The 72,089-nt window shown below is 36.6% G+C and overlaps 2 protein-coding genes across 3 annotated transcripts; both read right to left on the bottom strand.

Annotated features, from left to right (window-relative positions):
* Positions 1-30,226: 30,226 nt before the first annotated feature.
* LOC127810460 (protein DOWNY MILDEW RESISTANCE 6-like) lies at positions 30,227-33,381 on the bottom strand. Its single transcript, XM_052349967.1, has 3 exons — positions 31,726-33,381; positions 31,113-31,440; positions 30,227-30,677 (listed from the first exon to the last, which is right to left on the bottom strand). Exons 1-3 carry the CDS (start codon positions 32,190-32,192, stop codon positions 30,423-30,425), a joined length of 1,050 nt encoding a protein of 349 aa, XP_052205927.1. The 5' UTR covers positions 32,193-33,381; the 3' UTR covers positions 30,227-30,422.
* A 980-nt stretch (positions 33,382-34,361) lies between these two features.
* On the bottom strand, positions 34,362-39,537 carry LOC127810461 (protein HHL1, chloroplastic). 2 transcript variants are annotated; one of them, XM_052349969.1, is made up of 6 exons: positions 39,186-39,536; positions 37,607-37,744; positions 35,568-35,654; positions 35,413-35,460; positions 34,787-34,929; positions 34,362-34,695 (listed from the first exon to the last, which is right to left on the bottom strand). In XM_052349969.1, the coding sequence occupies exons 1-6, from the start codon at positions 39,468-39,470 to the stop codon at positions 34,683-34,685; spliced, it is 714 nt and encodes a 237-aa protein (XP_052205929.1). In that variant the 5' UTR covers positions 39,471-39,536; the 3' UTR covers positions 34,362-34,682. The 2 variants fall into 2 exon arrangements, with proteins under 2 accessions (XP_052205929.1, XP_052205930.1); XM_052349970.1 differs by lacking the exon at positions 34,362-34,695 and having other exon boundaries at positions 34,783-34,929; positions 39,186-39,537.
* Positions 39,538-72,089: the final 32,552 nt, after the last annotated feature.

Raw genomic sequence — 72,089 nt, forward strand, 5'->3', positions numbered from 1 at the left:
TGATTGCTTGACTTTTCCACAACTTTATAATTCATTTATTCTAACTTTTCACCCACAACATATATATATATATATATAACTCCTCAACATCTTGATCCATTAATAACAAAATATAACACACCTCCAATGGTGACAAAATGTTCTAGGCCCGCTAATGGGTCATTACAGTAACATATGCCAATGATCCACTAGCATGATTAATAGTAGCAAGGATGGCATGGTTAGCGTCAGCAGTGGTAGCAACATGATTGGCTTCAATAGCAATAGTAGTGGCAGTGGCATGATCAGCTGCAGTAGCCGCAGCACGATCGACAATGGTTCAAGGGAGACATCCATAATTATCCACGAGCTTGTTGTAAGAAAATGCAATGGTAGGCAATAAACAATCAAAAAACCTTGAGGAGTGAAGGATGCCACTAGGCCTTAAGGATAATTTCCACCCCTCAAATGGTGTAAAAGGAAAAATTGGCTATCCTCCCAAGATAGAACAAGCTATTCCAAAAGCACGTGTGCACACTGCAAAATAAAAAAGGGCCTTTAACAAGGGAAAATTAATGAGAGGACACATATTTTGTTGTTAAAATCCTAATTTTCATGATTATAATGAGAAATTATTTATACTTTCATTAAATGTAGAGAAAAATTAGTTTCTTAACGATGGACTTGTAAATTTCTAGCTATTTATTAAGAAGCCCCTTCATTATTGGGGCTAAAAAATCAATGAGAATACTTCCACTACAAAATAATAATAATAATAATAATAATAATTTTAGAGACAAAATTTAGAGATGAAATTTTTGTCCGTCTCTAATAAAGATGGATTTAGAGATATATTTGAAAAAAAAACTTTTAGAAACAGATTTAGAGACAAAAAATAGCCGTCTTTGATTCAGAGACTGAATCAAAGACGAATTTTTTCAGTTTTTAAATGTTTTTTGCTTAGAGACAAATTTAATGACAAAGAATTTTCTATCTTTTGTTTAGAGACAGAAATTCCATCTCTAAGATGTATTCAATGACAAAAAAATTCGTCTCTAAAATGAGAGATGAAAGTTTATCCGTCTCTAACATCAAAGACAGAATATAGTATATATATAGTAAGGTCAACTAAATTCACTGAATTTATTAAACTATTTTATATATAATACATATATATATATATATTAAAGCTAATTAAGTTTGACTCAACTTAAAACATAAAAACTTTCAATTGTTCCTGTTTACTTTGAAAATTACAAAATAGTAATTAATGAAACTTGGCATTTGCAATTGTTCCAATCCTTTGATTTTTTGTTTAATTTTCACTTAATAACAATATGTTTCGAATTACAAATTATTTCTAATTCTATGGACAACTTAATTATTTGTTAAAAATTTTGTAGAGGAAAGTTAAAAACATTATGAACCATGGACAGTCAAGAGTACCAAATGATGAGAGATTATAGATAAGAAGATTTTTCTAGTTGAATTTTTTTTATTTTTTGAAAAATATGAAAAGGATTATTTGTGTATAATTTCTAAAATTCAAGATGCAACATTATAAATGTTATAATTTTGTATCGTTAACAACTAATATAAATAAACAAACAATAATAAATACATTAATTGAATTTTTAAATTTAATAAATTCGTTAATAAATCCTTATAATGATAAAACAAAACATCTTTACAAACCAAAAAAAAAAAGTGGGGACTTTCGGAAGCAATGATGAGTGTAACACCCCCTCTCCTAGAACTGCCCGAGAAGAGGTGTTACTGGGGATAATAAAATAAATCAACTGATAACTGAATCTTGATACCAATACTGTATATATCAATTAATTGTAATAAGACTCTGAGTCAACAAAAACTGAAATCATAATTGCATCTAAGGGAAATTCCCTAAACTGGAAATTAAAATGAATCTAAACTGATCAAGCACTAACTAACAACTAATAACTCCCAGACATCTTTGGTCTTGAGCGGCTCCACGTACACACACTACTGGACACTGCTGCTAGGCCCCACGTCTGGTACTCCCCCACTAGGACCTGGAATGGTGAAGAGTACAAGGTGAGCTACAAAGCTCAGCAAGTAATAAACTGGAAAGAATAACTGAAGCTGAATCGAAAAATATCGATACTGATAAAAATACTTACTGAACTTGTACTGAGAGATATAATAATCACTGGATGGCATTTATAAGATGAAATGCACATAAGCTGTAAACTAAATGCAGGTATGCAACTTTGGCCCATAGGCCCACATAACTGTAACACATACCTGACTGATCTGAGTCCTGCAAACATAAAAATTGTAAGCACATACTTTGGGCAATATGCCCCTAGCTCCCTGGTCGACATCAGGCAAGCATCTCATAACTGAGATATAATTGTACTGATACTAGTGGGATCCCCGCGGACAAGCCGCCTGGCGCGCATAATGCAATGCTCATATAAATGCTAGCACACGATATGTAGTGCTCCACATAAGTCATGCTCAATGCTCATACAATGTGTATGCACATAATCTCACAAAATAATGCTGACCATGTCATAATGAACTGCTAAACATGGTATATGATTTTTACTAGAAATATTGAGATTCAAATATTCTGAAATTTCTAAGTATAGGCATGGCATATTGGATTTGATGATATCTTGGCATAAAAATTCAATATTTGAATAATTGAATATTCATATTAAATTTAAAACTTGAATCAAGAATTTATTGGAAGCTATTTGGATGCCATTTGATACTATTTGGATGATTGAGAAAGTCTAAGGAAGCAATTTGAATGAAAAGCAGCTCATTCGAATGAAAAAAAATGGATTTCAGCAAGCTCATTCGAATGGCAGAAAACTCATTCGAATGACAGAGACTCATTCGAATGACAGAAGGCTCATTCGAATGACAGATGATATTCAAAGGCTATTCGGATCTGATCTGGGACTCATTCGAATGACTCTCAAATTCATTCGAATGAATTTTGAAAATTTCCAACATTTGAACTGGCAAAAAGCGACTCATTCGAATGCAACAGTAACTTTATTCGAATCAATTTGAAGATCATTCGAATGAAAATGAGGCTCATTCGAATGCTAAGCTATATAAAGCAACAACTTACTCACATCTTCAAGGGCTCATTCGAATGACAACAAGGCTCATTCGAATGACAGTCAAAAAAACCTCAAAAATTCATACGAATGATACGATATCTCAGGACTCATTCGAATGACAAGGCACTCATTTAAATGACTGATACATTATAAGGGAAAAATATTACGATAACACTGAAACTTATTCGGATACCACTGAACTCATTCGAATGACAAAGAGGCTCATTCGAATGACTGGAAACTTGTACCAAACGAAGCTTACGATAACATAGACCAAATCTTGAATCAAAACTTAGCTTCACTACACCATTCCAAAAGAAATCTTGGGAGAACAATCCCAATTGATATATAAACAACTTGAGGGATGATTTATTGATCATAACTAATGTAAACATTGCAAGGAATATACATGAACTGGCTGGTACTCACTGTACACATGTAAATACATATACAAACATGCACTGAACTGAAATAACTCACTGTAACGCACATATATGAATATACATGCACTGAAACTGATTCAATTATGAAAATCTGATATCCAACTCAATCAAGACCTGTAAGAAAAGATTACAGGGGAAGGATACTTGCCTTATGATCTTCTTGATCGACTTAATGATCTCACGAGAGCCTCCTATGCAAGACTTGAACTCACTGCTCGTGCCTATATATATATATACACTGACTGTAACATAAATCTGAAACTTAAACGAAGAACTGCTGGAACTGATGTTCGAATGCTAATATACGATCTCGTAAGAAAAGTTTACAGGGAGAATAACTTGCCTTTCAAACTCTCTGATCGATCCAATGATCTAACAGAAGCCTCCAACGCAAAGCCTTTAATTCACTGTTGAAGCTTCTTCTTCTCTCTGTTGTTCTTCACACGGCGAAGACAACATGGCTAATGACTATTATATATATACATATGCTTAAGAGAAACCCTAATGCCATCTCTCTCTCCTAATATAACTAGGAGTCTTTCAAACCGAATCCTTCTCACGGCTGGGTTAATTAATCCCTTAATCACACTAATTCTGTTTAACAATTAAACTCTAATATCAAATCCTTAAATGACCAACACGTCCTTGCATTTAATCTTCTCAATAATTAAACATAATTAAATGCTATTTTCTCAATTAAATCTCTAAATTGCCACATTAACAATTAATTGGCAAAAATTCTTCAAACAAAACTAATTAAGAAATTCAATAATTTCTAAATAAAAATCTAAACCCTCTAATGGGTCGTTACAATGAGAACATTAAATTGTTCTCAGAGTTAGTATCTTTCAATTGACTGAATTGGGACAATTGAATATACATATATATATATAAACAGAATAATAAATACATTAACTGAATTTGTAAATTTAATAAATTCATTAATGAATCCTTATAATAATAAAACAAAACATAATTATAAACCAAACAAAAAAAATGTATTTATTATAATCCAAGAAGACTAAGAATCAAAGTACACACATAGTCAACACCAAATATTTTTGCATGAAAAATCACCTCAGTGTGATGAGTAAAAATCATATGCAGAAACTATTAAAAAAACTGACAACGCGGAAAGCATGAATGATGAGTAATTGCTTTCCCAATCAACCTCGATGTGACGAGTAATTATTTTTGAGTTAGCATATAAGCAATTATTTATGATTAAGTATTATAGTTTTATATTTTTTTGTAATGTTTATCCATAATTTGTTAGTAATTTGATAATTTTCCGCCAGAGAGGAAAACAGGGATTGAAATAATCCATCTCTAATTTATAGATGGATTATTTCCATGTAAAGATCCCAAAAAAAAAAAATTAATTAAATTAAATTAAATTAAATATATATATAATAATAAAAAAAGAGAAAATATATAAAAGAAAAGGGGGAGGCGCGTGGGCAACCCCCCTGAAATATCTCTCTCTCTCTCTCTCTCTCTCTCTCTCTCTCTCTCATTTTCTCTCTTGTTTCCTCTCGGATTCTTGCTGATTCCTCGCGATCCGACTTCATTTTTACCGTTTAAGGGCCCCCGATCTACAAAGAGGTAAGCGTTTTGGCTTGATCTAGTCAGTTTTTCTTGCTGTTTTGAGGGTGTGTGTATTGAGGCGTGATGTGGGTTTTGGTTTTGGGATATGTTGGTCGGATGTCTTGAGGGTGTTGAATAAAGGTTTCTGATCGTTGGAAATCGTTGGCCACATTGGCCGACGGTGACTGGCAGTGAGCTTTATTATTTTGGCCGAGAGTTTGACCATAGATCTACGAAAATCTAGTCATCCGATCCTTGTTGTTTTTGGGTATGTTAGTTGCCTAGGTGTTATGCACCTTGTGGTAGCCTCTGATCGTCGAAAAAAATGGCTGGCAGCCGGCGATGGCCAGAATGCGTCCCTTTTTGGCCGAAAATTAATTTTCAGATTTGTTAAGATCCATCTATCCCATGGGTCTCATTTTGAGATATGTTGTTGTTCATGGCGAGGGCTTTGAATCGGTATGCTAGTCGGCCATTTTTCGCCGGCCGGCGGTGGTCGCGGGCAGCGGCAGTCTATTGGGAAGAAAGAAAAGAAAAAGAAAAGAAAAGAAAAGAAAAGGAAAGAAAAAATAAATAAATAAAATATAAAGAAAAAGAAAATGAGGGCTTTGGGGTTGGGCATGGCGGGTTAGGTTTTAGCCTAGGATGCCGGGGCCCAATTGGGTTATAGGATGGCCCAATGTGTTGGACATGGCTTGACCCAGTTGTGGCAGCCCTTGAGCTGGCCTACTCAGCTTGTTCTCCCTTCTTGTCTCTTGTTCGTGGACCTAGGATGACTTGGTTAGGTTGGTCCTACTCAGGATATCGACGTTAGTCTAATTTGGATTCTCTTTAGGTCTCTTGGAATTGGCGATGTGACTGGCGAGTCATTTTGTTGATCGGAGTCCTAAGGACGAAGTCCTATTAGATGACTCGAGGACGAGCAAGACTGACCCCGAGTACGTTCTAGGCTAGCCTATGATGATGACGTGGGTTTATCCCAAATCTTGATTTCTGATGGATTCATTTTATTCTGAGGGTAGAATATTGTAATTTATTTCTTTTAAGCCATTTATTAAATTATTAATTAATTAATTATTATGTTTTTAAAAATTTATCAATTGAGTTATAAATATAAATATATATGTATTTTTGAAAAAAGGATAAATTTAAATAAAAATATATTATCTATATTAAAAGAAAACTAGTTTTTGGGTGAATATAGAAATATATACATATATATATTATTTCATTGCAGCCTATAAGTAGGTGTGTAGTTCCACTACACACTTATACGTAGCATGTAAGGCGAGACATGATGACGTAGTCGATGGCTAAGCTCGACGAATTCCATGATGCTAAATTCGAATATTGCCCGGGCCAAGGTATAAAATAACCAATTCAAGGTGTTAGGCAGTGGTTAGGATTTTCGGTAATTTTATTTTGTCGTTTCTTTTATTACCAAAATGTGACTGTTCCATTCTATTTATTATAGGCTTGGATTCCCAGGATTTTGTTCGATCTTCTCCCCAGACTCGAACTTGAGTTATCATTTCTCAGGTGAGTAGACATGATATGTTATGTTTACCTTATATTATGCACGTATATATTGTTTCATGCATAAAGATTATAAACTTGTACTGATTTTTATATGCATAACTTGTACATGATTTTTATGTGGATCATAGAAAAATACTTTTAAATGTTCTAACTTGCATGAAATATTTTCATCCTACTGGGAGAGACATGAGCTGAAAGATACCCTAATTGATTTCTTGTCTTGAGCATGTGAAATATTGAATGATATGGTGTATTTTAGGCACCACATGAAATGATAAATGGTTATGATCTGTGCTCTAAGTAGGGTATCATTTACATTATTATTAGAGGACTATCTAGTAGATTTCCTGGTGATTCATAGTAGGAAAAAATCATGGTACTGTGAGGCTTGGCATGCCGAGGCCATGAGAGACACGAATAGTATGTTTCAGCATAGCTATCACGTGGATAATAATGGTATTATAGTGTGGTGATGTTGTATGTGCCGGTATATGTACTTGTATGCATGTGTGTATAGGCGTTAGGCTAGTTTCTACTAGTGTGTCCTCAGATTCATGGCATGCATTGTATATAAAAAGTATAGGAGATTTAGGTGGTTAGGAGAATAACTTATGGGGGTTGTCTCTAGGAACTCATTTCTCCTACACTATGTTTTCCTTTGAACCCCAAATTATTTAAACTTATGGTATATACTCTCATTGTTCATACTGCTATTAAGTTATTGTATCCATGATGATCATTCCTAGTATTTTTATTGCATACTCTTCTAGTGGGCATGACATACCTTATACTCGCGAGTCCACAAGACTCACCCATTTTTATTAAAATATGTTCAAGGAATTCTCCTTTTTAAATATTGGTCCATGAGATCTTCTGGTATGATGTTAGACCCCTTTTTGATTCCTGGTGTGATATAGGATGCTCTGTGGAGACATACACGTACTGTTGAGTCTGATCTTTTGTCTTTTATTTTTGTGACACATAATTGTGTCAAGGGCCTGAAATACGGGATTAGATATGTATTTATGACAACGGTGTAATGGATATTCTTATTTTTGTACAGCTGTTGTATATGGAATATTAAAATGTTATTATAGAAGGTGAAATGGTATTTTACTCCATGTTCTTTATTTTGTCAATAGTATTAATACTTTTAGCATATCGAGCTAGAGAAATAGGCTTACTAATCCACAGTGGGGCCATTGGGCTTAAGGATTAGTGCCGGTCACGACTTATTTAGAAATCGGGTCGTGACATCCATCTCTATTTTGAATAGTGAGGGAATTAGAGATGAATCTAATTACCTTTCTAATGCCAATATATATCTATATATATATAGATATATACATCTTGCATCTTCTTCTCCCCCATTTGCTTCACACAAAACCTAGCCATTTTATATGATGTCACCTGTATCAATCGACCTTGCCCGATGATCGACCATTGTTCTCTTCTGACCTACATTGTTGTCTTTTGCACAGACTATCTATTGCATTGTCATCGTTGTTTCCCATGCACATCACCTATTTCGTTGTTGCCGTTGTCATTGTTGGGTTCCGTTACCACCACCTGCTGCATCGTTGACGACAACGAGTTATGGACTGCTACTACCACCGTCATTGTCGTCCACTGCCATCGCCGTCAAAATCTGTATGTGATCACCATTGCCCCTGTGTTTTTTTTTTTTTTTCCTATAGCATTGCTTTTGATATATCTGATTTGAAATCTACATATGATGTTACAGCTCTAAAAAATGAATTTGATTTTGACTTGCCCTTTTGTTGCTATTTGTTTGGGATTTTTGATTTACACCAATATAACATAATTTTACTTGATTACAATTGATTCTTTACTCAATTATTATTATGAGTACAGAGACTCAATTTCCTAGATCAATATATTACTCAAATAACATGAAATTTGTACTCTATTATTATTTTGAAATACTCAAGTATAGTAATCCTAAATTCTATCATTCAACTAATTGAGTGATGGTTTGAACGTTGGTTAAAACTAACTTTTGCATTGCATTCACTCGATTATTTAGAAAGCTCTACTCGAGAAGGGTAATGAGATATTCTAATACACATGGTTTTGATTAATAGTAAATGATAATAATTTGAGTATAGTGCTTGTTACTTAGTTAAGAACTTTCCTTTCTAGATTAAAGGAAGATCATTTTACTTAACTCATACATCAAACCATAGCAAGTATGCAACTATAGAAATAAAAAGATTTAACATTTATTTTTACCCAAACAAGATCACTCATAAGTCAAATAACTTACCTGTTACTTGACATCTTCTCAATTACAAAAATTAATTGAGTACTCAAATAATTCTTGAAAGATAGATATAACTATTCTAACATTACTACTCGATTTCATTTTAGTTCTACTCAAGTGATTGATTAAAGATCATCATCACCCGATTGTAAACTTGGAGAATTGAACTCTCAGGAGCTTGATCAAATTCTACTTGATTCAATAAACTTTTAAATCCTTCAAATACTTGAATGATTTGCTTACTAATCAACAAACATTCAATTTCTAAGATCTTCAAATGCTCTTCCATTAAATTTCAAAATATTGAGGATCTTGGGAATTTGATACTTAAATATAAAATAGGCAATTTAAGCTCTATGAATTAGAACTTAGGATCACTACTTGAGAATACAAACATTTACTCAAGAGCTTTAATGTTTAACATTTAAACATCAAATAAAACACATTGCTCTTAGATTTGAGTAATTCTTCCACATATTTTGAGAACTTATTATATTTTACAACCTTAACTTTACTCTAAGTATCATGAGGTCCACAACATTCAAGCATGACACATATGCATTATGGATACTTAGAATATTCTTTGAAATCCTAGAACAACATATTAAGGGATAAAATCTATTAAAATATTAAGATTCTCAACTTCATCACATCAAAACTGTTGGTCCCTTGACATACAATGGCCACTCAAAAGGGGGGTGAATTGAGGATTAAAAACTTATTCAACCGAATTCTTCCCTGTAACACCCCGTCTCGCCAGGCGTGTCACTATAAGGGTATTCCTGGGATTTCTTTATTCTTTTTTTTTTTTTTTCTTTCTCCAAACTCAACACGCGCAGTGTGTCAAGAACAAACTTCACATGTAGATACAAACCCCGAGAACCCCAGCCTTGCCCGTTTAACTATCAAGATCAATAATCTTTAAACTAAACGAGACATAATACAATGCAGCGGATACATTAACATCAAACACCGTAGTTCTTACATGGTATTTCCTTAACATAATACAGATCAAATGACAATAATGCTACTATACAGTTGTTTATTTACAACCTGAAAAACATACTAAAAACGTCACAACGACTATTAAACTAAGCACCATTGGCCTTCAACCAGCCCCGTCCTAGCCCTTGCAGCAGTCCCTTGCTGGAACATTAAATGTTCCAGGGGCATAGCCCAGGTTAGATGATAAAACATCTAAGTGACGGCATGAAACAGTTTATACAATGCATGAAAGACACACGAGCATGGCATACTCAGACAAACGAAAATATGCAAGACACGTCTAACTTGAGAAATCTCCCTGACATACTCAACCTCCCGTGGAGAACACCACTCCACACACCGTTGGGGTTGACCTTGCCGCAACATACTTAATCCTCGAGTGCCCTACCGTGTCACTCGATCATTGGCCCCAGATGCCCTACCGTGTCACCCGATCACCAGCACAAGCCCCGGGTGCCCTACCGTGTCACCCGATCACCAGGATTAACCTTGTCTTATTCTCAATTAGACCCCATCCTGCCCCACACAGAAATAACATTGACACGAATATCAATACCCCGATGATATGAAAACCACACGCCATGCACCGACTCTTTTATAAGTAAAAACAGTTGATGCAATACACCATATGAACAATATGCAAAAGATGACATAAATACATAAGTGAAACGCTTTTGCAGAACAACCAAAGTTCCGAAGGGTAAAACCGCTCACTAGAACTGGCCCCATTTGCGTGTAACCTAAGTTCGGGAGGGTAACACCATCCTCCTGAACCTACTACACACCTTCCAAGATATTTTCAAGATAAGGTAAAGATAGGATCAGACCACTCACCTCGAACGTATTCAGATGCCTCGATCCTCGTGCAACGCCTCGATTTGCGTGTCAAATCCCAAATACTTGAACTTATACTCAACCTCGAGCCATAATACTTCCTAAACACCATATTTAATTAAGGAGGCATTAAGATCCATTTTCCTCAATTTTTTCACAACTTTCTCTATTTTTTCCCAATTTTCACCTCAATAATTCCAAAATAATTATTTATTCAACTATTTTCCAAAATATTTCAACACAATAAATCCTAAAATAAATTAATAAAAATACTAGAAGAAAATACCAGAAAAACCCTTGTTGCATGCGCCCTCACGCGCTCGACGCGTGAGTGTGTGTGAAGTGTGGCGCGTGTGGCTCACGCACCACCTTCTTCTCCGATTTCCAGCCGGGGACACCTCCTCCGATGGCCGATATGACCACACCCACTTCAAGCCTTCGATTAGTCGATCCGAATTGCATCATTTTTCGGCCAAAAGAACACTAGAAAAGGGCCCAAACGGCCGGTTGCAGGCGGCCCTAGGCGGTCCGCCTCCCGACTTCAGCCATTGCTGGAACAGCCTTAAATCTCCACGAAAACACTCCCAAAAAACCCAGAACTCTTCCCCTCGATGCAAGGAGTAATAACCCCTTATCCAACGTCTCAAAATCGCACCAAAACGCGGTCGATTTTCTTACCAATTTTCGGCCGAAACCCTCACCCCTTTTATACTCAATTTCCGGCCGGCCGTATACGACCGTCCCCAGGTCTGCCTTGGCCGTCCCATCGTCGGAAACAGCCCCCATGTGCAGTGGAAGGCGACGACCGATTTTTGGCTTTGTGCGTTCGCACTGCATTTTTGATAATTTGCATTTTCACCCCCTTGACTTTCCAAATGACATTTCTGCCCCCCTCCAAAGCACCACTGATAAATTCAATTATATCACCAAGTTCCTCAAGTTTAGTACATCTCATTTGACCCTCGAAACTCCTGAAAAATTACCATTTTGACCTCCCTCGGGCAAAATTAGAAAACTGCACTTAGGCCCGACTGATCAAATTGTCCTTAAATCCATTTGATTTAAGCCGAAATCGCTTAAGGGATGTTTTATACTTAAAATATTAGTCCCTGACACGTTCCGTTGACTTTTTGGACGTCTCCTACGCCGATTCAGTTTTCTCAGCCCGATCGACAGCTGTACCGAAAACTGTTCTTGATTCAATTTATTTCATCACTAAAAATCATAGTTTAAATTGCTCGTCGATACGATACCATTTTCCCTAGGTATCTAGGGTCCGGGGTACTCCCTCCGACTAATTCGGTCGTCCAAAGCTGCGTTAGTGTACCTTATAGTCTTATTTTTCTGTAAATTCCATTTATACCCTTCATCAAATATTATTTATGGCCTTGCATTATTCCTGGGTATTACATTCCCTTTGAAAAACTCTTGAGCTTTTCTCATACGAGAAAATACTTGTTATAAATATATATGTTTTTTGGAAGTGATAACAATATAAATGCACAAACAACCACAATATTAACACAAAATATATAGTGGTTCGATGTCTCCAACACCTGCATCTACTCTCTCAAGGTCAACCCGATATTTGAGGTTCCACTATAACCACACCTAGGTGTTTTCAAACAAGCTCACCTAGAAAGCTTTTACACTACACTGAGGTTTTCCCCTTAGCTCACCCTGAAAACTAATACAACCCACCTAGATTACAACGGGCTCTAGGATGACACTCACAATCCATAATTAATACAAATAAATCCTATCTCCAAACAATCTTGGACTAATATGGAATTCAACACAATGATATTACAAGGAAAATATAAATAATACAAGAGTTACTAATAAGAAGAAAACTTCTTCTTCTTTGCCTTGGGCTCCAAATGATGTACCTTTAATGCTTGGGCCTTGAATTGCCTTTCTTGAGTGCTTGAGAGTGCCTTTAGAAAGATTAATCTTGATTGTGCATTCACCATCTCCAAATTTCTCCTTTTCCTTTTATAGATTTGGCTTTGATTAGGTCTAAAATTTTTGAATTTTATCTTATTTATCACCCTTACTTTATTAAATAAATGAGCTAAATTGTGATTTATATCTGTTTGCAAGGAGGAATCTCATTTCGAATAGCAAATAGAGCTTTTTGAATGTATGATACAACGGAGTAGCAATATCCGAATGAAGGAGGAAGATATCCGGATACAAGATACATCATGCAAAAGCCATTTGAATGTCTACTAGCTATTCGGTTATGAAGAAAAAAATCCAAGCGCATTCAAATGTCAAGAAAAGTGCATAATGAATCAAGCCAAATTCATCCAAATGATGCACTATAGCATTCGAATACTACTCACATTAACTAAATTCTATCCCAAATTCATTCGGATGTGCCTCCTTCAAACCATTAAAAGATGTTTCGGTCACCATCATCGGAATCCCTTTTTAAAGATTTTGTCAGAGCACGCTCAAATGAATGTGGTGGCACGCGACGTAATTTCTTCTTTGACGAGGGCCATTTGCAGAAGATGAATATATATATATATATATCGTCGACTTCACTAAGGAGGGAGTCCCCATCTGCCATTTAACCAGAATAAGGGGAAGAGAGCACTGTTCATATTCTTTACATTATGTTCTTTTCTATTTTGTTCTTTAACTCTAGCAGTTTCATGTTCTTCATTTTGTTCTATTAATACAGTGTTCTTTATTTATATTAGTTACATTCTGCAATTTCTTTTCATGCTTGTTTACATTCTATAACTTTCATTAACTATTCGTTTACGTTTATGTAATTTCAATTACTGTATTTACATTCCAGCACTTTAATTCCTGTCTCTTTTATTTTTCTTTGGAGATGTGTGGCTAAGCTTAAACTTGGGCCAAGGCAAGAACTATGTCTAGTTCTACTGTTTGCCTAAGAGAGCCGAACTCCTAAAGAATTAACAGTAGGTTGATTTTAATTGAGTAGTGTGTAAATTGAATCTATGGGTTTGGATTGAAGCATGATCCTAAATTGGACTCTCCATGCCATGTATGGAGGTTACTTAAATTGGAAATGGTTTCATACACAAACTCATTTGATTAATTTGAATTATTGGTCTCTATTTATGGTAATTACTTAATTTAGACTCTTTCATGCCATGTATGGAGAGTGCTTAACCTAGAATTATCATTATCTTGAGTTATAATTATTGGCAGAATCTCAAGGTATGTTAAGTGTATTTTGATCTATGATAGTTTCTTAATCTAGACTTTCTCATACCATGTATGGAAAGTGCTTAACTTAGAGCTATTATCATTTTGGAATACAGTTAACTGCATAGCCTCAATTTTAATCCGTCGATGTTAAGTATTTTGATATCTCTTTGGTAACTCAGTGAGCTAGCACATAAATTGTTTTGTCCCAAGATTACCTTCCATACACAAACATCCATTTTTTTAATTTAAAAAAGAAACAAATCATTCAAATGAATTAGCCTGACAACCTAATTTATATTGTGACTTTATTTTCATTTTATTAACGATCTCCCAGTGAATTGACCTGGACTTACCCAGAAAATTAAATTATACTACAGTGCACACTTGTACATTGGCGAGTATAAACGCCTTGTGCCTGCATGCTTGTTTCTTCTTTATTTATTTTGTATGTGTTTGTTTGAAATAAATGCACAAGGTTAAGCGCATCCAATTTTGGCACTGTTACCGGGGAGATTGGTGATGGAATTATTGATGTGAAACAAAATATACTGTAACTTAGTTTCCTTTAATTATGTTGTTATACATGAGACATAGGTTAGGTAAGATTCATTGTTAGAATTCTTATCTTCATTTTCACGTTCATATTCCATCATGTCTCAGTATTTTGATTACATGTCTATGCTTAGAAATGCTTTTGGTTATCACGATCCCATTGAGCAAACTATTTCCAGACCATTTAATGATTACCTGAACCCTCCTAGGCAACCAACTCCATGCTTCTCCTATTATTCACCATGATTTTAACTTCAACCCTACTTCTAGGTTGGATTATTTAACCCTAGAAGTGGAGTTGTTAGAGTTGGAAAATTTTCAAAATTTTAATGAGATAGAGGTGAGATACTCAATGTGCAAGTCTTCAAATCATCAAACAGATGATTCTCTTACCATTCTTGTTCTTAAAATATTTCAGAAGGGGCAACCATCAAATTTTCAATCACACCACAATGATGATAGGTTTTCTTTTAACTAGAGTTAGAGTCAGGGGGAGGATTCTTATGTGTCAAGTTACAACCCAAATCTTTTCCCTTACCCCATCTCATATGATGATCGGGATTCTTTTTGGAGCAATGATTTTGTTTCTCAACATCATGAACCTTTCCCTTCACCACCTCACCAATTTGAGTTAGAGTAAGGGTTTACATCCAACGAGTATCACCCTCAAGATGAGCAATTTTTAGAGGATACCCTTTAGGAATTCATGGAAGGTCAAATGAGGTTTAATGAGTAAGTGGTCAAATTTCAAGACCAAACCTCTAAGGCCATAGGTGATATTCTAGATCAGTTGACGTTGTTAACCCAGACCTTGAGCGTAAGTGAGCCTGGCAAGTTCCCAACCCAACCTAATAAAAATTCCATAGGTCAATGCCTTGGGGAGAAACTTTTGTCCAGTGATACCATTTTAGAAGAAGAAGTCCAGGAGGAGGATGAGGATAGGATCTAGAAGTTGAAATGTTAAGATGTCATAGGTTTATCCACATTTGAGCCTAACTTTCTAATCTTTAGTTTGGTTTATATAGGAGATCAAATTAAATCAGACATGTGTGAGGTGTTTGTGCAAATTAATATGCCACATTCTGATGTAATAGATCCAACACCTCTGAATGTCACATTTTCAAAACATGGTCGTGCTTTTATAAGAAAAATCAAATTGCATCGTTTTGAAAATAATTTTATAAGCGGTTTAAAGAATGCAATAACTGTTGTGATTCGAAGTGCAACCACTTATTTGATCCTTAACTGCAAGAAGAGGAAAAAATAATAAAAAATAGTATTTCTTGGTTCATTTTGATACACAAAATACTATAATACTTAAAATATGTTTTCCACCATCGAACATATCAAAAATTCATTAGGGAATTTAAAAATACCGAAAATAGTTTTATTAAAATTATATTTTGTTAAACATCAAAATACACAATAGGTTGATTGGAGCAATTTGGGTCAACAAAAACTATAAAGCCCAATTCATTAAATATGAGAGCATAGGTAGAAAAAATATATAAACATATCAATACAAAACACATTAACAAATAAGGCATAAAACAAATCTTAATACAAGTAGATAAAACATGTATTTAACATTCCCTTAAGAAATATGAGAATTTAACATATGAGAACATTAATGTTTTGGCATAAAGCAATCATCATCAAAACATTCATAATAGAAGACTCAATAAAGTGTGAGTAAAACTTTTAAGTAATAATGTCCATCTTAAAAAGCTTTATTTATCCCCATATTTTAACTTTTGGGCCTTGTTTTGTTTAAGTAAAAAAGAGGAGTGGTGAGTTATATAAATCATTATTGTTTTCTACAAATCACAGTGTTTTTTAACACTAATATTGTGGAGCTTGCAATTTGAGAATCCTAACATAGAGTTGTATCGTGACCACATCTTGGAACATATGAATGTCTTGTAGTCGAATTGGATATCAAGTTTAAATACAACATATGTTAGACCTTCCAAAACTATATGGCTTTGAAAAATAAGCTAAAAAGTATGGAGAATGAGAATTGGGAATGGTTTTTGACTAAATACTTTTTAACTGGGGATTTTCAAGAATGATTTATTTTTAGAATACAAATTCAAAATGGTTTTAATGTTGTGATTCCTTGCTACTACATGTCTTAAATGATAATTATTTTTTGATTTACATATAGAAATAAGCTCTAAAGCCTCTCAAAATAGCGTTAATCTTCAATGCCTCATTGCACGTGTTGTTGCCAAGATACAACAATTAATTTATAGTGCAAGGATGATCAAGAGACCTGGGGATCTTGTTGCAATGATCAGGTGGCCATTGATGAATGAGAGACTTTGAAATGACCGAGTGCCCTCTAATGATCGAGAGACCTATAGAGATGAACAACTGGTTAGGGGCATGGGAGGAGGTCCCACACAAACCCTCCAATGCTTGAGTTAGTCTTCGAGTGCTAGAGCTCAAAAGATGGAGTTGGAGTGGTAAAGTGAGCTTACCTGGGAAATGAGGTGTTCCTCCTATTTATAGAAAAGGGAGAGAAGGACACGTGGTAACCATCCCGAGTTTCTTGAGTGTCATATTCTAAGTATATTCCTAGCATATTCATGGCATATTCTGTGGAATCTCAGAATATTCTTGTGGGTCTTAGGAAAGATCCTAGGTTCAGTTCGAGCAACACCCCAAGAGGGTCCATCGGCTACAAGAGAGGCTCTTGAGGGTGCATGATCATCATGACCAAGTGGGCACTCACTTATGGCCAAGTTGTGCTTCTTTCTTAGGCCTCTCTTCCCTTGCTTGATGATCTATTTTCTCCCTTGGTTTTCCCTTGGCTTTTGCTCTCTCCTTTGCTTGATTTGCTTTGTTTTTGCTCACCAATGGACCATCTTCATAACTTTTGATCTTTATAACTGAGTGGGCACTCAGTCATGACATTGTCCCCACATTTGCTTGTTTAGTCTTTGTTGTCTTTGCTTTTTCCTTGATTTCTTAGTTACTTCTTCAATAGTGGATCTTTTAGCCTTGATCCTTCTTGATCGAGTGGTGGCCACTCGGTCATTGCCTTGTTTCCCCTTTGCCTTGTTAAATTATGCACTTGCTCAACAAGTTATGGTCCTTGCTTCATCAAAGGATCAATGGGAAGTCTTCAGTTGGATTATGCTTGTTGTTTATAGGGCATGTCAATTGCTCGCTAATCTTTTGGCTGGGAGTCCCAAGCAGAAGAGTATCTCTCCCTTCAAATTTTGCATGTACCTTATTTCATTTCTTTCTCTTGAAGCTCTACTCCAAGAAGGTGACTTTCTAGTCTCAAGGTCGTTCTGGATCATTTCAAGTCTATAGGTCATTTGTAGCCTTGGAATTTTTGTATTTCGATTTTTCAAAAATGCCAATGAATTAGAAATGATGAGGCAGATGATGCACACCATGCTGATGCTTCTACTCCTGTAGCAAAGATCCTAATGTTTAGTTCTCCATCCCTTGAGAACGTAAACACAACTCCTTCATACGTTCTCGAATCTTCAGGGAGGCGGGGGCTCTTCTCTTCCTTGTTTCTGGTGATGCTTGCTGATGACTCAATGCTTTACTGGAAAGATCTTCAACTTCACTTGAGAGTGTTAGATGTGGACTTAGTGATTGTGCCACTGTTAGCTCATATAAGCATCTATATTTCACCGAATGAGCATTGGCATATTGGGAACTTTTCCCAAACCATGGATGCTCGTGATGATTAACATTCCATTTCCTAGTTGTTGAGTTACTTGTGAGATAACGGATACTATGTCGTTTGATCACCAAGCGAAGTGGTGTAGATCGCTCACGGGGCAATGGATATTACACCTCGTCACTGTTGGGATACTCGCAGGGACAGTGGTCTTATATCTCCCCGTTGTCGAGACACGTGTGAGACAATGGGTTGTTTTCTCCTCATTATCGGGCTATGCACGGGGCAATGGGCTTCGATTTCTCCTTGTTGCCAGGCTATGCATGGGATAACAATTTTGTTTTTCCTCCATTATCGAGCTATGTGTAGGAAAATGGGCTTGTTTTTCTCGTTGTTATTGGGCTATAAGTAGGGAAATGAACATTTTGTTTTTACCTTGTTGTTAGGTTGTTAACGGGACAACAGGCTTGAGGATGTTCACAATGGGCGAGTGTGCGGGGATTTCACTAATCTTAATAAAGCTTGTCCGAAAGACTCATATTCGTTGCCCCAAATTGATCGATTGGTGAACGAAACATCGAGATACTAGTTGCTAAGTTTTTTGGAGAAAGCATCCTTCATCATAGAAAAGGGAACCTACTGCTATAAGGTCATGCCCTTCGTGTTGAATAATGCCGGTGCCACCTACCAGTGCATGGTAAATAAGGTTTTTAAGAACTTGATGGGAAATACCATGGAAGCCTACGTCGATGATATAATTGTAAAGAGCTTGAAATGGGAATCACATGTAGAGCAGTTATCCTGGGTATTTGAAGTCTTCTGGCGATATAACATGCGACTAAACCCTATGAAGTGTGCCTTCGAAGTCCAATTGGGGAAATTTTTGGGATACATGATCACGTAGAGGGGAATAGAGGCAAATCCTTATAAAATCCAAGCCATAATAAACATGGCCCTTCCAGCATCCATCAAGGAGGTGCGACGATTAACAGGCAGGGTGGTAGCCCTAAACCGATTTCTATCCAAGTCAGTTGAGAAAAGCCTCCCATTCTTTCAGAAATTAAGGGTTGGGAAAGGTGTTAGTTCCAAGTGATGGAAAATATATCCCAAGAGGGGGGTGAATTGGGATTCGTATAAATTTTTCTTAATTTAAACACTGATTGATGGCAGAACACTATGTTTCGAAATAAACCTTTCTGTTAAGCAGGTTTCAAAACCTACTATATATGTTTCAAAATATACCTTTCTGTTTTAGCTTGCTTTGAAACTTTTAGCTAGTATTTCAAAGAAATGATTTTGGCAAAGATAATTTCTTTAAGAAAAAGTATGCCAAAGGGTCTTGAGATCAAAGATATGTATATATATATATATATACTTATGCTTCAAAGAACATTTGTTTTAGCTTTTGAAAACGATTCTTTTGAAAGCTTGAGAAGAGAGTAATAAGCAACCAAAATAATAAACTAAGTGCACACGAGATTTATAGTGGTTCGGCATCCCGCCTCGTCCACTACCTTCAAGTCTTCCTACTTGAAGGATTTTCAAATCCAATCACTTTTACTAGTGATCAACCATAAGGGTTTTACCATGGTTCACCCTAAAATTTGTACACAATGAGTTTTATGGCTCAACTCAAATCTTGACACACTAAATTTTGAGGCTCAACTCAAACTTTACAACATAACAAGATAAATAAAGTTTTATCTTTACAACCCCATGAATTTACAGCAATGAAATGCCTTACCAATGGCTGTACAAACCTCGTAGCTTGAGGTGAGAAGAGCTAAACGAAATGATAAATTTTTCGATTGTATAAAATTTTCGACTTGCTTCTCTTTTTACACACCACAATGTATACTGATCTTCTTTGAAAGCTCAATCAAAACCTTTTGTTCACCACTTGTGTATTGTATCTCTTATGTCTTATGTGTGTGTGTATTTTGATATATATATATATATATTGCTTGTCTTCAAACACCTATTATTTTATATCAAGAGATAGAAATTTGGCTGTTTTATAGCCGTTAGAGACAAGATTTAAAAGAAGGTTTTGAAATATAGCTTATTGGTTTTGAAACAACACAAATTTACACTAAGGTTTCGAAACATATACCACATGTTTTAAAACATCCAACTTTTCCAGCTGGACTTGCACTTAGAGATAGCATTAAGTGGGAGACAAAATCTTAAGGAATCTTATGGCCACTAAGATTTTATATTGATCTCCACTTTCAAATTTGAATTTGAATTCTCAGAGCATGCATGGAAATTAGATTAAAAACTCTTTTAAGAAGCTTTTAGATGTAAATAAATATATAAAGTAAAAGCATTTCGGATTTTTAATGCTTTGCTGATAGACATGACAGAGTTTTCAAAACATACCATGTAGGTTTCAAAACATATGGCAAAATCTCATAGATATTTCAAAATATGGCATGCACACTTAGAAAATATTGAAACCTTATCAAAGGGATTTCGAAACATGTATAAATACATGGTTGAACAATGTTTCAAAACATAAAACACAAGTTTCGAAACATGATGCATGAACTTTAGGATTTTTCAAACTTTTGAATATTTGCGCCAAAACCTTTCATGCATGTTTCGAAATATGAAAAACTTATTTCGAAATATGAGATTAACATAAAGGATTTTTCATTCTAAGATGAGTTTTTCATCAAACATATTTTCTCATATATCAAAAATATGATACAACAAAAGGTTTTGAATGGACTGAACATTGTCAAAATTCCTTCGAGACTTTAAAGGAGTATTTGAAAGAAGTTCCCCTCCTAACACGCCCAAACACTGGGGAACACCTATACTTGTATTTGGGGGTGAGAAATAAAGTTATCAATGTTGTGCAAATAAGGAAAGAAGACTAGGTTGATCAACCAGTCTCTATGTCATTAAGGTGATGTAAGGGCCCGAAACCCGATACCCTTTCACCGAGAAAGTAGCTCTTGTGTTGGTTAACACCTCTAGAAAATTAAGGTCGTGCTTTCAAGACCATACTATCATCGTGTTGACCGACCAGCCATTGCGGTGTATCTTGTAATGTCCTGAATGTTCTAATCGGCTTACCAAATGATCAATTGAATTAAGCAAATATGATATACAGTTTCAACCACGATAGGCCATCAAGGGACAAGCATTATTTGGTTTTATTGTTCAATGCACACCAACCAACAAAAAGGAAGGGAAAAACAAATTTGAATGATTGATGTTTGTTAATGGGGCAACCAGTTCACAAGGGACTGGTGCCGAAATAGTTCTCATTCCATTGAAAGGGGAGGTCTTAGAATACTCCCTACGATTTTCATTCCCCAACTCTAACAATGTGGTTGAATATAAGGCATTGATAGTTGGGATGAAATCGGCTAAAAACTTTGAAGTAACTCAGTTGATGGCTCATAGCGATTCCCAACTAATTATCCAACAATTCCACAGACAATACAAAATAAGGCAGCCTACAATGGCGCATTATTTGCAAAAGGTCAACGGCCTCACTTATTCCAAAACTTTCAATTGGTGCAAATTAACCGGCCCCTTAATAGTCATGTTGACGCCTTATTTAAGTTGGCATCAGCTAAGGAGATAGCATGGAGAGCTATATTTGTGGAAGTTCTCCAAAAATGGGCAGTGATAGGAGAACAACTATCTATCATTATCTGGCTAAGGGAGAGTTACCAGATGAACCGGTTGAATCAAAGAAGGTAAAAATAAAGAGAGCACGTTTTACTATTGTTGTTGGGGCATTGTACAAGTGAGCTTTCACCATGCCACTCCTAAAATGTTTGGTCCCACAAGAAGCTAAATACACACTATCCGAATTTCATGGTAGAGCTTGTGGTGAACATTTGGGAGCCAGGGTCCTAGTGGCCAAAATTCTGCAATTCGGGTTCTTTTAGCCTACGCTTTGACAAGATGCCTTAAGAAAAGTTAAGGAGTGTGACAGATGTTAGTAGCATGCTTCGATTCAATCTGCCTCAATATCCCAACAACAACCAATGTTTCAACTAATACCATTTGTGTAGTGGGACTTGGATATTCTGGGTCCATTCCCTCATGCTTCTAGCCAGAGAAAATTCCTCCTAGTGGTAATGAACTACTTTACGAAGTAGATTAAAGCTAAGGCATTGGACACAATCACTGCTATGAAAGTCTAGAACATGGTCTGGAGAGACATTGTATGCTGATTCATGATCCCATGAATTATTAATACTGATCATGAAAAACAGTTTGATTGTGATTCATTCCAAAGTTTCTATAAAAATTTGAGAATTCAACTATGAATTACCTCGGTAACATATCCTCAGGCTAATGGGCAAGCTGAGATCAACAACTGCACTATTCTACATGGCCTGAGAACTTATCTTGAGGGAGTAAGGGGAGCATGGGTTGATAAGTTGCCAACCATACTATGGGTTATCATACCACTAGCTGGGTTGCAATAGGAGAAACACCCTTTAATCTAGTATACGGAACATAAGACTTGATCCTCATGGAAGTAACTATCGGATCGCCTAGATTGAACACCTATGAAGGGGATAATGGCTCTAGAAATTATGAGTCATTAAGAGAGAATCTTGATTGGATTGAGGAGCAAAGGGATAAAGTTGCCATCCAGTTAGCTGCATATCATAGAAGAATTGCTAGTTACTATAATTCTCAAGTAAGAAACAGGCCCCTAAAGAAAGACGATCTAGTACTTTGAAATTCGGCCATTACTAACGCACTCTAAGAAGATGGAAACTTTGACCCAATTAGGAAAGACCATATCATATTCAAAAGATAATCGGCTCAAACATTTGTATCCTCCAAACACTCTAAGGTGAAACTATGGGTAAGACTTGGAATTTAAACCACCTCAAGTTGTATTGTTCTCCCCCCAAATATGAATTGTATACATGGTGATTGATAATAATGACATGAGCCTAAGATGGGACTGTGGATGTAGGCACGTTTAGCTAAACCACATTAAAAAAATGTCAATGTTTCCTTGTGTATTACTTTAACATTATGCGTCTATAATTATCTGCTTATTTTATTTTTCAAATTAAACAAGGAGAGGAAGATCAATCATTCCTTCCTCACAAAAATAAGCTTGTTGCCTCACACATAGCCTGGAAATGCAAGGAAAAACAAGCCCGTTGCCTTGCTTATAACCCGAAAACAAGGAAAAAAACAAGTTTGCTGCCCTGCACATAGCTTGGCAACAAGGAGGAAAAACTACTTATGGCCCAACAACGAGGAGAAAAATAAGCTCGTTACCCTACACATAGCCTAGTAACAAGGAGAAAACGAGCCCATTGTCCTGCTGATAACCCGACAACGAGGGGAGAATGATCTCATAGTCCTACAAGTAGCCTAACAATGAGGCAATCACAAGCTTGTGATCTCGTTAATGGCCTAACAACGGGAAGAATCTAATCCCATTGTCCTATAAGAAGCTTGTCTATAAGTGAGATAATCCCATCATCTCATGTGTGGCCTAGCGATGAGGAAAAATCAAGCAACCTACTTCACATTGTTTCGAGCAACGCGATAATACCAAATCTAAGAGTTGTCTCACTAGGTAGTCAATTGTCGGGTAGCCATCATTACTATTGCCACAAGATCTTAGACATAAGAAGAATGACATAACATACACAATATCATTTCATAAGAACCAAAACTCCAACTTTTATTCAAATAGAGGAAATTATAGAGCTTGCATTAAAAAAAACAAACAAATAACGAAGGTCCTAATAGCCTATGCAAGGGGTCCTCGAGTGGAGCCAAAGGTGGGAGGAGCATCATTAGTAGTCGGGATCTCACCTTATTTCTCTCAAGCGGTACAAGGAGCATGCTCAAGAGTTGCCTCTCCAAAAACTCCCAGATCTTGGAGGGCATTAATCATCTCGTCGTCGTTAGGGTAAAAAGGATATGGCTCCCATGGGCCCATCAAATTTGCCAAGTTATCTACAAGCCTAGATTCGAGATAGGAAGTAGGGCTTATTGGATGAGGATCATACTCGTGCCAATCATGAGAACCAACTTTGAGAAGGTCTCCCTCAGGCATTGTTCCTCTAAATAGGCTCGAGCAAGATAGAAACCATATTTGGTAAATCCTGAGGCATATCATCCCTTTCTCTCCTGAAAATCCTTAGAGAGACGATATTCCTTTACAACTGCAGCACGAGAAGTGGCTTCTTCTACTCGCCAAGCTCTGAGCTCATGAACCCACATTCTATACTCAATAGCTCCACTCAACATCTTGTTAACTCTAAGACTCGCAATGAATGCCCATTGAGGAGATCCTTGTGAGTAGCTTACAGCTCGTTATACTTTTTTTCCATTGCAACTTGGCCCCAGTGCAGCTCCTAAACCTCCCTTTTAAAGCTTAAGGGGCTGGCCTGAGCCTCAGATAATTAGGCGTGTAACCATCTTAGAGTACCTTAGCCTGCCCTTAACTTCTCGACGCTTGTCATCCCATTCTTCTTTCCAATCCCTCCACTGAGTTACCTCGTCCTCCATCCATTCATAATAAGCCCTACCCTCGGCATTCGAGGCCACAATCCCTTGAACCATCTGGATAAAATTGAGCAAAAAATAAAAATATGAAAAGGTATCCAAGAAAACGCCAAAGGAGAATTAACTTATGTCCATAAGTTGCTGCTCGGGCCCATCCATGGTTCGGGGAAAGTTCCTGCTAAGATGACAACGTTCGTCCAATGGTAGAATCGTGGAGTAAATAAGGCGAGTATTGCCCCTAGGCTCGGTGATCGAATCCAACTCAAGAACCCTCGAATACACTTGGAAATCTTGATTGTAAACCTTGGAGCCGTCAAGAAGCAATATCGAACGCAGGGTAGGCTAGTTAATAGGAGGAAGAATGGGAGCCCTCATAAAAATTCGCTCCTCCTGCAACCTTCATCAGTCCTTGCAATTGAGGACCCTTAGGCGATAACATTCCTCCTTAATCTGCTCTAAGTCTTGACAGAAGCAAGAAGAAGAACCTTGACCTCCCTTAGAACTGGAGGCACGAAGGGGAGACACAATGGTACCATCAGAAGGCAGATGAGCTAGTATCGGATCTTCAATGGCAAGGGGAAGAGCTGACGAATCATGTGCTTCTTCTGCAGCCTCATCCTCCCTACACTTATGATGATTACAAGAAGCATCACAGGGCCTCGATGAGGATGCCCCCGCTTGTCTCTAAGAGTGCGACGAAGAAGGGGGCGAGAGCTAAGTGGAGGACTAGCTCCTTAAGAAGAGCGAGAGCTAGGTAGAGGACCAGCTCCTTACGAAGGGCTAGAGGAGTTCCCACTCCTCGCAATAAACTCGCCATCCTCTTCATGCCAGTAACGATTCAGTTTACAGAGCCTATCCATATCTGCAAGGAAAATGGAACAAATTAGTAAAATAAACATGTTAAGAAAGTAATACAGGTAATGTTAAGAATCTACCCTCAGGAGAGGATTCCTCTTGGTGAATGATAAGGGTGTGTGGCGAATGCTCCAGGAAATCCTCCTCGTCCTCCCCTCTTACTTTTGTGACATTCTCGTCACCTTATTCTTCAGTTGGGAAGACAAGAGGAGAGGGATGATTAGCAGGCACAGAGACCTCCCAACCTGTATTCTAGATGTTCTCTACAGAAAGAAGACTTTCCAACTCCATGGGTCCACCAGCCATTAGGTCATTAACAACCATTTTATAGACCTTGTGAATGTCCTTAGCAGGGGAAGCGACTTTTCGTAAACATCGTCATAGCACCAAGTTCATGGGGCATCTCAGCTAGGCCGTGGAACTATCACAAACCATTGGGACTCGAATGGGTTAACTTTGTTGGGAAGATTTATGAGTAGTTCCTGCCCCAACACTTTCTGAAGAGTATACAACCATTTCTGCTTGCTGGCCTTTCTAAGTAAAAAGCAGTTTAGAAAATGAAGCAAGGGAGCCATTCTTCTTTTGTGACAAAGAACTGAAAAACCCACCAGCTAGGTTTATCCGTTAAGATGAAGTTGAGCAGACACGATCTGGTAATGGCAAAGCTACTCCATGATGAAGTTCGGCGTTGGAAATCAGAATCCCTCTTTGAAAGAGGCGTAATGAATTCCTAGACATCCTTTATCCACCTAAGAGGGATCAACCTCATCCATTCGAGGATATCTGATGAGAAAATCCGATGCTGAATCAATAGTCATCTATGCCTTAGTAAAATCTCTCAAATGAAGCCTATTGTCGTGAACATGAGTAGGGTTGGGGGGCTCGGCATTCTTTCTTCAGGACATGATAAGGACATAGATAAATTATCTTTAAGTAAAGGGTGCGAACAAGAAGCAACGAAACAAACACAAATGGTGTTCTTGAAGGCTAATACAAAGATCCACAGAAGAAAAATAAGATATTAGCACCGCATGTAAACAATGAAAGCTATAAGGAGAAACAGGAGCAATCCAAAATTGAGAAATCATGGGATACACTTCAGAAAACAAAAAGTTCATTAATTAGTAAAGTTGTAATGAAAATAAAGCAATGGCTTAGTGGCCACCACTTAGTTAAGGAAGTTTAGTATTGCACACCAAAGTATCACATGCCAAAGTTCACATGCCAAGTTCAAACAAATAGAAAGTGCAATCCATGAAAAAGAGTAACATTCACGTGTAAGGCATCTTGTGATTGAATAATGCAACCCATTAGTGAGCAAGGAAATTATGTAGCATAATCAAGTTAACAAGGAAGTAATAGCCGAGTAGCTAGAAAGAACCGAGTGGCTGAAATGACCAAGTGGTTGGGATGAATGAGTGGCTAAAATAACCAAGTGGTGCCTATGACTGCGAGCCTAATGCAAGAACGAGAGATGCTTGAAATCATTGCTTGGAAGAGAGCTTCAAAGGAGGAAGTGAAGGAAAAATGAACTCCTAAGGACTCTATTTATAGTGGTCCAAGGGAATTGAAGAGCACAGGAGTTCATGCACAATAACAAAAAATCCATGAATGTGATACCGATAGAGAGCTGTGAAGAACAGTGGGAAAATTGAGTGAAAGGTACGCGCAAAATTTGTTGGGCAAAAACTCTTCTGCCTAGGTCACTTGGTTAAAAAGGTATGGAGCAATTAATATGCCAAGCAAATAGCAAATAATCCAAACATGGGTCAAACCCGATAAATAGATTTGGGTCAAGTACACCTAAACGGGCCAAAACACAACCCAAAATTGGAGGCAAGAAAAACCAAGCAAATAGATGATGGAGTGATGATCGAGTCGCTACATAGTCATGATGTTCATGTGACAATCCACCCCCTAGAGTCTCCCTTGTAGCCCACGAACCCTCCCGAGGCGTTCCTTGTACCAAACCCGAGATCCTTCCTATGACCCATAAGAATATTTTGAGATTTCACGGAATACATCAAGAATATGCCATAAATATGCCGAGAATATGCTTAGAATATGCCACCTAGGAAACCCAAGATAGCTACCATGCGTCCCTATCTCTCATCTATAAATAGGAGGATTGCCTCTTCTCTCAGGTACACTCACTCTGATACTCAAACTTTATTTTTGCGCTCAACCACTCGAAGACTAACTTAACCATCGAAGGGTTTGCACGAGGACCTCCTTCCGCACCCCAAATTAGTTTCTTCGCCTCAACAGGGCACTCGTTCATCAGAGGGCACCCGTTCATCAACAAGCCATCCATCCATCAGCTAGCCATTCATTCATTGCTGTCAAGTCACCTACTCAGGGATTGTCAAGACCATTTTTCCAGCACTATAAATTCATTGTTGTATTTTGACAACAACACCCATCATCAAAACTCTTTAAAGATGAGAAATCAACTTTTCTTAACCAAAATTTCCCTTGTTAAAGCCCTATTTTTTTGTAGTGGCACTCATTATTTTGGAGATAAAGAGAACAAGTAATGAATAGAAGAACCTAGTAAACAATACTAGTAGGAACGAGTTGGTATCACTGAATGTTTTGCATCTCACAAGTGCAAAAAGATGTTGTATTTATAGGCAAAAGATGGTAATGTTTGAGAAGAAATCAGTAGGAAAAAGATAAAGGAGAAAACTAATTCAAATGGAAGGTTAAATGATAGGATAAGATAAGAACTCTAAGATTGAAGACTAATTTTGTTGTGTCGTAGGCAAAAGCCCATTAAAAGACAAAAAATGTCCAAAAGCTTAAAAATAATTTTTGGGGCTAAAAGGTGTAAATTTTCTCATACGCTGAGGGGGTCCCACATAACGCGCAAACTCGATAACTCCGATATTCAAAAATTCCTCCAAAGATTCTACGAAAAGGATAAACAATTATCCACAAAGAATTCTAATTGTAAAAAGATTTTGGAATATGGGGATAAACATTATCTATAAGAATCCTAATCCTAAGGGATTCCAAATTATAAGAATTCTAATCCTAACAAGATTAGGAAATGTTAAGATAGACGTTATTTGTGAGAATTCTAATTATGTATTATTTCAGATTACTCCATGCCTCTCTATAAATAAGCAGACACCCATTCCAAAAAAATGTATATCTCTAATTTTGGTATAAATACTATTCTCGGGCTTTTAGCATCTATAGTGTCTAAATTAAGTATTAAAGTGTTTGCACGAGAACCTTCCTGTGTCCTCTTACTGTTTTATTCCTTGCAGATTCAGGCAACTTGACGAGGACATTTTTAGTCAAATAAATTTATTGTTGTATATTAGCAACAACAATTGACGTCGTTTGTGGAAAACGTTCAAAAAGACTAAGGATATTAAAATGGTCCTTGCACTATCTCAAGCTACGAGTAACAAATAAGATGAAGAGGCTCCTAATGTAGATTGCTTTCTTAATACTAATCTAAAATTCTAGGATCCATGAGAATAATCCAATATTAATCAGCACGCTCATAATGATTTCAAAATCCTCATCACTTTTTGGTTTGAGCCCAACTATCCCCTACGCTCAAACTAGGGAGCCAGCGATATTATTCTAAAATGACAGGTTCAAGGAAAGCATGTTCAAATTGTAAATTATAAAGCCTTATTATTTAAAACCTAGTATCGAAATGTGAAATACATGAGAATAATCTAGGACTCATCGTCCAAAAATCTAGTATCAAAAAAGAAAAAATCGTAAGAATGATCTGGAATAAAAAACGTAAAAAGTATGAGAATGATCTAGAATTAGAAATGCAAAAAGCATGAGAATAATCCAAAATTAGAAACACAAAAAGCATGGGAATAATCCAGAATTAGAAATCTCAAAAAAGTGTGAGAAAGATCTAGCATAAAAAATAAGGGCAGGTCATTACACAATCTACTTTTTCCTCCAAGAAACTCAAATAAAAAAGTGGAGAGCAATTGTTGTGTTACAAGAAAAAGACCATTAAAAGACCTAAAAAATCCAAAAGTTCAAAATAAACTTTCTGGGCTAAAAGGTGTAAATTTTTCCGTACTTTGGGGGGTCCCATGCAACACACAAACTATATAAATTCGATATTTGAAAATCCCTCCAAAGATTCTACGAAAGGGATAAAAAATTATCCACAAAAAATTATAATTCTAAAAGAATTTTGGAATATGGGGATAAACGTTATTTATAAAAATCATAATCCTAACAAAATTAAGAAAGGTCAATATAGACATTATCTGTGAGAATCTTAATCATGAATTATTTCAGATTAATCCATACCTATTTATAAATAAGCAGACACTCATTGCAAAAAATATATATCTCTAATACTAGTGTAAATACTACTCTCGGGCTTTTAGTATCTATAATGTCTAATTTAATTATTGAAATGTTTGCACAAAAACTCTCTCGCACCCTTTGATTGTTTTCTTCTTTGCAGACTCAAGCGGGTTAATGACGATATTTTTAATCAAAAAAATTTATTATTGGATAATTAAAAACTAGAGGTTGCAATGTGTGTGCCCGGGGCAAATTCTTGATTTTGCCTTGAATTGGTGCAATCTATGTGCACAACTCCAAGTCTGTTCATAGTTTTCATAAGTTCATAAAAATATAATGAATATAAAAACAAGTGCAAAGGTTTGTAACCTAACAACATGAGATTGAAAGTATTGAAAAATTATTTAAAATATCACTTGGTTTACAATAAAATAAAACCAAAGAAATACAGAAAAAACAAAAAATCAACAGAGAGAGAGAGAGAGAGAGTAGACATATTATAATCATCAAATTCCAATGAACATTTGGAAACAAGAATAACCACAAGGACACAAAGCCTGCCCCTCTAGTTAGTCGCGGTGGTGCAGCTGGAAAAGTTCCTTCACCATTGGCCTCTGGCCGTCTTGCTTGTGGAATTCCCGCAGAAACTCGCCGAAAAGATAGCTGCGATACAGTGGCGGGTGTTGCTCATCGAGCAGCTCCTCTATTGGGCCTACCACTGTCCCACTATTGGGCCCATAAAACATCCCCACGGACATGCGCCCCGCTGCCTTGTTGCTCACAGCCCTGTGGCGCACGCTCTGGTACCTTCCATTGCTCATCACCTGCAATTCCAATTTCCAACTCAACCACCACCAACCAACCATCCATGCTTAGTTTATCGGTGTTTACGTGAGTGAAACCCACACTCAATTAATTTGATTGATTTTGTTTAATTTAATTTATTTTCTTTCTCCTCACTCAACTCAACTACAAAAAAAGCCGCCTCCTCAGTTTGGGCCTTCCCTAAAATGACTTTTCTTTTCTTGCTTTTATTCCGTCCAATCTCTTTGCTTAATACAAATGGTTGCTTGTTGTGTTCATTCTATATCATCATTTTAATTAATTTCAGTCATTTGGATTAAGTGAATTGATTAGATTTTCAGTTCAATTCGATTTTGTTATATATAAATTGGACTAATTCTATTGAGTGGAGTCAAATTGTTCCAATAACCCACCGTCCTACGTACGGAGTCGCGGGGTAGTGGCTAAATAAATACCTGGATTTGATCACCCAGATTGACGACGAAGGCATCTGGCACGGGATCAACCGCCACCCATCGCCCATCTTTGATCACTTGCAGGCCGCGCACTCCTCCTGATTGCAAGAGCACGGTGAGAGCATTGAGATCAGTGTGAACCGGCAGCCCCATGGTGAGCTCTGGATCCGGACATGGCGGATAGTAATTTACTTGTGCTACCAGCCTTGGATCCTCGCCTATCTTCTTCTCCATGCAATCTTTCTCCAGCCCTAACCCCAGCGAGATCAAGCCCAGCAACCGACTCATTAGTCGCCCCATTTCCTTTGCATATTCAGCCACAACCTCTCTAATTTTCATGCCAAAACAAAGATATAATTCTGAGGGTACTCATTTTATGTAAATTATTATATTCCAAATCAGGTATAAGATTTTTGACTCAGAAACCCATCCAATCAATTAAATTCATGTTAAATCGAGTAAGTCTGCGTTCCCAATTATATAAACCTCTCTATCACCACGCATCCATAAAGGAAAAATAATGGTCATTTTGACCAACTGGGTCAGCCCAAAAATAGCAATCCCTTAGTTAAATACAATATTTGCTGCAAAAGAAGTTAGAAGACTCTCTCACCGATATTGGGGAGGATTGAGGGGCAAGAGATGGGTGAATCCACTGTCGGAAGGGTGCCATGGATGGGCAAAGTTTTCACTCCACATGGACACATTCTCCTGCCCTTCAACCTTGATGAAGTAATTGGTGAGTCTGACCGCCTTCGTCTTATCCTCTGTGAACAGAGCCGCTCTCTCTTCTCGCGGCAGGCGGAAGAACTCGGAGGCGGCGGCCATCATTTTCCGGCACAAATCCGGCGGAACTCCATGGTTGAGGACTTGGAAGAAGCCGAATTCCTCGCAGGCCCGTGATACCTCCCTGGCCACTGTAGAATCCTCCCCGTTCATGTCGATGATGGGGACTGAGGAGAGAGGTTGGACTTGAGACAACAATGGCCGCTGGTTCTCTGGGAGAATGAAGTTGGGGTATAACGATAAAGGGGTGAAGCCCTCGGCTTCGGCTGATCTGAAAGTTGCAGCCTCCATCATTAAAGAAGAGAAGCTCCTCGAGGGTTAAATAGAATTTGGAATTTGGACCATATATTTGTACGACCCACTATTTTCCAACAGAACTGTGGTCCACTGGAGAACTGTAAGATTTAAAATCACTCAGTTACAATCTCTACACACACATTATCATTAGCGTACTTACTAACATACTTACCAACATTTGATTAATTCAATAGAATTCAGTTATTATCGGTAATGAGTATAATGAATAATAAATTGTATCTATCATCTTTACTATACAAATTGTTTCATGCTAAATTGCTATTCAAAATAAAAAATAAATCATCTAACAATCTGTCGTCTATGTATCAGTGTTGAACCAAGAGCACGTATAAAGTAACCAGAAGAATTTCTTCTTACCAGAGTCTTTCCTATCTTAACAATCCAAATTTACCTACATAAAAATATTGCAAGGGGAACATAGAATAATACAAAATGTGAATGTCATGCCAATATGTATAACAGGAAAGGGGTAAAGGGGACCACGGGCATAGCACGGATGGTTCATAAGATAGAAGATTGCACCCAAGTATGTAGGTTCGAGTCATGACAGTCGCAGTGTGAGAGTTTTATCCTCTTGTGGGGTGACTCTTTATAGGCACTATACATTGTGTCTCTTATCTTGAAAATCGTCGTGTACCGTGATTAATTTCTCCCACAAATATAAAATAATATGTGAAAAACCCTTAAGGTGAGAGATTTCACATTTGTAAAAGGATGAGATCAATCAACGTGTACAATGAGAAAATAATTCAAGAAAAACAATAGCACAGTCAAATAATTTATGTTGTCAGACGTAACCATGCAAGGGATGGGTGGTGGAGTCCATGCATGGACCCAGCTCCCAATAATTTTGTCATTGTCGGACAAATTTTATGTTGACTTACACAAACAACCTAACAATCTACTAATATCCAATTTAATATTTCAGTCAGTATAATATAAGACTTCAGGTTTAATCAATTAATTACCCAAATATATTAGCCTGCACATTGGGGATAATAAAGCCCTGCTAACTAGGTTTATATATGGTGCACCAATGACTAACACTTATTGCTATTAACTTTCAAGTTCTAGTATAAATACTGTCATGATATGAATTAAAGTAAATTATTTATTACATAAAAGGGTAAAAATTCAAATGCATATCCAATTTAATTAATAATAACATGTGAGTCGATTAAATATCAATCACCCATCAAATAAAGAAATGGGCTCTTACTCCCCATTTTATGCAAATTAAAGAATGTAAATTTTTATGTATTTAATTTGAATAAATAAGTGTAATAGTAAATATGTCAAGATACTAAATAATGTCAAAAAATCACTATAATATAGTCTATCACATTCACTTTATACAATAAAATATAGTTATTTTAATTTTTCACATCGGGCACAAACCACAGTCAACTAAACAAATATAGCTCAAAATAAAATAGAGTAAATCACTTGTGTCTATGTCAAACTAAAGTTCTTTTTCTTTTTTGGGCTAATTTAAATGTAATATAACAAATGATTAAAACAAATAAGTTCCAGTATCCTACCAAAAATAAAATTAAGGTAAAGTCGTAGAAAAATTAGAATTATAAAGGTAGAACAAGGTTTGAAATATAATCTAACTTTTCTCAAGTTAGAATAGAAGTAAAGTACCTACACTCATAAAATTTTGATTTAGAAACGAGAGAGAGAGAGAGAGAGAGAGTTGATGAGGGAGAACTGGAACTGAGGGATCTAAGGAGTGGTTGGGAGAGAGGAGGACATAGTAAGTGAAGGTAATTTTATTTGTTCATATATATATATATGTATATGTATATATTTTTCCAATGATGCCATTCTTGAGCTTTACATCTTTTTTGTAAAGATATTTTGTTCTCACAACATTTTAAGTCAGGAACTTTGGTAAAGATGTTATATTACCATTGCGTTGTGGAAGCTGGCGAGGGAATGGCATCCAAACTCAACAAAGAAATGCTTGGGTACATGGGATTACCATTTACCACAGACAAACAAGGAACATGAGTTTTAAGAGAAGGATTATTCTTAGGAGAAGCCATGCTCGGGCTTCGTTCTCTCTGAGTTATATACTTGACTTCCAGGAAGGTCAAGTGGTATTTTTCCCTGTACATTCAGTTTCCTAGAAACAACGCATGCCAGAAGTTTCATCATTTCATGCCAGTGCAGAAAACTTTCTCGAGAAAATTTTCTCAAATTCAACAATCAAGACCTATTATCTGAAATTACACTAATGTGAGGAAAAGGAAAAATAAAGCTAGTGGAGGGTCAGTTCCACAAACTTACATATGAGACAGAATAGAAGAAATTACACTTAGTAGACAGGGATCCTCTGGTGGAACTTCTTGTGTAGAACCTCAGTTCATTTTGCAGGGAAGTCAATCTGTTCCAGATGGATCTTTTCAACTTCACAAAACCATCAACTATGGCAAGATGCCAAGAAAATTATGCTAGGATTCAGCCTTTCACCCTGGTAGAAGTCAAATACATGAAGGCGGCAAGTTAAGAACTGTTAAAAAATACACAAGAGGTTGCTCCGCAGAGATTTTCATATAACTCACTTGGATTTCTCTTTCGGTTTTTCCCCCGTCTCCTCATCTGTAGTCGAATTTAGGGCTGTTATCTTCCCAAAAGAATCCTTGGCATCCCCAAAGAAGTCTTTCACTTTATCTAGAACTGTTTTAAGCTCATCTTGTGTTGGGAGCTGAAAGTTGCATTGTTATGTTGACAGATATTAGAAACCAGATACCAGAAAGAACCTACCCAAAAAAACATAAACAGATACAGAAAGCCAACCGAAAATTCCAAGAAATTATCCAGTGTCCAAGACTCAATTTAATACTAGATCTACCTCCAAAGTTGCTTTCAGATGTTGAAAGGTATTGTATACCAGAAACAAGCATGCTAACAAAAATAAAAATACAAATAAAAATAAAATGCAATCTCGAAGACTTATCAGAGTTTTATCAAGAATGCAATATGACGAGGAAATTTACATGAATTCCATAGGCAAGAATCCTAAATATAATAAGAACTTGCTTGGAATTTTCACATTGTTTTTAGTAAATCTGGCTTTTGGAGATTTCATAAAAACATAATATCTTTGATAAGCTGAATGAATATATGCTCGGCCATATCTCATGTCAACTCAAAAAACAAGAAGTAGAACAAAATAACCACTACCTACCTCAATAACATCTGTGGTAGAAACTGCTCCTCTCAAATTGTTATTCTCCTGCATAGTCGGCAAGTCAATAATTAGGAAATAAGCTGGCAGAAAGATGATGGGTTGAATATGATCAAACACCATGCATTAAATAACATAATTTATAGGGACATTACCACTAACTTGTAGCCATATCTAAACTCCTTAGCTGTCTGCAAAAGACGATGCTGTTTAAATGCCGTCTTTTGTATCTCCTTCTCATCCTGGTTAAAAAGAGATCACCTGTCAGTTGCATATAATTAGAACATCTGGGTGGAGATTAAAAGAAAGTAGGCAGCAGTACTCTAGAATGATCATTCTACAACTCAGCATGTGAAAATTTGACAAGAAAGCAAACCCTCAAAAAGGGTCCCTTATATTTGAGATGGAGTTATATTAGCTCAAGCAAGATGAATGTGAAGAGCAGAACTTAAAACCAGCCTCATTCCTTACAAAATAAATTATTTACTGGTAGAAAAGAGCCATTAATTTAACGGCAACTTTGAACATAAAAGTTACTTCAGTTGCTTCTTTTTGGACTGCTCAACAATATTGAACTAATATTCATCTAATACTTTATGTATAATATTACTGATACAAACACTATTTTCTATTATTTCCTGCAGAAGATATAAAATGTATTACTGATACAAACACTATACTATCCATCAAAGAATCGAAATTATTTCCTGCAGAAGATATGAAATTTAATACTGATACAAACGCTATCCATCAAAGAATCCAAATAATCAATGAAGAAATTGGCACGAAGGAAAATGAGCCAATTTGGAAGACGGGTGGGGTAGGGGATGGAATGGTACATAATAGAATGAAAAGGAAGGGTATGAGAAGTAATGCAAAGGTTGTTACTCTCCCCTTGCGTGGGAAGAATGGAACTAAGGAAAGTAAACGTAACTTCATTTCTTTGGATAGAGGATGGAAGGGGATGGAATAGTAAAGTAATAAAAACAAATTGACAATTATACCCTTCACTTTGTCCTACTAATATCAATAGATATTTTAATATGTAAGATATAAATAGGCTATTACAATAATAAAAATTAGGCATTTTTCTTAAACTAAGAATAGAACCAAAATACTTGTTGAATATTTCTGGAGGAATGTTCAATGCATTAGATTGCTTTAAATGATAAAAGAATAATTTTTGGATTTCATTTGGGCTAAGAATAATATTGAGTTTTCCAAAAGTAATAAGTGAAGTCAATGAAAATATTTAATAATACTTTCCCTTCCCCCTCCCTACAACCCAACTTGGGGTGTAATAAAAAATGGGGTATGTGTATTTGATCCCATACAAGGGTAAGAGTTTCCCCTCCCGCCCCCTCCCTACCCACTATCCCAACAAGGGGTAAGTGGTTAAATGAACAAAATGGAACCTTCCAATCTGGTAGAAGCAAAGTAATCTTCCACATAGAATAGACAGTATTTTTCAAATCTTACAAAATTGCCTACTTCTCAAATTGCTTAGTCTCCATTATCAATTACCACTACATAATAGCCTCCATGCTTTCTCAATGAAGTTGATGCACATAAATATATAAAGGTCTTTTTAGTTCATAAATTAAACAGTTTTTATGCATTGACTACAAATCTGATATATTAAAACTAAACTTTCTGTCTGTCTAATCATAAAAGTACAACACCCCACATGCATATTCACCCAATAAAGAAATCAGATTAATTGAAATTTTTGCAGGATCAACATTTTCTTTTCATCTCGTCTTTTGTCCTCTTCTTTCAGAGCAATGGGGACATAAGACAGATGCACAGGTTTGGCCATTGATGAGCATCTAAATATAAATTATGTTTTTCTCATTCAACTCCAGCTGCAAATTCAGGGGGAAAAAAACAGCAATAGCTACAAAAGTGCCCTCACTAATTTCATATTTGCAGAAAGTAAATATAAATCTAGTAAAACTGTGGCACATTTTTATCATGGGATAAGAAGGGACAAGGATAAGTTATCCATGTTGAATTTTCTTATCCTGCATATGATGTGACTTTAAAAAGGTGGAATATCGTCTCCCCAGCTAACCATACACATATCCCTTGAGAATGGGATACATATATACCATAGGGAGGTTGGAATACTTTTTTTGTTTTCTTTTGTTGATACTGACTTAGTAGAAGATCCAAAGCAAAAGGGAAACCTTACTCTGTAAATAACTGCCGCGAGATTCCTAGCAAGAGTGTCTTTGTATATGTACTTCCCAAGAAAATTATCTTTAGCTGCAACCATAATCTTTGCAGTTGTACCGCCAGTTATAATACTAAGTGGGTACCAAAGATAAACCTGTCCGAACACAAAAGCATGATTTGATACAATAAATCACGATAAAAACTTCCAAGGAAAAGAAAATTGACCCCAGATAGATGAAAGTTGTCAACTATTACATAGACTAAAAAAGGCAAAAAAAAATCTATCACCAGAACAATCATAAACAATTCAACATGTCTATAAAAAATCATTTTCCAGAGGAGACATGAAGCCCTCATGAAACAATTGGGCATGAGGCAAGTGAAGACAAAAATTAGAAGTGAGTATTACTCTAGTTAAGCAAAAAAAAATTCTTTCTCAATCTCCCACTATTACATGAACTAGAAAATAAAAAAAAAAAAAATCTATAACCAGAACAATCAGAGACAATTCAACATGTTAAAGTATATCATTTTCAAGATGAGAGATGAAGACTTCATGAGGCAATTGGGCATCAGGCAAGTCAAGATGAAAATCAAAACTGAATCTTACTCTATTTAAGCATAAAAATTTTCTGTACTGTCTCCCCACCCAATTCCTTGCCTTTTAGTTCCATTTCCCATTCTGAAATCAAGGATGGGAAAACCATTTACTCTACATTTGCTTGTACTTTCCTTTGCCTACTAGTTTCTATCCTCTTCCCCTTCTGGAATCAAACAACCCAAGGTCTCTTCATTTTCATTTTCTTCTTTGCAAAACTAATCACTTCTCATATTTTCTTATCTTCCACAAGTTCCAAACACCACAGCAAGTGGTAGTCCTCAGAGTACAATAAGATATTTGAACACTTCACTTCATCTATTTCATAAAGATTCAAAGAATACAAATTTTCCTAGCAAAATAAAAGAAAACAGATTTCAGTGCCCCACAATAAACCAAGGGAAATTAATCGTAAGGCTGAAATGAACCAGGCCAAAATCCTCTAAAGCAAGTTCTTACAGATCCACCTGTTAGAGTAGCTCTAGTAACACTTGTTGGTGTTGGTTCGCAGACAATCAAACACAGAAATCAAGACAGAGAAATTTAATGTGGTTCAGTCTCAATTCTTACCCCCACAATCCCACAAAAATAGGATAATCCACTCAATGTAGTTTTTGCTTGGGAAAGCCTACAAACCCTCCTATAACCCAGTTTTTAGATGGACAAAACTGTAAACCACCATAACATTTCAGACAACTGTTTTTTTTTTTTTGCTAGCACTTCAGACGCAGAACTTTAATAACCAGATAGTATCATCCCTTGAATTACTAAGATGTCGTCAATCATAACTAGATACGTATTTAGAGGTAGCAACTCTAATGAAATTGGGTCTCCTATCCCTATCACTCTTGCTATTCATAATCAAATTGAGTTTTATCTGATAGACTCGATTTCTATCGATACAGAATTTGACGATTTATCTAACACCACCAAACCCACAAATTTTTAATCAGCAAAGGCAGAAGGAAATTAAAGCAACGGGGAAGAAGGGACTAACATCGGCCATGCGGATGAAGATGACAAATCGAGGGTTACCATCGTCTTCAATCTTGGGAAGAGCAGGCGCCGGCGAGCGCTGGAACTGACGAGACATCATCCCTTTTTTGCCCTTGGCTTCAACCACCAAGAGGGGTTGCTTCCTCTGCTGAGCAGCCTTCTGGGTCGTGGTCCGAGAAGAGAACAAAGAGTGTCTGATCAAACCCTCGTCGTGTATTCTTGAATTTGACATGGGTAGCCGAACAAGCGCATTCAGAGACATGCTCACATCCATTGCTATTCTCATCACTGCCGTAACTATGGCTACCACTGTCCCTCTAGAAATTTTCTGTAATTTGGTTTTGAGCAAATGTCCATAAAAAACGGCTTGGCGATGGCTTATCCACAACCTTACGGTGTTGCTGAGGAACACAAAGAGGAAGTATCAGCCATACACTTGGCACGAAAATGGATGGCCCTGAGCTCATCGGTCCCACCAAAATTGGAAATTGTTATATTTATTATGATATGGGTATATTTATTATGATATGGGTGCATGGGTACATTGTAACGTTAATTATTATTTTTAAAGTAATTATTAAAAGATAGGTTTCTTTCAATTATTATCGGATAAAGAGAGGGTTATAATAGCTCAATAAGGATAGAAAAAAGATTATTGATCATCACCATCGACATGAGAGAAATCAAATGCGTGGTAGACTGGTAGTGTCACACGATTAAAACTACGAAATAAGTTAGGTATATTAGTGACAAATTAAAAGTTTTTTTTTTTGAGAATTAAAATTAAATTAAAAGTTTGACTTGTTTGATAATTTATCCCTTTTTTTAAAGTAAATGGATAAATTCAATATCAAAGCACTTAGAGCATCTCCAATGTTAGACACCAAGTTGGAGGTTGGATTACACCAAAAAATTTAACACCATTTTGGTATTGTCTCCAATATTGGATATCAAATTGGTATAAAAGAGAATTTTTAAAGAATATTTTATAAATAAATATTTAATAAATATTAATAGTATAATATAATTAAAAATAATTATTTATATTTTATAAAAAAGTTAAAAATTATAGTCATAATTTTTTAAATTTTTTTCAAAATATGTTATTCTAATTAATTTTTTTACTAAATTTTTAATTAATTATTTTCGCTTAACTTTTATCAAATTAATTGTTTATCCACCTAATTATTTATCCATCTTATTTTTCAACTAATATTTGACCTGTATTTTGGTGGTTATAGAGGAAATGGAGATGATCTTCCAAATTTTTAAATGATACTTTAGAATTAAAAATAGAAAGTATTTTATTTTTAAGCCATGTTGTTGTTGTTGTTGTTGTTGTTGTTGTTTTTATTTTAAGCTTTTTTTCTATTTTCATCTTGTATTAATATTTTAAGTTAATGGAAAAATTATTGTTTTTCATTATATTATTGAATTTTTGCATTACGAATATTTTTTTTTCTATTAATTAATTATTAAAATACAAAAATTCATATACATAAACAAAAATATTTCATTTTATATTAACATGGTATTTATAAAATATATTCAATATTATACTCATTTTATAGATCTTAATAAAATATTTCCGTCGGTATATATTTTTTATAATAATCTAATTTATATTTTTAATTATTAATGAAAACATACAAATATAATAAAAGTGATAAAGGATATAAAAGGAATAAGTTATTTTGAAGTTATACAAAGAGGGGTAAAATTGAAAATAAAATAAAAAAGAAAATTTGGTGTTGATGAATAGTGTAACACCAAATTTGGTGTTACACTATTCACTCAACACCAAATTTGGTGATTGAAAATTATGCCCAACACCATTTTAGTGTATTCGTTAGAGACACTTTCAGCGCCAAATTGCAGTTGGCCTTGCAATTGACGCTCCGTTAGAGCTGTTCTTATAATAATGGGTCTTAATCTTCTATGCTGATGTCACGTTGCCATCAATAGTCATATGAGACAATGAATGGATCCTTTGTTAAACCTTATTAGCGGCATCATGAGCAACACTTCATTTCTTAATCTAAATTAGTAATGACAATTATACGGGTGCAAATGAGTTGAGCTATTCAGGCTCAGTTCAGTATTTAACTTGATAAAAATTCGTTTGAGTTCATCCGTTAAGATAAACGAGTCGAACTTGAGCCTAATTTTAAATATTGATTTGTAAACGAGTTAAGTTTGATCTCAATAAATCTCGACTCGTTAACTTGCAAGCTAGCTCAATTAGAGACTATGAGCATATAATATATTAGATATATATTTTATAAATATATTATTTAACATACATACATATATATATTATTATTAAATTATGCATTAAATAAATACATTATTTAACATATATATACATACCTATTATATCATTTTTCTCTCCCCAAAAAACCCTTTTCTCTGCCCAAGAAAGAAGCCCACTCTCTCTCCCCAATCTCTATGCCCAAGAGGAAACCCACTTTTCCTCTTTCTCTCTCTCCTCTCACCTCTTCTTCCCTTCTATTGCTTTCTATTTTTCTTCAACCCTTTACCTTTCTCCGCCACCTTTCCTTTGTAGCTGCCTTACTTCTCCCTGCTGCCTCGCCTCTTGGTATCGACCACCGCTCATCCTCCATCTTTGCCACCTCTCGTCGTCGTTACACACTTCTCTCTCTCGACCACTTATCATCCTCTCTGTGGCGAGCCTGAGCTCAGCTCGTCAATTGAATTGATGACCCGAGCTCGAGCTATGTTAATCAAGCTCAAGCTTGAGCCAAGCTTCTAGGCTCGACTCGAACTCAAGCTCGAGCTTGTGCTCAAATTTGTCGAGCCTAAGCTCGGCTCAGCTCGTTTGCACCGCTAATGCCAAATAACCACAGAAGACTTAACTAGTAATGGTTTTATATAGTTTTCATTTTATTTTATTAATAAAGTATGAATTTAAGAAAGTGTGGGATCTTGTTTCCTATTGTGTTTAATTGTTTAATTTCTCAAATTTGTTTAAATATGTCTTGAAGTTAATGACATTGCTTAGTATGGTTAGTTAGCTACCTTTATATCTACGTGAAATCATTTTAAGCTAAGAGGTAAGAAATCCTAGGGTTGTTTCTAATTTACGATGAAATAATGGTGAAATGGATGTTAGAGATGAAATCTGTTCCATTTTAAATTTCTAAAGTTTGTATTTAGAAACGAAAAATTTTTTAAAACAATTTTTCCATAAATAGAATTCTTTTCATCTCTAATGAACAAATAATCATTTTAGAGATGGAAATAATTCCGTATCTAAATCAGTGAGTGTTGTGCCATAACAATTTCAAACAAGGAACAATTGAATTTTTTGAATCAAAATCATATTTAGGAAAAATGTTGCGGTAGTGGGATTCTTCTGGCATAGTAGAACTCTCGATAGTGTGCTTCTTCATGCAAAGGCCAAGGCTTCTCGGGAAGGGCACAGTGAAATGCTCTCGACATAGCCAAATGCTCATGGCAAGGCCAAGCCTCTTGATAAGGCCTTAGCCTCACTACAAAGCCAAACCTTGTGGCAAGGCCAAAACACATTCGCGGCAAGGCCTTAGCCTCTCAATAAGGGAACGATCAAATGCTCCCAGCAAGGCCAAGACTCATGGCAAGGCTAAAAAACATCCTCCCGACGACTGACACGTGTTAACACCTGACATTCTTGAGAATCATGCCTTATAAATACCAAACTACAAGACTTAGAATAGGGAATTTTGGTAAACTCTAAGCACTTAAAGCATTTCAACTATTTTCTTTGGAGTATTTGTTTCCCGTGGGTACTGACTTAAGCATCAGAGGGTCATCGTGGGTGAGGATTCTTACAAGCCTTCTAACTTTTTTTGTGAGTATCAACAGGAAAATATAATATCCTTGCGACAACATCCTTCTTGCAACACCTTTTCTCTTGGCAATTACATCCTTGTGGCACTCTCATACTTGTGGTAGTCACATTCGACATTCATGTTCAGTTAGTAAAGGCTTTGGTACTTGTTGCAATCACATCCTTACGACAACACATTTTTTGTTGGAATTACATCCTTCCTACACTCTCATCCTCGTGGCAATCACATTCGACATTCATGTTCACTTAGTAAAGGCTTTGGTTCTTGCAACACTCACATCCTTACAGCATTCTCATCCTTGCGGCACTCACATCCTCACAGTACTCACATCCTTGTGGCGGTCATATTTCTTATGGCAGTTTCGTTCCTCTAGGAAATCATGGTACCTTCAGCAACCCGTACCATTTTAGAAGCGTAAATCCCTTTTTAGTAGTATCATTTCTCTTGGACACCAAGCTCAGGCGCCAACATCAACTAGTCCCATCTTAAAAAATCTAATTTTTGTATTTTTGGTAACAACAATTTGACGTCGTCTGTGGGAATATAAGCAAAAAGCTAATTACGGATTGCTGCAGATGGAAAATACTAGAAGTAATCGATAAAATCTCTCTCAAAGTGTGGAGACTCACCCATCTACACAAGATGCTCAGCACCTAATGAGACCACGCTTGCCTCTGCCAGGCTCTCAATAAGGGAGTACATAGCTAACTCCCCTAGACCCTTAACAGTAGATGGAAGCTCAACTATTGCCCCCCAGCTTCCAACATCTGTTCGAAGTCAATCAGCATAGGTATCCTGAATAAACTGGCACGTTGCAACAGGTTCTTCCCATAGTCCTTTGGAAAGCATATGAGGCTCTACAACAACAGTACACAGAGGGAATGCAGGAGCTACTAGACATGGTGGGGATCCTTCAAAGCATAATCTCCCATGTGACAGTACTAGCAACATTAGCAAGATTTGTGCCAGAAAGTGACCCACCAAGGACAACCTAACTAAGACGTGAAGAACTCAATTCCTACAGGGAGGCTACACCTGACACTCACTCTGGATCCTTTCCTCTCTGAGGAAACCTATCAAAACCTTTACCACTAAGACAAGAACAAGAGCAAAATTATCAAAGAAACAGGCAAAGTCGCATCAGGGGACCCACAACAAAGAATAGAGAAGCTAACAATCACACTGTTAGTGAATATGTGAGATCATATGAAAAGGGCAGTGGAAGAAATGCTGAAACAAAAGAAGCTAGTCCTAGTCACAGAAGGGCAATCAAGGAGGAAATCCTCATTTGCCAAAAACATACTAGGAAAATTGATATTGGGGAAATTCAAAATGCCACAAGTCACCTCTACACTGATAAAGACGACCCCAATGATCACATCCATAACTACGAATCTTTAATGATGCTTCATGTTTGGGACGACAAGATTATGTGTTGGGCATTTTCATTGACCTTGACAGGATGCCTGAACTTGGTTCAACAGTTTATTAGAAGCATTCATCTCTTCATTCGATCAGTTGCGAATAGAATTCATCAAAACCTTCGTAATTAATGGTCAGAAGAACAAGAATGTGACGTAGCTCATCAGTATCAGATAAGGGAGAAAGAAACCCTTCGTTAATTTGTGGACACATTTCGCAACTCCACTCTTGAAATTCATGATCTGCCCGTGGAAGTAGGGATATTTGCTATGTTGCAAGGGACACGTTTAGCTTCCCTGCAAGAGTCACTATCACTGGATCCACCAAACTCCTTGACATATTTGTTTGTTAGGGAAAATAAATACATACTCCATATAAAGGTCATGCAGACTGTGAGAACGGAAGAAGACCCTAATCGACGATAGGAGAAGGCAGCCATAGAAAGGTCGAGGCTCATCAGGTTCCCAAAAAGGGTTGATCGGCCTATGGGAAAGAACTGGAACGAATATTGTCGGTATCATCGAGCTCACGGCCATGACACCGATCTATGCCAAGAGCTAAAGGATAAAATTGAGATGCTCATTCGAGATGGGCACTTGTAAAAGTATGTGCGAAAAGATGAAGAAAATGACAAGGATTCACAGAGAAGCGAAGAAAAACTTGAAGGATAGGAAAGACACAACCAAAGGCACTAAGAGAGAGAAATGGACCACAAGCAGGATCCACTAGATAATGAGCCAACACACCAGCCCATACACGTCATCTTGGGCAACAAAACTTTAGCTAGGGATAACTCTTCTTCTTGAAAGGCATTTGCTTGTCTGACTTACCAAGTCAACCATGTGGTGGAGATTAAAGAAAATGAAGAGTCCATTACCTTCACACCTATTGACAAGGGAGATGTAATTATCTCACATGATGATCTAATGGTAATTTTCAACCGTCATTGCAACGCATCCCATTGGGAGAATCCTAGTGGACAATGGCAATTCAGTTAGCCTAATCTATTAGAATTGCTTCGAGCATATGAGTATTTCCCATAACCAACTCAAAAGAGTATCCTCCCCCTTATACAATTTCACTAGAGAGACTATTCTAGTGGTTGGATCAATTCAGCTACTAATCACAATGGGCTCTAAACCCAGAGCATAGCGTGACAAGCCAACTTTATGGTGGTTAAAGCCATCTCAACTGCATACAATGTGATCCTGGGTCACCTCCTACTCAATGATGTGAGGGTCGTAGTCTCCTTTTATCTATTGATGAAGTTTCCTACACCTTGGGGTGTGGGGCAAGTTCGAGGAGACCAACGAAAGGCCCACACTTGCTTTGTGTCATCCACAAAGGGAAAAAGAGGCGAAGAGACTTTAGTTGTTGTCAAGCCAACCATACAAGACTAACTGTTAGACTTAAAAATTGTAATGTTTCTTTTATTTTGAGTTACACGCATTAAACTTATTAAGTAACGTAAGCCCTTAGCGAGATTATGGACCTAGGCTTGTGTTATCAAGCTTTGTCAAAAAAGAAGATGCTTGTACTCTCTAACGCAATACATCACTATTTTTTGTGCATTCTCTACTGTATTTCCCGGGACCAAGGAACACTTACTTTTTCAACATTATTGGCTCTTGTCTCACCTAATAGCCCAGAAACGCAATTTACACAATCACTCCCTCAACCTGATTGGCCAGTTGTCCCGCTTGATGGCTCAACAACGTGGTTAACATAATTGCTCCCTCAATACGATTAGATCGTTGTCCCACCTACCGACCCGACAACAAGGTTCGCACAATCATTTCTTTACCATGATTAGCCTGTTGTCCTGCCTAACGGCCTGGCAATGCGGTTTGCATAATCGCTCCCTCAATATGATTGGCCCGTTATCTCGCCTTATGGCTTAATAATGTGGTTCGTACAATCGCTCCCTCAATATGATTGGCCTGTTGTCTCACCTTACGGTCCAGTAACGTGGTTAGCACAATCATTCCCTCAATACATTGGCCCGTTATCCCGCCTTACGACTTGGAAATGCGGTTCACATAATCGCTCCCTCAATATGATTGGCCTGTTGTCCCTTCGTACAGCCCAACAATGTAGTTCGCACAATCGCTCCTTTAATATGATTGGCCTGTTACCCACCTAACGGCTGAGAAATGTGGTTCACACAATTTCACCCTCAATACGATTGGCCCGTTATCCAGCCTTATGGCCTGGCAATGCGATTCACATAATCGCTCCCTCAATACGATTGGTTTGTTATCCCGCCTAACGGCCTGGCAATGCAGTTCACATAATCACTTCCTCAATATGATTGGTCTGTTGTCCTGCCTAATAGCCCGACAACGCAGTCCGCACAATCAATTCTTCAACACGATTAGCCCATTGTCCTACCTAACGACCTGACAATGCGGTTCGCATAGTTGCTCCCTCAATACGATTGGCCAGTTGTCCCACCTGATGGCCTGACAACTCAATTTGCACAATCGCTCCCTCAATATGATTGGCCCGTTGTCCTAGCTAATGGCTCGACATCGCGGTTCGCACAATCACTTCGATAGCACTACAAACTCATTGATCGACATATAGCCAGGCCAAGAAGTAAAATGCAAAAGACCTGGACACAAGGTAATAGTAGGCTGATCATTCTACAAAGAAAGGAAAGAAAAAGTGTTGAGAAACTACTCTTCAATGTCACTCTGAGGTGAAACAGAAGAATGGGAGGGCAATTGTTGTGTCATAACAATTTCAACGGGGAACAATTGGATTTTTTAAGCAAAATTACATTTAGGAAAGATGTTACGATAGTGGGATTCTTCCGGTAAAGTAGAACTCTCAGCGGTGTGCTTTTTCATGCAAAGGCCAAGGCCTCTCAACAAGGAGAAGGACAAGGCATCCTCTTGGCAAGGGCACGACAAAATGCTCCCAGCACGACCAAATGCTCCTAACAAGGCCAAGCCTCATGGAAAGGCTAAAACACCGTCACAATGATTCACACGTGTCAACACTTGACATTCTCGAGAATCACGCACTATAAATACCAGCTATAGGACTCAGAAAGGGAAGAGGGAATTTTGGTAAACTCTAAGCACTCAGAATGTTTCAACTATTTTCTTTGGAGTATTAGTTTCCCATGGGTACTGACTTAAGCATTGGAGGGTCATCACGGGTGAGGATTCCCGCAAACCTTTTAACTCTTTTTGTGAGTATCAACAAGAACATATAGCATTTTTGCGACAACACCTTTTCTCTTGGCAATTACATCCTTGTAGCAACATCCTTGTGACAACACATTTTCCCTTGGAATTACATCCTTACGACACTTTCATCCTCGTGGCAGTCACATTCGATATTCATGTTCACTTAGTAAAGGCTTTGGTCCTTGCGGCACTCACATCCTTGTGGCCGTCATATTTCTTGTGGTAGTTTCGTTCCTCTAGGCAATCATGATACCCTCAGTAAGTTATACCATTTTAGCAGCGTAAATCCCTTTTTTAGCAATATCATTTCTTTTGGACACCAAGCTCATTCACCAACATTAGCTAGTCCCATGTCATAAAATCTAATTGTTGTATTTTTGGCAACAACAGTTAGGAACAAAAAAATAAAAAAATTTCCATCTCTAAAGGCCAAAGTTGCCTTTAAAGACGAAAGAAAAGTCTTTTATAAAGATCGTATTCCCTAATTTAACATTTGAATTTATTATAAAGAACTTTTAATCAATCTAAAAGACAAACACAAAAACTCTAGATATTTGTAGGAGGTGTATAACCATCATTGTCCAAATTTTCATAACAATCGTTCGGTAGTTAATATATCCACAAATATGCAAGTAAAGAAAAATATAAGAAAAATCGTTCATACTACTAGAACTCCAAGGCATGTAACTAACAACAACAAACTCCCCTCCCCCCCCCCCCCCCCCCCCCCCCACTTCCCAAAAACAAAGGGGAAAAAAAAGGCTTCAACCCAACCATGTGATTATAATTGATCTGAAGTAAATAAGAAATTAGCTAAATCACTTCTAGTAGGAAGATAATATCAAATAAATAGGCATTGGTTCTTAATCATAAAAAAAGCTCTAGATGCTCATAAGAGGTGCAAGACCATCATCTTCCAAATTTTCACAACCACCATACTACATCTCATGTGAAAAACATAAGAGTCTAGTATGTATATATCCACAAGGATGTAAGTAAAGCAAAAAATAAGAAAATTGTTCATATTACTAGAAATCCATGTCATGTAACCAACAACAACAATAACAAACCAAGTCTGAAACTCCCATTCCCTAAAAATAAAGAAAAAATGGTTTTAGCCCAACCATGTCATTATAATTGATCTAAGGTAGACAAAAAAAAGCTAGCTAAATCATTTCCAACAAGAAGAGAATATCAAACAAACACGCATTGGTTTTGAATCTTAAATCAATGAAGTCATTAAGTTACTAAACACCAAAATGGTTAATTGTACAACATGCCACCATGGTTGGACTTTGATAAATTTATTAACTAATAGAGACTATTAGGACCGGTTGAATCACAGAAAATATATTTTCCCACTTTCTTTGAAAAAGTTTTTGTTGGTCCAAGTAATAAGACAACCCAAGAGGGGGGGAAGAATTGGGTTCTTAAAAATATTCACTTTTCCCTCAAATAACAGTAAAAAATATGTTTGTGGTGAGAAAAATATAAAAGCAATTGATATACCCTGCAAATAACAAGCATAACCTAACTGAAGACTTACCATCGATTCTTTGATAAAACAAGAAATACAACTTGTTGAGTAAATGCATAATTGAACAAGACAAAGAAGAAACCAAGTGGAACACAAAGTAATAACCGAGTGGCCACTCAGTCATAAAGGATAATTCAATGAAGACGGTTCATCAATGAAGAGCAACCAACAAAAGTAAACCTAATCAAGCAAAGGAAATGGCAAAAGACCAAGGGAGAAGCACAACTCGACCATCACTGAGTGCCCACTCGATCAAAAACAACTAGGCCTTTGAGGATGCCCCACTAAATCCATCCATGAAGGAATACCACAAACAAGTAAGAATGAAACAAACGGGATAAAGACAAAAGTAAGAAAAACCAAGCAAACGGGTGATGGAGTGATGACCGAGTGGCCACCACTTAGTCAAGACTGAGTGCTCACTTGGTCACAATGGCCACTCACCCTCAAGTGTAATACCCAAGAATTTCTAGAGGACTCAAGAATAAATTATCTTGGGCTAAAAATGGAAATTAAAGATAAATTGAGGTTATAGGGTAATTTCTTACCGTATGAATGATCGAATCGACTACAGGGAGTGCCCTGGAGCCAAGATGACTAAGGAAATCAATATGGTATTTACGAGTATTTTGAGGCATGATTAATGGCATTGAAAGAAATTGGATCAGAAATTATTTTCGGTACAGCTAAAATACAATTGTCATTCAGGCTGAAAAATTCAATAATTGTAGGGGACTTCCGGGAAGTCAACGGAATCCTGAGGAGGTTCATAATTGGTATATAGAACAATCCTTCAATAGTTTCAAGAAGAAACAAAAGGGTTTACGGCCAAAATAAAGATTTGGGCCTAAGTGTAATTTCTCAAAATTATCAGAAGGAGATAGAAATGATATTTTTTGGGGAATCTTCAGGAATGGAATAGAAGTTTTAGAACTTAAGGGTCGTAATGGAACTATTGAAAAGATCAAGGGCTTTAAGGAAATGACCAAAATGCAAAATGGAAAAATATAAGGGTCAAAGTGTAATTTTGCAAAAGTTGGAGATGGAGCAACCTTCCATGGCCGACCAACCATTTTTAGTCACCGACCAGCCTCTTCCAACCATGGGGAACTTGAGGGAATGGGTTGGGTAGGCTTCTGGGTTGTGCCTAGGCCGACAATCGGGCACGAGGTGTCCGGATTTTGAAGATTTCTGATCAAGCTTCTTGGTTTGAACGTTGGGGCGATTTTGTGGTTGGGTGTTGGTGTTTTTGGGTCAATCTGAGGTAGGTAGGAGCTCTAAAGGCTTTGGATTGGTCGGGTATGAGCATTGGAGGCTCAAAATCGCCTATAAATAGAGGATTCGAAGATGGCCGAATGCCTTAAAAAATTAAACTCTCAGATCTGAGAGTTTGGAGAAAAATTGAGGGCAGCGGATAAGGGGCTTTTGTTCCCCATGTCCATAGGATCAATTCTGAAAACTTTGAGCCATTTTCGTTGAGAGATGGGGGAGATATGAAGCTTCGTTGGAAAAATAAGCTTCACTAGAAAATCGAGTTGAGATGGATCCAATCGACCGATTTGAAGCTATAATCCCGTAGAGGAAGAAGAGAGGAAGGCGTAGGTTCAAATGAGAGGCAAAATAGAGCTCGTATGAAGGAGAAAACTAAAAAAAAAAAAGGCTGTTCGCGATCACCAACGTGCTGGAAGAAGAAGACGATCGGCATGTGCAGTGTGTGCGCTAGCCAGGCCTCGCGAGTGGGGACGCATGAGGGCACAGAAAAATGTGAAAGAAATTGCTAAATTCCTAGAAAAATGTGTTCTAGAGGATTGTGCAAAAAGTTTTGATTTTGGTGTTTTTGATTTCTCAGTTTTTGCAACAACCATCCTCGTTTTGCGTGCAAACGAAGTTTCGAGGTAGGTTCTAGAATTTTATTTTGAAGTTCTTAGAATATTATGAATTGTTGTGGAAAAAAAATTGAAAAAATAGTTAAGAAGGTATTTATTTGGAATTTTAGAGAGGAAAATAGGAGAAAAATGGAGAAAAGTGTGAAGAAATTGAAGTATTGAGATATTCTGTGAATAAATATATTTTATAGGATTGTTGCACTCAAGGCTTAATGATTAGTGCCACTTTTGAGATTTTAAACGAAATTGAGGTCGGGTACGCAAATCGAAGCAATGCACATTTTTTTAGGTATTCCGAACTTTGTGCTAAAGGTGAGTGGTTTTGTCCCAAGAACTTATATATGATATGATTGCTTATATTATGCATGTTATTTATGAAAGTCATGATCATTTTCTCATATTTCATGGAAAGTCGTGATTTTCACATAGCACGATATTATTGGCATATTGATATTCGTGCATGGGATTGGGATGTCGCCTTAATAGTGTAGCTGTAATTCCCTAAGGGCAATTGATGAAATAACGTTAGGATTATCCTGCAAAAGGGTTGGGATTCTGCCTAGGGTTTTGTGTTAGGCTGGTGGGCTAGGGAAGTTACACTAAGGTATATGTTGTTCATGTATTTGCATCATGCATTCATGTATCTATTTTTAGACCCTTACTAAAAGATTCATCTTCTAATTGGGTTATGCCCTTGGAACATTCAAACATTTTAGTTGAGACTTGCAGTTTAGGCAAAGAAGTGATTGAGATATGACGGCACAGGGTGACATAACCGATGGATTCAGCATGTTGTTCCTATATTTTATTTGTTCATGAAGATCCAGATATATTGAGAAATGGCAATGTATATTGAGGTATCATTTGATTGTACCTGAGGTGTTTAGTTGTTACCTCGAGAAACGAGTCTCCATGTATTTAGCATTTGAAGATATGATGTTAAACTATGGTACGAATTCTTATGCTGTGATTAAAGTGAATTTGATTATGTACCATATCAAGTTTCAATTATTGCTTCTACATTTGTGATGATATGTTGGAGATTTCTCTTTGAAATACGGTACTTGAGGTTTAAGAAATGTATTTTGGAAAGAGAATATGTTTTTATATGTTGAGACCCAGCATAGTGACACACTCTGAAAAAGCAGGGTGTTACATCAAGAGCCTCTCTTATAGCCAATGGACCCTTCTGGGGTGTTCCTTAAACTGAATATGCCAAGAATATATATTCTAAGATCTTGAGGAATATGACACGAAGATGCCGAGAATATACTCAGAATATGCCACCAGGGAAACCCGGGATGGTTGTCATGTGTCCCCCATTGCCCTCCTCTATAAATTGGAGGCTCGACTCCTCTCTCAGGTATGCTCACTTGGATACTCAAACTCTATTTTTGCACTCAAGGACTCGAATACTAATTTAAGCATCAGAAGCTTTACATAGGGACATCCTCCCGTGCCCCTAATCATTTGTTTGTCTTGGCAGGCCTCTCGATCATTCAGGACCTCTCAGTCATTTAGGATCTCTCGTTCATTAAAGGGCACTCATTCATTAACAAGCCATCGTTTAATCTGGGCACCTGATCATCTGGTCTCTTAATCATTTGGCCTCCTAATCATTTACCTCAAGGTCTCTTAATCATCGGCACCCCGACTTAGAATTCTCAAGATCCTACCTCGAGATTGTGTTTCCCCACATTACAAATTTATTATTGTATTTTGGAAACAACAACAATAAAATTGAGTATAATAGTCAAGTATTCAAACTTAAGAAATGATTGAATTTGTGCTTTACAATATTTTGTAAGATTCAAGTGTGTACAAAAATGAATAAGAAAGAAGAATTCAAGCAAAGATGACATGGTATTTATAGTGATTCAATAACTTGTCTATGTGCCACTATCTTAACTCCTCGCAAAAGATTTTCAAATCCACTCACAGAGTGTTTTTTGAAGAGGCAAGCACTATCCTCTATACGATCACATTTTAGTGATATTATTCTTTTGCTCAAGCACATAACATTCCTTGTGTTTTTTTATAGGCTGGAGCACTAACCTTCTCACAATGTTTTTTCAAGGGCTAAAGCAATAACCCACTTACAATGCTTTTTCAAGGCTAAAGTAATAATCTTACAAGACATAATGAAATACAGGTGGAAAGAAGTAAATTCTCAATACTAGGGCTTCTTAGAAAATAAGCTTAATACAGATAGGAGGACAATCTAGATTTTCTTCCAAAAACAAAAAATTGAAAAAGAATGAAAAACTTTCTCTGTGGAGGAAAAGGATGAGAAGAATGAGAATTACTCGACTCTTCTTCTTTTTCTTCTCTTTTCTTACTCTCCTATTCTTTTTCTCATCATTTCTTTCTTGTAATTGATGTGGATATATATATGTATGTGTGTGTGTGTGTGTGTAGATGATTAGATAAAATATTCCATTTGCAAGTAAAACATGTTAGAACTTGTAATCTCCAAAAAATCAAAGGTATATTAAAAAGAATATCACAGAGATTCAATCTGAGAGCTTTAAGTGTTGTTTTAGACTGCATTAAATGCGACTCAACTATTACAAACAATTATAAAATTCAAATTTTAGGTTTTGTGGGGTCTATTACTCGAGTATTATTCAATATTAGTTGAGTAATATCTATTATTAGTCAAGTACAAAGAATAGTACTTGAGTACAAACTTAAGACCTCTTTTGAATCAAAGCACATTAGTTGAATTTGGCTCTTTATTAGTTGATTATACTTTGAATAAGTCTTTATTTTAATACAAGAAGTCTATTAATATATTGAATTAGATAAGTACTCTTCTAATAGTTCAAACAAGAGTCCAAACTTAGGAATCAGGTAATAATTTGTATTAGTCGAGCACAGAATGTAGAGTTCCTTTGTTTCTTAACAGGAAGTTGATTACTTTTCAGTAATAGTCGAGTAATACTTTCAAAGCACAAACTAAGAGTTGACTAATATAATACATTAGTTGAGTACACTTTGATTGCCACTCAGTTCTTTACATATTACTTGAGTAATGTAAAGCATTACTCAATTATAAGTTTTTTGATGTTTTGTAACCTTAATTTATTAATGTAATCACTCAACTAATAAACTTTAATTCTTGAATAATGCCCTCAAATAAAGGCTAGGCTAGATTTTCATAGACAATACTCGATTATCATATGATCCATTTGTTAGTGTAGTATGCCATAATACTAGATTTAGATAGTATCTAGTAGGTTTGTAATAAATACTTTTGTTATATCTTTGTTGTCAGTGATGTGTGCCCTAATACTAGATTTAGATGACGTCTAGTGGGCTTGTAATTAATACATTCGTTGTATCTTTGTATATATATCAATCAAGGCAAGTTTATTCTCATTCATAAACTCTCTAGTTTGTTATATGAATGAGTCCCTAGGTCTCCTATTTGAGAATCTTATTCTCAAGATATTAAGACTATGTGATAGAATTGTCTAGTGACAAGAATTCTTAAATGATTCCTGCTCCTTAGATTAATCAAATAGAGACTCTGATTAGTTGAGTATGGACTAGCATAGTGTTTACTACCTTGTTCTATATGAGATACTGATGGAAGAGTGGTGTGTTACATGCCAATGACATAGGGATATCTCTAGTAAACCTATGGGTGGTTGTTGGAGAACAATCCACTAAATGCGACACTGATGACTGACCACATGGCATTATGGATAATGGTCAAGTCGTCTAAGTTATGATAGTGTAGTTTATCCTTAGACTTCAACTGGCACGATTGTTTTGTATATTGGTGTGCAAGATTTGTTAATGCGCCGAAGCATTTAATTGCGAGGTAGGGAGGTTCATCTATGTGATTTTGTATTATTGTTGTATGGAGACAGGTGTTGGGAATAGGATCTGTCACCCTCATTACTATTGATGAGATGAATGCCCTATGTGGTCTATTGTTAGTGTGATAGGACAGGCCTCGGCTAGGGCAGATAGATTATCAAGAAAGGTGTTTCCTGAGTTGTCATCTAGTCACACTAATAAGATCAAACATATGATTACTGAGTTTGTGAGTTTATCACTCCATGGCTCTCACTCAGTCGGGATGTTAAGTGATAGAAGGATTATAGCACACGGTAATCGTTAACTGTAATAGGCTCACTTGAATTTAGACTTCATTGCCTTCTATATTGGCTTGGACTATTGCTAGGCGCTATTCAGGACCTCTTAAATCATCACCGGGATATTGAGAGATTTTTGTGATGGGTTAAAGTGTTGGTCGATGCCAAAATATGTTTTGGTGTTATCTGATTGCTAGTGGACAGTGAACCTAGAATGCCACACACTATATAGTCTTGCCTCTGGTATTGACACTAATCATCCAATGTGTTTCAGGTATTCTATTTGCTAAGAGTTGTGAATCGGGCTACAAAATCTTCAGGATTTAGCAAGAGAGTCAATTGCCTGGCTTAAGAAGTCAATTGCCATAGCAGTCGATTCTCGATGGTCGCTAGTCAACTCCCAGTGCTACCTTAGCCCTCTTTAGTGCGTTCCATGTGGTGCGCAATTGGAAAGGCATGGGGGTGAGGCAGCAGATGAAATTAGATGGAGGAATTTGGAGGAATTTTATAGAAGACTTTGTTGTATCATATGTTTTGATATATGAGAAAATGTGTTTGATGAAAAACTAACCTTAGAATGAAAAATCTTTATGAAAATCTCATATTTCGAAATAAGTTTTTCATTTTTCGAAACATGCATGATTAGTGTTTTGGCGTGAAAGCTCAAATGTTTGAAAAATCCAAAATCCATGCATCCTGTTTTGAAACATAGTTCTGTTATATTTTGAAATAAATTCAATATTTATGCATCATGTTTCAAAACATAGTTCTGTTATATTTTGAAATAAATTCAATATTTATGCATCATGTTTCAAAACTAAGTTTTCATGTTTCAAAACATCAGTCTGCCATGATTCTATACATGTTTCAAAATGTATTTTGATAAGGTTTCAAGTTTTGTTAAATTTATATGCTGTATTTTGAAACTTGTTGAAAAATAAGCATATGTTTCGAAACCTATATAGTATGTTTCGAAACCTCTATCATCTCTGACAGTAGTGTATTTAAAATATTTGTTTAACATGTTTTGAAACATATTTCGAAACCTTCATATCATGTTTCAAAACATCTGACCTTGTCAGAAGAATATTTGAAGATCTATCATGCTTTTGCACTTTATTTCAAAAGCTATTTAAAAGCTTATTTTTAAAAGAATCTCTATATCCTGATATTTTAATTTCAAATATGTTATAACTGGAGAATAAAACAAAATCATTTTATTTTTAAAAGATGTCTTCCACTTATTTTGTCTCTTAGTGCATATTCAGCTGTAAAGGCTGTATGTTTCGAAACATGGTATGTATGTTTCAAAACCTCTGTGTAAAAATGTGTTGTTTTGAAACTTATAATGTATGTTTTGAAACCTACTTTTTCATCTTGTCTCTAATGGTTATAATTAGCCAAAAACTTTATCTCTTTGGTATATATATCAGTTCTTTTAAGACAAGAAGGTCTCTCTCTAACAAGTATACACAAGTTTACACATCTACAAGAGATTTTTACCACAAGCACAAGCAAACGAAGCTCTTTTAACAAGCTCTCAAAGAAGATCCTTTCAATCATTCCTTGGTGTGCATTGTGGTGTGAAAAGAATAAGCAAACTGAAACCAAAGCTCTCATCCTTTCAAGCTCTCCTCACTCCATACTAATAGGTTTGTAATAATTATTTGGTAAGGTATTTAATTACATTCAAATTGCTGGGTTGTAAAAGATAAGTATTATTTATCTTGTTGTAAGGTTTGAGTTGAGCCCGTAAAAACTCATTATGTAAGGTTTTAGGTGAACTGTGACGTCCCGTCCCCACTACCGGGTGTCACCATAACATCAGTAGGTCCTGCTCCGGAGACTAACTATGCCCTAACAACAGGGGGAATAAAATAACGTGGGTGCTCTGGGTGGGGTCCAGGCTTCGCCGCCTCCGGCCATCAAGGACTCGAGGTCTAAGACTCATTTGCAGAGGAAGGACACTCGAGTCTCGAATCTGAACTATGCCTTATAAGCAAATTAATAAACTGCAATTAGGGCATAACATAGTTTGCTCATACAAAGTACTCATTAAAAGTAATAAGCCCAACTGGGAAATACAAACAACGTTCAACACAACCTCAAAATAATTACATGATAGACACGAGTTACTAGGCCGCATTCTCATCATGGGTTGCCATTCTCATCATTCAGCTAGCCTTTGGCATACACCACATTCCCTTTACTGGACCTCGAACTATCTGTGTGGTTAGTGGGAATGAAATGGTGAGTCCTAAGACTCAGTAAAGGTAATATGCAATGTAGTAAATTATTCAGCATGACATCATAGATAAATATGAAGTGCAACATGCATGCAAGCCTGTCCACCGCACCTATCTCAGGCTTTAGGTGGCCCCTAGTGGTTTCAGCTATGACCCCGTCCTAGGACCCTCACGGTCAACAATCCATTGTCCCATGCCTAGTCACTTCCTCAATATCTTATGCAAGTCATGACAAAAGAGATTTACACGCAGAGCATATTAAACCCTTACCTTGAGATACGTGTCGCCTACTGATTCGTTAGTCGAATCTTCAACGCACCCAAAATGTAATACCCCATGTTTGTATGAAGATGCCACGTAATTTCGATGAGTCTAGAATACCAAAAAAAATAATTTGATAACAGTTATAAGTACTGAATCGCTATAGGGAATGCCTCAGAGTAAAATTGTCTAAAGAAAATTATATGGTCTCGACGAACGTTTCGAGATAAGATTTATGGTATTAAAAGAAATCAGATTGGGAACAGTTTTCGGTACAGCTAAAATACACCTATTGTTTAGGCTGCTTAACCGAATCGTTGCAGTAGGCTCCCAAAAAATCAACGGAACCCTAGGGGGGCTCCAGTTTTGCGTAATGAGTAACCCTTCAGTGGTTTCAGGATGAAACAACAGTCCGGTAAGAACATTGGGGCAAAATCATCTATATCGAGTAAAATAAAGTTATTAATTGTGGATTTTCAGTATTAAAATGCAAGTTTAATTGGTGTTTGAGGGCATGGTTGCAATAAGAAAATTACCCAAGTGATAGTATGATAAAATTGGGGTTTAATGTATAATTTCTCTTAATTTAAAGTGTAATAAATAGTTATATATATATATACACGTGCATATATGCGTGAATGGCAGAGGCAGCCTCTGTGAGATCTTCATGGCCAAGAATTTCCTGCAATTCAACCACATCCGAGATTTGCACAAGATTGAAGAGATTTTAGCAGGAGATGTGGCAGCTAGATTTGAGCTCCAATTTGAGAGATTATGTGATTAAGGTGATGTATAATATATATATATATGCATGTTGGAGAGCAAGCCATGGCTGCCTATAAATAGGCAAGAGAATCGGCTGATTGAGAAGCAAGCAAATGAGAGATCGAGAGAGAGAGAGAGAGAGAGATCAGAATGGGAGAGATAGAGATAGCCGAAAATGGCCATGGCAGCAGCAGCAAGCTACTATTCGGCAGCCATGGACGACGAACAGAGGCAGAGGAACAAGAGCCGTGGCATGGAGCAGCTGGTCGCGGGGTGGCGCGAGTGAAGCAGCGAGCAAAGAGGCCGGATGTAAGCGACGGCAAGGCCGATAGGCCATCAGAAGGGCCGCGAGCTCGCGGCGGCTGGGCAGCAAGCAGCTGGTAGCCGCGAGCAGTAGCTTGCGGTGGTGCGTGGTGCCCGGGTTTGAGAGCTTGAGGTGGTCGACGGCGGAGGCGCGCGATGGCGCTAATAGCGGCAGCGGTCGCACAAAGAAGAAGACGCAGAGGCAGGAGATGTAGGGGAAGAAGAAAGAAGAAAGGAGAGGAAGAAGAAGAGAAGGAAGAAGAAAGAAGAAAGAAAAAAAAGAAAGAGAAGAAAAGAAAAGAGAAAAAGCAAGGCGCTGGAGTTGCAGAAAGAAATGAGGAAGAAGATGAATAGTGAAGGAAGAAAAAAAAAAAAGGAAAAAGAAAAAAAAAGAAAGGGAAATTTAGGAAAAATGAAGAAAAATGTCGAAAAATTCTCGAAAAAAAACCCAAAAAATAGGATTTAGATATTTACTAATATTTTGGAGACTTTGGGTACGAAAAATGGTTCGAGCAGGCGTTTCGAGATCAAGGCACGCATATCGAGGAAATCGGAGATGCTGAGTTAAGGTGAGTAAAACTTCCTAGAAAATTTCAGAAATTTCAAAATATTATTTTATAAATTGTCATAGTGAAATATTCGAGGAAATATTTTAGAAATATTTAATTTGGATTTATTGAGGAAAAATATGAAGAAATAGAGAGAAAATGATAGAAAATGCCAAAAATTATGGAAAAATAGGTTTTAATGTTTATTTAAATAATTATGGTGATTATGATGCTTTGAGCCTTAAGTTGAAGTGACTTGTCAAATTTTGAGGTTGGCACGCAAATTGAGGCGATGTACGAGGCAAGTCACGGATATCGAGGTAGCCCGATAAGTTTGAGAAGGTAAGTGATACTCCTCAATTAAAGTTAGTTTTATGGAAAATACTTGGTTAGTAAGTGGTTTATGTTTCTCAAAAATGTTTTCATCATATTGACATGCCCTGATATGAATCCATCATGTAGACTGCATACATGACATGACTATGAAATGCATAAATACACGTTGATATCATTGATCACTCGCATTTGAGGCCGTAGGGAGTACGAACTGGCACCGCTGCTTTACCAATGGTGCACCCATACACCTCGGCTTTGAAAGAGGGGGTCGCAAAAATGGTAGGTAGCATGAGGGGTGCAGTTGACACCTACGATGAAAGACATTGCATTCATGCACGAAATATGTTTTCTGTACCCTTACTTAGATGATTTATCATCTAATTTGGGTATTGCCCTTGGAATATTCAAACGTTCCAAGTGGAGATTGTAGCAGATACAAGGATAATCACTTATCAGAGTGCATGAAGAATGAAATGTATGTTACGTAGCCCATGTATTTAAGTTTTGCTACTTTAGATTCTGAACGTTTTGAGAAATGTCGAAGATGTAAGAATTTATTTAAGATAAATGTTAAGATATCAGGTTTCGATCATTGCTTCCGCATTTGATGTGTATAGTGATTCTCTTTCGAGAAAAAATGATTGGAAGTTCTGGGACCGATTCGAGGTATGATGTGGTTTAGCTTTAGTGTTTAAAAGAAAAAAAAAATTATTGTCCCGGAATTGTCCCAAGTTATAACGTGCCCGGAAAAGCGGGGCGTTACACAAAATCCCTTAACAAAATATTTGAACATAATGTCAAGAAACTAATTTAGCAACCCATAACTAAATTCTCTTGGTTACCGAGTCCACTGGTTTAACCAACTCATTAATTGACTAAATTAGTTAACCAAGTAACTAACTTACTAATTAATTACTAATTAACTAATTTAGGCAGATTATTTACCTCAAAATGACGAACCCTTCTTTCTACCCTTGCTTCTCTGCCTTCAATTTGCTTTCACTTCTCCACGGCCAACTTCTCTATTTATACTAGATTTCCATGAGCCATTACATAATAGCCATCATTTGATAACCCATTATCATTCAATTTCCAAAGGCATTATTCATTTCAATTTCCAAGGCTATCACTCATTTCAATTTCCAAGGCCATCACATGATTTATTTATTCAATAGCCATCAATTGATAGCCCATTTAAGGATACATTATCATTATTATTCTCTCAAGGTTCAAGAGCATTTGCATTACATAGCATATTATATAATATTCCTCAAATCAAGTGAACCCACTGAATTCACCCATAGACTTGGCCGAGCATAAACATATACCATATACCTCACTGCACACGCGCACATATAATTTATTATATAATAAAAATTACATATAAATTTATAAATTATATCCATACTTTCGCTTCAACCTTTCACATTACAATTACATCCTCAATATCAATTTTTATTTAGATTAAAATATCGAAATTCCAAGATTAATAATTCAATATTTACTCGATAAAGGTTGATTTCGTCTGTGCGCTACATGGGATCTTTATTCCACCCAAAAATACTTCAGGATTACCTCATTGGCAAAACCAAACCACCCCTAGGGTCCCCTCAGCTTCCCGGAGGCCCCCCCTATGATCATTCGGTACCAACATCCATTTGAGTTTATACACAAATTATTTATTTTCGGTTTGACTGTTTCCAGCATTATTAGCCTCATCTCAAGATGCTCACCAATCTCATACTCTCTTTCCTAGACATCCAAGTCCCAACGCATTTCCTGTCATCGATTCAACGATTTATTAATTTTTCTCAAAATCGCACATAACTCAATAAATCACCTTAAAATCCATAAACTAATTATTTTCAAAATCAGGGATGTTACATGAATCGTGGTAAAACCCTTAGTGTCGTTGATCGCTAGTGAAAGTGATTGTGTTTGCAAATCCTTCAAGTGGGTAAGCTTGAAGGTAGTGGAGTAGGCGAGTGCCGAACCACTATAAATCTCGTGTGTACTTGATTTCTCATTCTTACTTGTTATCTTTGTTCATGCTTTCAAAAGAATCGATTTTGAAAAACTAAAGGAGTTTCAAAATTAGCAAAACAGATAAGAAGGTTTCGAAACATATCATAGTAGGTTTCGAAACATACTTGATAGAAAATTTTGTTTCAAAACATACTTACTTATATTTCGAAATATACTTAACAGAAAGATTTATTTCGAAACATACTTCCTCATGTTTCGAAACATAGTATCCTGCATGCTATAAGTTCTTTAATCTATCAAAAATTTACTCAAATCCAAATTCACCCCCCCTCTTGGGATATTATTTCCATTATATAGAACTAACAGACTTTACGCTGATGCCTCTCTGATATTCCTTTGGTTCTGGCTCTGTTAATTTCTACTTTGCTTTTGCTAAGTTAATTAGGCGTGAACGTCACGCGAGGAATTGAGACACGGGTGCTGGTGATATGGGATCCTCAGTGTAGCACGGGAAGATGTGACTTAAACAGTACCAGACTGTACACTAGGTGTGGATAACCTAGGCCCACCACAACATGAGGTGGAATTAGTCTCAGTACATAAACTGTTTCTGTACCCTAGCTTGACATCAAACTTCAGGTATGCATTTGTTGTATTTCATGTTATGAAATAACATATTGCTTAAATATCCAATCTGTATATGGTGTGTGTTTAATGCTTCCGTTGTGTCTATCTAATGCATCTAAATTTTTAATTTTACCTACACTACCATATGTATATTCCTTCATTTTATATATTAATAAAATGCAAGTTTATTTTCATTCATAAACTCTCTAGTTTACTATATGAATGAGTTCCTAGATCTCATGTTTGATAGTCTTATTTTTAAGGTGTTAAGACTATGTGATGGGATTATTTGGTGACAAGACTTCTTAAATAATTTTTGGTCCTTAAATTAATCGGATGGGGACTCTGATTAGTCGAGTATGGGGTATCATAGAGTTTACTACCTTGATCAGTATAAGTTTTTGATGGTAAGGATGGTGTTGAATAATTTGTATTTTGATTTATGGAGAAAATAATATTGAAAAATATATTCTTAGTAAATTTGGTTTATTGATGATTTCCAAAATATTTTATATAAATCTTTTTAAATTGAAAAAGTTCATACTTATATACTTGTATGTATTTCTGAAATAGTCAAATTAGCCAAAATATGTTTTGTAAGAGGTTAAGCATGATTGAACGAGCTGTTTTGTAGGTTATGAAAATATTTTTTCTTAAATTAGAGAACTTCAGGCTCTCAAACATATATATATTCTTTAAAATAGACAAGTATGGCTTTCTTTATCCAAGCATGATGAAAAGCCTTTGAGAAAATATTTTAGAAGATCGACTTAGTATAAAAGCTCTTTTTGCTCATCTAAGTATATGTATTTTTGAAACTTTTAAAGGCAAAGTATTCAAAAATTCTGTTAAAGCTTCTACACCTGCTTTCAATCTAAAAATAGTTTTTTAGTCAATCGAGTATTGCTCAGTTTATTTTTCATGTTAATCGAATATTGTTGTATTTCAATCGAGTATCATAAAAACTTACTCGAGTATGTTCTTATAAAACTATGTTTCTTAAAGCTATAATCGAGTATGGTATTTTGTATAATCGAGTATGAATCTCTCACACTTGAAGTAAGCTTTTTGAAAAATCGAGTATCTCAATAGTTATAAAATCTGAGCATATTTTTAATCTAGTAATGCTCAATGTGTCTTTCAAAACAATTAAGTGTATGCTTTAGCAAAGTCTCTTTTCAATCGACTATTAAGGTTTCCTACTCGAGTATTTTATGTAAACTCTCTATTTTTTTAAAGTAACTTGAGTAAGGAGCTACTTTCAATCGAGTATCTTTTTGATATCAAAACTCCTACCATTTCCTTAGTCGAGTATATCTTTTTCATCAATCGACTAAAGTATTTTTATAGTCTAGTATCTATTTGTATCAGTCGAATAAAGATTGGATGAAATCTGACTAAGTCTCAATGCTTAAAGATAATTGAGTATCATTTATTTGTACTTGAGCATATGCTTTTGTCAGTCAAGGAAGCTTAGCCTTGTAGTCAAGTGCTTAATGTAAAGTATCTGTGGCTTGTGAGTCAGTCGAGTAATAATTTGGTCATATTCTAGTAAGACTTTTATATAATCGATTACATGAGTTATCTAATTGAATATGTTCATATATTAGTTGAATATCTCTAGGACTTAGTTGAGTAATAGGTATCTAATTTCAAATTTTATAGCCATTACTCAGAAAGAAAAAAAAGGACAATTCGACCATTAGAGCTTTATTTCTTTATTCTATGAAGTCTAATCTTGTTCTCTTATATAAGAATGATAAAAAAATGAATATGCATGGTGTGCTAATAATTTATTCATATATTATTCATATAATTGATTAAAGATTAATTTTGTAAAAAAATTGTTATAATTATACTTTTATTTTAATTTTAAAATAAGATTTAATTGAATATTTTGTAATTATATACAAGTTTATATAAAAAAGGAAGATTAAATCAATATCAGGGCTTATTCAAAGATTTTTAAAAAATAAATAATAATAATAATAATAATAAAATAAATATAATATATAATATACATATATAAATATAATACATATATATTCCATACATATATTCATATTTACCATGCTATATAAATATATAATATAATATAATACATATACATATGCATGCTATGCGTAATATATATATATATATAACATATATAATATACAATAACATAATCCAATTACATGCGTGTGCAGGCGGCTTGGAGGCTGATTGCGCATGCTCAATCGTGAAGCCAATTAAAGTCCAATATGAAGTCAATTTGAAGCCCATAATTAGAAGGCCCAATTTCATGGAAACAGAGAGACGCACAGCAGCCCAGCCCACACAAGGAGTCTCGCGGCAGCTTCTTAAACGCGGTCCCTAGGCTGTAATTTTACTCGAATTGTAAGGGGCAATCTGGAGGTGTGTGGTACATATATATATACACGGCCCCAGAGTGAAAGAGGCAAGCCCCCAATCCGCCATTGCAGAATCCGAATAAGGGGGAGGATAATCTGGGAGAGAAGGAAGGAGGCTGTGCGCTGGGAAGGTGAGGAGGAGAGAGTGCGCTTGGCCTTGAGGGAGAGACAGTGCACTGAAGGGAAATAAGGAATGATCGCACAGCAGTGGGTGAGAAGAATACGCACAGCAGGGATTTTTAGTCTTATTAATTTCTTATTGTGTTAAATTCTGTTGTTTAATTTTTAAGCATTGTTCTTTCATCTCTGTTCTGTTTAAGTTTTATTATGTTCCTTTATTCTGTTATTCGTATTTACATTTCAGTTATACAATTTTATATTCTGTAATTTAATTTCTGTCAATTTCATTACGGTAAATTTATATTCTGTATTTTAATTTCCACAATTTCAATTCCAGTAGTTAAATATATTGCACCTTAAATTCTATAATTTCATTGCTGCATTTACTTTCCATTCAATTTAATTTTTTTTTTTGTATTTTAAATTCTATCATTTACATATCGAGTATTTACTTTTCTGTATTTTATTTTTTCTCACACTTTAATTTTTTGTATTAAATAATGAAGATGTGCGACTAATAATCCTTGGACTAAGGCAAGAACAGTGCCTGATGTCAAAATTTCTAAATTAGCCAAATTTCATTGTAAGTTGAGCCGTTAAAATTAATTTTTAGATTTTTACCAAACACTTAAATTTGGATTAGGGTATATGCCTAACCTAGAATCCTCGTGCCATGTATGTGGGTTGCCCAACTTGGAAATATCTTCATTCCCAAGTTTAAGTGTACTTTATATATGTTTCGATTTATAGTGGTTGCTTAAGTTAGAATCGGCATGCCATGTATGTCGGTTACTAGAATTATAACCATCATCATCTTGAAATATAATCAATAGCAAAGATCTTAAAACTAATTTAACCCAACGATACCATCTTTTAAGAGTCTCGGGAAATATTTGGATTGGAACTGAAATTGTCTGGATTCTAGACATTTTGTTTTCAGTACCAATTTAGTAAATTTTCCAATATCAATTGACCTGATCTGATCTACACACACTCATGATTTCAATTTTCTGTATTTTCATTTCTTGTACATAAATAAGCGAATTGGTTTGACAACCTAATTCGTATCGCAGCTTTTAATTTTCGTTTTAATAATGATCTCCTAGTGAATTGATTTGGACTCCTATCCAATAAATAAATTTATACTGCAACGAACACTTGTACACTGGCGACTATAAACGCTCTGTGCTTGCATGTTTGATTTTTTTTTCTTTATTTCTTTGCATATTTGTTTAATTAATTGTACAGAGTTAAGCACAGTTAATGATTTTAACAAATTTGACCGTTATTAGTCAAATCAAAGAAGATGTGAGTGTGTGCAGGTTTCAATCCTCAATCCAAAGTATTAAGCTTCTATAAAAGACAAAGTGCAGTAAGAGATGAAGTTGTTGTTTGGGGATAATCCCAAGTTGCTAAAAAGAAATGGGCTAATGCCATGGTTGCAACTGAAAGATATTATGGCTGTTATTTGAGTAACAAATACCAACCTACACATCACAAGCCTAATTCTTTTCGGGCCAATAGTTCATGCTTGAGTGATAATGCTTCATATTCATCCTTTTTCACTCCAAGCAATTATCTGGTGAGATTCTATTTATATCTTTCTAAACTAGATATTAGATTAAGAGAGTTGAGTGCTTCATTCATTTATTCTTGTAACTTTCTTTTGTTCAAGATAATTTTTATATCATTGTAATATCTTATATGTTTCTCTTGAGTTATTTTTTCACAATTCATTGTGAAACCCTTGTAAAAGGTTATTGTAACACCTAAGAATAATTTTGAGGATAAAATGATATTTGATAAAGGGCATAATTGGAATTTTGAAAAATAAGACTATAGGGCACACTAACATAGCTTTGGACAACCGAATTAGTCAGAGGGAGTACCTCGGACCCTAGATAGCCAAGGAAAATGGTATAGTATCGACAAGCAATTAAAATTATGATTTTTAGTAATAAAAGAAATGAGATCAGGAATAGTTTTCGGTACAGCAAAAATACAGCTGCCAATTAGGTCGTATTACCGAATTGCTGTAAACGACATCCAAAAAGTCAATGGAGAGTGTCAAGGACTAGTATTCGATGTATAGAACAACCCTTAAGTGGTTTCAGGTTGAATCGATTGGATTTAAGGTCAAATAAATCAGTTGGGCCTAAGTGTAATTTTCTAAAAATTACCCGAGGGAGGTCTAAACGGCAATTTTTCGAAAGTTTCAAGGGCTTGAGGATAAGGACCAAAATGCAAAACAAAATTTCATAGGGGCCTAACTGTAATTTTTAGAAATTTCGCACGTACATGGCAGATTTGGCCGAGATTTTGGCCTGATTTTCCGGCGATTTGGGTAGCCTAGGGTCGTCAGGGAGTGGCCTAGGGTGGTCTAGGAAGCGTGGGGAAGAAGCCTTGGCTAGAGATCGGCCACGTGGGGGCGAATTTTGGCTATAAATAGCCAAGGGTTTCGGCCGAGAAGGAAGCACTAAATTGAGCTCGTTTTTGAACGATTTTTGGAGCTTTGATAGAGGGCTTTTGGTCCCTAGGAGTCAAGGATCATTTTGGGATCGATTTGAGGCGTTTTGGAGTAGGTTTGAGGGTGTTTCGAAGGTGGCCGAAAAAGCCCTAGGCGGACCGCCACCGAGACCTGCAACTCGAGTTTTAAAGCACTTTCCGGCGTCCTTTCGGCTTGAAACCGGCGGGGCTAGGATTGACTCTTCATGGGCTTTCAGGCGGTACCCGTTTCGTGGTGATCGGAGCAACCACCGGCGGCCGGCTCAAGGTTGAAGAAGGTGGCGCGTGACTGTCACGCGCCAGCCCAAACCAATCAGCCACGCGCCTGTGTGTGAGGGCGCGTGAGACCTCAGGTAATTTCGATTTTTTTTTATTATTTTAAGAAAATTAAATTATGAAGTATGATGTAAGAAAATTTGGAAAAATGTTGGAGAAAATGGTCATTTTGTAATTTTCAAAATAAATAAGACTTATAAAAAATAGGAAGAGGAATTAGAAAATCCTTAGAAAATTTTGGGAGTTAGGAATTAATTATTTATGAATTGTTATGAAGAGAAATCAAGGAAAAATCTTGAGTAGGCATTTATTAGAATTTTTGAGGAGAAATATAAAGAAAATAGGAAGAAATTATGAAAAAATTGGAAAAATAGATATTGATATGATTTTGAACAAACGTGATGACTAGGGTATCGTAGAAGCTCGAGGTTAAAGTATAAGAGCGTCGGGCGCGAGAATCGAGGCTAGGCACACAAACCAAGGCAGGCACGCAAATCGAGGTAACTCGCGCTCTTCAAGAAAGTTGAATTACAAAGTGAGTGTTCGCCCCAACTTTGTTTTGACTTGTGAGTGGTTCTACCCGAAAAGACTTTAAGTGACATGTGAATGGTTTACTGTGAATGTTCATCCCTATGGCTTGGTTTATTATGGTTGTCCAAATAATTATTTACACATGCATTGAATTTCGTACGGTAAATTGCATACATTGAGATGTTGATTTTATGCATGTTATGATTTTTCGGCATTGGCATGTTTTGTGTCGTCCATGTGGGACGTGGGTTGGTAACCTGTGACGTAGTCCAAAGTGACAGCACTCGGGATGCGTATCTAGGATTAATGCTAGGTGACCCACTTGGGACGAGGCTGAGATGGACTTCACCCTACGGGACCCAAGTGGCGAGGCTGAGAGTGGACACCACCCCGGTTGTTGGCTCAAGTGGCGGGGCTGCGAGTGGACACCACCCCAGGTTCCTTTGAGCAATAGCATTAATGCCGAGGTGACGTCGATTTCGAGGATATTACTGATGTGACACTCTTGGGGCTAGGGTTGCGTTGGGTTTTGGATTGCTTTTGAGTTGGAGCGTAAAGCCTAACAATGACAATGGGGTGATTCCCGGGTTCATATGTCGAGGTTGTCCCTCTTAAGCAGGATTGTTTTGCCAATGGGCAAAAGTGGTCGTGTCGCCTTTAAAGAGATTGCATTTTCCCCGGTTAGGGTTAAGTGCTATGTGGGATTCTCTTAGGCTGGTGCATGTTGGGATTTATCGATTTTGTATATGATTTTTCATATCTGCATGAAAACGTTTTTGAACTCTCACTTAGATGATTCAGCATCTAATTTGGACTATGTCCCTGGAATATTCAAACGTTCCAGGTGAAAGCAGTGGTGCCAAGGGAAAGAATGTCATCGAGATGTAGCTGCTATGTTTTCGTAGGTTTTGTCTATGATTACGATGTTCAGAGGTTGTGTAATATTTTGATATTTTCATGTGAAACATCGGTTTGGATATTGTAAAGGAATTGTCGGTTATATATATTTGAGGTTTCGATCTTGCTTTCGTTGATGTGATTGATACTACTTGTCTTAGTCTATTGATTCTTAAATTTTGATATGCTAAGAAGGTACGATCGGGATTGTCGGGAAATGATCATGATGAAGGTATATGTATCGAGAGGCTTATGTTGTGTGTTAAATATATATATATATATATATTCCCGAAATCTCGAGTTAACGCTCGCTTGGGAAAAAGTGGGGCGTTACAGTTATGCTTGCGCCTTTGAAAAGTAATGTCTTGGTTGCGACTGAGTCATGTGTGAAAAAGCCTCATGTAAAAGTTACAACAGCTCCTGTAAAAGTTGGGGTTCCTACTTAGGCCGTGAAAAGTGGAGATTACTATTTAGTTGTAAAAATTGGGGTTCCTACTTAACTCATAAAAGTGGAGATTATAGTTGAACTTGTAAAAACTAATATCCTTAGTGAATGTTCTCAAATTCTTAGTGATGAGCTAAGGTAGTGGGCTAAGAAGTTGGTCGAATCACTCAAAAATTGTTGTGTTCATGTTGCTTGTTTTTATTTCGTTTATAGCATTATTCTTCATTTGTCATACAAATGTTTTCGTGTATATATATATATATTTACAACTTATAGCATTATCTTTTCAAATATCATTCAAATGCTTTCTTGTTTGGAATCATCTTAAAAATCATATTCTTTCACATCTTCATAATTGTTTCTCTTATTCATTCCTTTAAATTCTACACTTCATTGTTTCATAAACATTTTATGTTTAGAACGAGTCCTTTATTTGGCTTTACATAAAAAATTTCTTTTTATTCTTTGTAATGTATTCTCCTTTTTGTTTCAACTATCATTAAGCATCATTGTTTCAGTTTACATAACTTGCATAAAAGCTTTTCAAATATTGGTTTTTCATTGCAAATATAAAAGGCTTTCCAAATTTGTTGACGTCCAGAATTGGTCGACCATCATCCTTTTGTTGCCCCGCACTGAGAGAATAAATACAAGTGCAAAAGAAAGAAACAAATAGAACAAATAACAAGTTGCACTCAGGAAGATTTTACGTGGTTCGGCCGGAATGATGCCTAGTCCACGGTTGTTCTCTGGTTATCCCGACAGAGTAATAGTATCTTATTTCTTTTTTTCCGCCCCTTTACAATGGTTTTTAACCCCTATTTATAGTGTGAGGTGTTTAAAATTTCAATAAAATCCAAAATGGGAGCATAACATTACGGAGACAAAATGTCCTTATCAGTTCCATAAAATCGGGAATGGGTTCCGTATTAACAGGGATTTGGTTTGCCATAAATCAGGAAAGTTGACCTTTTCTCTAACCATTATCGATAAACTCACCTTATTGTGGCACGAGCTGAGTAGCCTAATTGGCGTATCTCGCAGCTTAGGCCATTTCATGAACTGAACAAGACAAAGCAACCTGCGAGCTCGTCCAAATGTCCTCAACCAGAGACTTACTAGGCTTTTGAAAGATTGTGCCGATTCACTGGGTTGTTTCCGACCCATAGAAAGTGGTCTAGAAAATACCCATAACACTAGCCCCCCAACTCGCAGTGCGATCTTTGGACTGGGAGCTGAAGCTCATTGGTCAAAGTAGATGGCGAGAGCTTCCGAGCCCTTTTTTTCACCTTTGCCCACTTACCTTAAATAACATCATTTCATGCCGCACGTCTTATCTGAGGCTCATTTAATGTGCACATTCCCTGTAACCGTTTAATCATTATGTCCGTGGGCCCCATAACTTTACATGTCACCATTAGATCTAGGGCAGCTCGTCGGTCTCTCCATCCAACAGTGGAACAACACAACCTATATAAGCGGGAGGGAATTCTTTTCCCTCTTCTCGTGTTATTTTGAAAACATCTCTTGCTTCTGCAACCTTCTTCTTCCTTCTGACTCCGATACTCCATCGCTGACCGTTCCGAAGCCTTTTTGCCTTGCTCTTTGAAGATCACCCTCATATTTCTGCCAAGTTTTGACCTTCGTCTTCGGTATCTGCAACGATTGATTTGAAACAGTAAGCCTCTTACTACTTACTGGCTCACTTTACCATTGTTTTTAATTCCTTTTGTCGACTTCCCTTCCACGCCTAGCATCTTGGCGATGGCTGTGTGTCTTTAGGGAGTCAAGTGGCGTGTCGTTTAGCCTTTGGGCTTGATGACTATAGGGTTAACATCCATTTGTTTTAGAGATCTAACGAGCTGGTAGACTCAGCCCCCCTGCCTTGAGCAGTTCCCCTATTACAAAGCACACGACCTGACAGATAGAAAATGTCCTTAGGATTTTTAGCTCGTGGGGACTGGTCTGCTTTCGGTGACCTGACTAACTTTATTGTCGATGTCCTCCTCAGGTCAAAGGCGCCACAACTACAAAGTAGGGGATATGGACACTTCAAGCTCTTCAAAGCCATGTGAAGGATGGACGAAAACCGTACAAGGGATGACCTCTCACGAAGTTGAGGCTGCCGAAGGAATTGCCACATCCTTCGACCCCACCGCGAGTCAACGAGCTTCTGAGGAATGCACAGCTCGCGAGGTGTTCAAGCACTACTCCTCCACAATGACTTTTAACAATTTGAAGTCGTGCACGAGGGAGTACCGCTTGCCTGCTAGCTGCTGTGTGATGGTTCCTTCACCAAAAGACCATACGGCTTTCCCCCTAAAGGGATTTGTCGCTGTTAGCTCGCAACACTTAAGAGTCCGGGCTTAGGTTCCCAATCGTCCCATACCTTGTAGACCTTTTAAACAACCTCAAACTTTCTCTTTTTCAGCTCACCCTGAACTCATATGCTCAACTAACCTTGCTAACCATCTTTCTCATGAGGAAGGGTAGCTCCGCCCTCTCACCCAAGATCATTAGAAGCCTTTATACCTTCAAGAGTGCCAAGGATGGGCTATACTATGTAATAGCCCGTCCTTCTGACTTCAAAGGAATCCTCCCCCAAGGTAAGGCTAAGGGAAAATCCAACGTGGGAGACTACAAAACCCATTGGTTTTTCATCTCTTA

This window comes from Diospyros lotus, chromosome 9 (genome assembly GCF_014633365.1).
Source record: "Diospyros lotus cultivar Yz01 chromosome 9, ASM1463336v1, whole genome shotgun sequence".
Classification (NCBI taxonomy): Eukaryota; Viridiplantae; Streptophyta; class Magnoliopsida; order Ericales; family Ebenaceae; genus Diospyros; species Diospyros lotus.

Excerpts from the sequence above, each read along its gene's own strand:
- LOC127810460 (XM_052349967.1), bottom strand. The coding sequence starts at position 32,192 with ATGATGGAGGCTGCAACTTTCAGATCAGCCGAAGCCGAGGGCTTCACC. Across the intron at positions 31,441-31,725 it reads CTCAATCCTCCCCAATATCG|AGAGGTTGTGGCTGAATATG; the intron begins GTGAGAGAGTCT and ends CATGAAAATTAG. Across the intron at positions 30,678-31,112 it reads ATCTGGGTGATCAAATCCAG|GTGATGAGCAATGGAAGGTA; the intron begins GTATTTATTTAG and ends TTGGAATTGCAG.
- LOC127810461 (XM_052349969.1), bottom strand. The coding sequence starts at position 39,470 with ATGAGAATAGCAATGGATGTGAGCATGTCTCTGAATGCGCTTGTTCGG. Across the intron at positions 37,745-39,185 it reads TCTTCATCCGCATGGCCGAT|GTTTATCTTTGGTACCCACT; the intron begins GTTAGTCCCTTC and ends GTGTTCGGACAG. Across the intron at positions 35,461-35,567 it reads GATATGGCTACAAGTTAGTG|GAGAATAACAATTTGAGAGG; the intron begins GTAATGTCCCTA and ends CCGACTATGCAG.